This window comes from Mesoplodon densirostris, chromosome 6, assembly GCF_025265405.1.
Source record: "Mesoplodon densirostris isolate mMesDen1 chromosome 6, mMesDen1 primary haplotype, whole genome shotgun sequence".
Taxonomy (NCBI): domain Eukaryota; kingdom Metazoa; phylum Chordata; class Mammalia; order Artiodactyla; family Ziphiidae; genus Mesoplodon; species Mesoplodon densirostris.
The window spans coordinates 19,655,696-19,726,584 of NC_082666.1; the positions used below are offsets into that span (position 1 = coordinate 19,655,696).

At 45.9% G+C, this 70,889-nt stretch overlaps 3 protein-coding genes across 5 annotated transcripts; 1 reads left to right on the forward strand and 2 right to left on the reverse strand.

The window, feature by feature from the left end:
• The first annotated feature begins 5,223 nt into the window (after positions 1-5,223).
• On the forward strand, positions 5,224-9,131 carry TEX48 (testis expressed 48). Its single transcript, XM_060100456.1, has 3 exons — positions 5,224-5,431; positions 7,491-7,619; positions 9,028-9,131. The coding sequence occupies exons 1-3, from the start codon at positions 5,224-5,226 to the stop codon at positions 9,129-9,131; spliced, it is 441 nt and encodes a 146-aa protein (XP_059956439.1).
• Positions 9,132-15,261: 6,130 nt separating this feature from the next.
• Positions 15,262-42,715, reverse strand: TMEM268 (transmembrane protein 268). 3 transcript variants are annotated; one of them, XM_060102196.1, is made up of 10 exons: positions 42,602-42,715; positions 39,171-39,353; positions 33,211-33,320; positions 30,297-30,404; positions 29,100-29,249; positions 24,632-24,742; positions 23,738-23,818; positions 22,077-22,262; positions 18,657-18,875; positions 15,265-18,527 (listed from the first exon to the last, which is right to left on the reverse strand). In XM_060102196.1, exons 2-9 carry the CDS (start codon positions 39,277-39,279, stop codon positions 18,696-18,698), a joined length of 1,035 nt encoding a protein of 344 aa, XP_059958179.1. In that variant the 5' UTR covers positions 39,280-39,353; positions 42,602-42,715; the 3' UTR covers positions 15,265-18,527; positions 18,657-18,695. The 3 variants fall into 3 exon arrangements, with proteins under 3 accessions (XP_059958178.1, XP_059958179.1, XP_059958177.1); XM_060102194.1 differs by having other exon boundaries at positions 39,171-39,357; positions 42,602-42,690; XM_060102195.1 differs by lacking the exon at positions 22,077-22,262 and having other exon boundaries at positions 15,262-18,527; positions 39,171-39,357; positions 42,602-42,690.
• A 7,838-nt stretch (positions 42,716-50,553) lies between these two features.
• Positions 50,554-57,497, reverse strand: ATP6V1G1 (ATPase H+ transporting V1 subunit G1). The gene is made up of 3 exons (XM_060101010.1): positions 57,328-57,497; positions 53,569-53,669; positions 50,554-50,852 (listed from the first exon to the last, which is right to left on the reverse strand). The coding sequence occupies exons 1-3, from the start codon at positions 57,407-57,409 to the stop codon at positions 50,679-50,681; spliced, it is 357 nt and encodes a 118-aa protein (XP_059956993.1). The 5' UTR covers positions 57,410-57,497; the 3' UTR covers positions 50,554-50,678.
• Between the last annotated feature and the right edge of the window lie 13,392 nt (positions 57,498-70,889).

Here is a 70,889-nt window from a genome sequence, read left to right on the forward strand (position 1 = left end):
GGGGTAACCCAAGGGCCCTTTTCTTTGGCTCCTGCTTCCACCTAGAGGAGGGTGCTGGTAGTGCAAGAACCACCACACCCACCCTGCCCTAACCAAAATCAACTCCACATTTTCATCAGCATCGGCATTTACATTTATTGAGCCTTTACAATGTGCCAGACAGCTGTGCTAAGCACTTTCCATCATTATTTATGTGAGGATTATTTAATCCTCACAACCACATTCTAGGGTAGATACTATTATCATTCCCATTTTACAGATAAGAAAACAGAAGTTCAGGAAAGTTAAATTCTTTTAAATTTCATAGCTAATAAATTGTAAATCCTTAACGCGCTTGTAATTGCTACAGTGTTAAGATCCTTTCCATTTCTGAAAGCGTTCAAAAGTTCAAAACTCTTGGCTACCAACACTTAGAGGAGAAAATGGTTCTACTCCCCTCTCTTTCTCGGGAAATTGCTGGGGAGTAAAGATATGAAAAGCATCAGCGCTAGATTCAGATAAACTTATATTTGAAAATATCTGCTGAGCTGCTACTACAGAATGATCTCCAAGATGCTATGTACGTATAAGCTGCTTTAGCAGAAGAGACCTCCACTCAATGTGTGGAACAAAAACTGAATTTATTTCTCATTAAACAAGAGAGAACTATGCTCTGATGACAAAGTCTCTGAACAAAGCTAATGGCTAATATTTAAGGGGTTTGTGGAGGCACTGAGTTCGTGGACAGGTGGTGTTTCAGAGGCAGGAGGTACTGTCTGTGGATGTTACTTTCAGGAGAATGGTCATCAAGATAAAAGTTTATTAACAGATTAAATGGGTTTAAACAGGTTCTGGTGATTATCTGTTACCATGGTTACAGAGCAATCTGTCTTCACTTAGGAGTGTGGGAACTCCTTTTTTATTCTCAGTCTCCCCCTTTCGGCCCTCCCTCAACCAAAGCCTCAGGAGAGACCCTCAGGGATTGTCCAGATCTTCACCACTGTTGTCGACTTTCCTTAAAGACACAGTTACTGTTTTCCACTTACAGAGATCTGATGTTCAGTTTGAGCATCAGCCAGCCTGATGTCTTCTTGTTTCTGTCTTTCAATCTTCTGTGGAGCCAGAAGTTGAAACAGTTGCCGCATAAAAGTATTCAACTCTCTGGATGACAGCCAATGAATGACTGTGAGACAAACAATAATAATTTAAAGTATTTTTAAGAGAGTGTGGAAGGCAGTCTAGAATCATACCCTATATTTCCCAGGCATGACAGAAGAAGATAAATTTCAAATGATACCCTGTGTCTACCTCAAATAGCCAGGTTGCCCTTTCTTTGGGCTTAGATATAGATTAACCTCACCTGTGGTATTAATCAAGGTACAGCATGAAGTGAAAGCAATGGTGCATAGTCCCCCGATTAGCCAAAATAAAATCCAAAGGTATTCTATTAACCATTATTACCTGAGCTAAGAATTTTCAATTGCTCAGTTGTGCCCTAGGATGTGGGCTGTGTTGCGTACTGTGTCAGTCAAGGTGAAGGAAAATGAGCCCCTTGTGTTGTCCGCCTCCTTTGGAGGCTCACTGTTCTCAGAAGTCTGGGATATTGATAACGCCATGAAGGATGTTTTTCCCTTCCAACACTGTGTAAGAAACATTGTCCACTGAGGGTGCCCGGGAGTTGCACACTTGGAAAGGTACACATAGTCATCACAAAGAACAGTAGGTTTTAGTCCCGGTTGGCATTGAAGAGTCTGATTTCCCAGTAAGAAATAAACCATGTCAACAATCAAGCAGTATTGGGCTTCCCTAGTGGTGCAGTGGTTGAGAGTCCGCCTGCCGATGCAGGGGACATGGGTTCGTGCCCCGGTCCGGGAAGATCCCACATGCCACGGAGCGGCTGGGCCCGTGAGCCATGGTCGCTGAGCCTGCACGTCTGGAACCTGTGCTCCGCAACGGGAGAGGCCACAACAGTGAGAGGCCTGCGTACCACAAAAAAAACCACAAACAAACAATCAAGCAATATTACTGTCCACCTTTATTTATCAATTTTCCTTGGGAGTTTAGAGGAAGAACAGGAGAGTGCTGAGCGCTAAGGTCTCCTTAGAGTGGTATCACTGGACAGATTTGGACAGTTGTCCTTTGGCCATTATGGAACATGAGTTCTTCCAATGGTCTTTCTGCTCAAAGTATATGTATATATATATACACACACACACACACACACACACACACAAGTGTCCTCATCCACAGGCTCCGTATTCTTTAAGAACAGAGGAACTTTTGGTCCAAGAGGGCTTAAAGTTATTTTGATTTCTAATTAATTTTTAGGACTATTTGGAAATAACCGGGAGATCAAAGTGAACATTTCTCATTCCAATTTATTGTATCTAAGTTCACTATTTCAGGTCTGAGTCCTTTGCAAGAAAAGAAGAAAAGGTTCCCATAAGCTGTTGGTATACCCCAGAATGTCCTGAAGTTTATTCAGTCTCCTACTGATTCACCTTGATTTTGTTTTCAATTCTGAATCTTTGCCCAATCTACCCTTAAGAAAGGTTTTACCTTTTGAAATAACTTTTGAAATAATTTTATGTGGTGCATTTTCTGTGCTTCTTAACTTCTCAAGCCCTTAATTTTTTGGAATTATGCATAGATGGGTTATTGAAATCTTATGGTCTTTTCCATCCTGCTGCTTTTAAACATTTTGCTCCATTGTTGAAGGTTAACAAGTAAGTTAATTGATACAAATGTGGTAGTCTAGGGCAATACGTAACTGAATAACAGAATCCTGAACTAGACAGCAACTTTCTGTTGTTCCAAAATTTGAGATGATTTTAAATATTTCTCCTCAATTCAGCTCTCACCCAGGTTCTAAATTCAACCTCTCTGGATCCACCTTCTGGTACAGGAGTTTTAGGGGAATATTGTGCAATGTTTTGTTCTCTTTTCTAGAGAAATGCCCCATGAAGAAAGTTTATTTAGGTAGTTAGGGAAAGGAACAAGAGAAGTTTAAGTGGGTGGTAGAGGTAAAGCTAGGTAGAGAGAGGGAGACATGCAATGCAAGTAGGTTTCAGGTTTGAGTAGTAGTAAGATTTTTTTTTCTTCTTTCTGGAGCGACAGCATATCAATCAAAGAAGCCCTCTACTGAGTGTTTGGTGTTTTTATCTTCTCTCTTTTCTACCGCCCCTCTTAAATCTATTATTTTTGACACTGAAAGTTTGCCATAATGGCCATTGTAATTTTAAGTCATCTAGCAAAATTTTGCCATTAATTAAGATAAGCACATCAGAGTACATTCAGTGAGAGTATATATACAAAGCAAGAGTTTTTCCAGGAAGAGGAAACAACTTTAATGCAGCAGACCATGACAAACAGGAAAGAATGCACTACAGTTAGTCAAAACTTTGTACTATGCATGACATCTTGAATTCCTTGGCCAAGGAGAACCTAAAAGGCTTCATATGATCAATGCCCTGGAAATCACTAACTCCAAAATATAGGCTGAGAAAAGTGACTTTTCATTGCTTTACCAAGACAGACATGTGCTCATGAAGGTTTGGAGAGACCGAAGGCAAAGTTTTAGCAATTTCCTTTATACAAACTGACCACCAATCTAACAGACCTCCAACCATTAGTTCCCAGGGCTGCCTGGTGGTGGAGGTAGGTCAGACTTATGTTTTCATTTCTTCCTTATGAAGCACTTCCTTCTACACTCAACGTACATAAGGCAATCTAGAACAAAACAAAAGCCCATGAAGCAAGAGTTTATATAAGTAGATGAAGATTGAAACTATAGCAAGCAGCAGAGGAATCAGCGTATTAACGGCAAGCATATTTGCTAAATGGTGCATCTCCAAAACAAAAGATCTAATTGCCTTATATTAACTTCCATTTGTTTATAAATCCTAAGAAAATAGATTCATTAAAGAGAGCTCAGCGAAATATGTCACAGCTCAAATTATGATGAAAAACTCACTTGACAGCAGATCCATAGGACTATTGGAGATTGAAGCTAAATGGGCCCAGAAAGTGCCCCTCTTGGTCCAAGGATCCCACACAATGGGGACATCATATGTGTCTAGTCTGCTGGCTGTATCGAGCCACAGTATATAAATTGTGCTATATTGAATAGCTTATGTGCAGGAAGTTAGAGATTTTGTATTAATTATTAAGAAGTCAAGGGTAAAAGAAACAGGAAGATCAGTTCAAAATCTATCGCCATAATTCAGGCAAGAGCTGATGGTGGCTTGGATGGTATGAGAGTAGAGAAAATGAGAAGCAAATGTCCATGCATGAGACAACTCACATAGTGAGTGAGTTGGGTATTTTGAGAAGAATTTCCTACAAGGGGGTTTGCCACAGAAAGGGAAGGGAGAACAGGAAGCATTCAGAGACCTGGAGAAGTTGATACACAGTGAAAGGAGTTTGGGATGAAAACAAGGCCTTGTAATTCTGGACCACCCAAACTAGGAAGGTCCTTGAAGAGATCATCTAACCTAACTTCCTCTTATTACTGAGGAGGGGCCTGAGACACAGAGATAAGCATGGACTTACTCAAAGCCATACAGCAAGTTGGTGGCAGAACCAGGACCTACATCTACAAGACTGTGCTTCATCACCATGTTCTCATGGGACCTGGACCAGCTAGAATAGTTTGGAGCCAATGAGCTACATGAAGGGAAGGGAAAGGAAATGCAATGACCACTGACTGGGCCCTTTGTGTACCCATCACCACAGGGGTCACTTTCCATATGTTTAAACCTTTACTTTTTGCAAAGTAGGCACTGCTTTTCCCATTTTCCACATGATAAAAGTGAGGCTTGGGAAGGTTAAGGAACCTATGCCTAGAAACGGGAATACAGATCTCTTTAAAAGCCAAGCATGTTTATGTGGATTTCTGCATGGGCTGGGATTCTGCTGTAGTGGGATCCTACCTGGAGTGTGAGCACAGGTAAAGGACTGGCACTTTTCATCCACAGTCTTATGTTTATTTAGGAAACAGCCCTGCCCAGGGAACTGGGCTCAAATCCAAGATCGGTTAATTCAGTAAGGCACCCCTGCAAGCAAAGCTGGAAGAATAGAGGCTTCAACTCCTTTCCATGGGTAAGAAAATTTTGTATAAAATAGGGATAGTGGCCTTAAGAGAGAGCAACCTAGGCTGAAGGGCTGGGGACTGCTGGCTGTGGGGAGCTACAAGAGATCTGGGAGAGGGAAGGGTTATTATACCTTGGGAGAAGCTGACCCTGTATGACCCCCAACACAGTAAATTTCCAACAGGGCATCTGGAATTCAGGACCCAGAACCCAAGGCCCCATTCCTTTCTTTCATACAGCAGCCCACCAAAACCTGGCCTCGAAGATCTTCTGTTTGTGCTGCAAATGCTGTGAGGAACCCAGTGCCACAGATGACTCCAAGGTCCCCAGTCAAACCCAAGAGCTTCAGCCATCAAAGCGTGGTAGGTACCAGGCAAAAACACCCTGCCTGGCCTCTCGAGGCCTCATTTTGCTCATCCCCCTTCCTGCTGAGATACCCTCATATTTCCTTCAGCTTTTGATTGAATAATTCCAACCTAAAATGAGGTGAAGGTTGGGTGGCTAAGTACCCAAATCAATAAACAATAGAGCTTAAAAATCTTGAAACTTAAAGTGCGATTCATGAACCAGCAACATGGGCATCACCTGGGAGCTTGTTAAAGCTGCACTTTCAGACCCTACTCCAGTCCTACCGAATCAGAACCTACGTTTTAACATGACCCACAGGGAAACCTGAACATACATCACAGTCTGAGAATCACTTGTCTAAAGACTAAAGATAGTAGTTAAGAACACTGCCTTTGGGGCTGGGGTTAGATCCAATCAGCTCTGCCACAGAATTAGGCAAGTCACTTACCCTTTCACTCTGAGCTTCAGTGTCCCTACCTGTAAAATGGGGATATCCACACTGTATTATTACTTTTCAGAATCACTGGGAGGATTAAATGAGGGAATATATAGAAGCACCAAGCACAGGGCTTGCACTAGGTAGGCATTCAACAAAGGTCAACAAATGGAAACTATAGTATATAGGTATTGGCCAGGATAGGATAGGCTCTGCTGCTAAAACAAGTATGCCTTTAAATCTCAATCATTTACAAAACGAAAGTGTATTTCTTGCTCATGCAAAGTCTATTACACATCTTTTTTCATCTTTAGTCAGAGCATCTGGAACACACAGTTTCCAAGGCCACCATGTATAAGAGGAGAGAGAGAGAGAGAGAGGGCATCCTCACCTTCAGTTTGTAATTACATCCTTCTTGATGATCCAGGACAAAAGGTCACAGTGGAGAAGACTGGGGGTCAAAATCAGCAATTTCAGACAGAAAAAAAAAGCATTATTGTTAAGATCAGGCAAAGCTAGGACTGACAAACACACAGTTGGGTGGTGAGTGGTGGGGTCAGGGAGGCTGGTCAGGCAGCTGGCACAATCCCACTAGGAGACAGGACAGTTCAATGGCAGGAAAAAAAATCCTCATGGCATATTTTGCCAGAAATCCATAGCAGGGGCCTTTAAAATACTTCCCCTGAAAATAATTTCACGATAAAAACCAAGAAACTTAAAAATGTCAGTCCCTTTTTCCAAGATGATAATAGTGATAATTACTGAGCCCCAATTACATGCAAGGCACTGTCTAGGCACAAGGGACCCAGCTGTGATCAGATAAGTCCCCTACTGTTTCAGAGCTTACACACTAGAAAAGTGATCTTATTTAATCTCTGTAATAACCCTAAGAAGTGGACCTGATGATCCAGAACGGATATATCATTTTGCAGGTCTGAAAACACAGACAGAGAGAGGTGAAGCAATTTGTTCAAGGTATGCGGCTAGAAAAGGACAGTCATTTATTACAGAATACAGCTTAGTCTGTTGACAAGATTGTATGTTATTCTTTTAAGAATCTAGGAGTATGTCAAAACAAAGCCTTATATACAACAGTGTCATCACAATGGTATTTACGGTAGTGAAATTTGAAAGCAGTCTGAACACCCAACAATAGAACATTGGTTAAATAAATCCTGAATTATCCATAAAATTCTTAAAATTTAGTGACATGAGAAAAATGTTTATGAAATGTACAAAGTAAAATACATGCATAATATACAGGATGTGATGGACTATGTAAAAATATACATAGGCAAACACTGGAACTGTGATCATATCTGAGGGGAGGGGTGTTTGGGGTATTTTTTCCTACTTCATATTCTTCAATATTTCCTAGCTTTTCTATAATGGGTATGCATTATATTTATAAACAGGAAAAAAGTAAACTTTATATTTTAAAAAGAACACATATTTTGAATCCAGTGCCTGTTTATGAGGCAGATAACTTAGAAGACTAGAGGACGCAGACTCAGGTACTCCCCACCCCACAATCATCACCACTGGTTCATGTGCCCTGCTCCAGTTGTCAAAATGCCTTCACCTCTGGTACCTCCTCTGAGCCTCCCCACATGACCACATGGAATTACCACTGCCAGGTCTGCAGAAGGATGAGCTTGACAGACAAAATCTCAAGCAAGATAATGAAGCGTCCCGCGTAATTTTGGGAAAATGCCTGCTCCATCCAGAAAAGAGAACATCCTATTTCAGCAGCAGTGAGTTTGAGGGTGAGTTCCAAACTGGGGTCCTAACACTGACCAGGAACCTCTGGGGGAGGGGGTCTTGTCCTAACGACCAAACCCCAATTTGATACTGAGCTAAGTGGGGTGAGAGGAGTGGCAGGACTGCTCGCTTCAGGAAGCTGCAGTCACATTCTAGGACACACTGGACGGAGGCCAGGGGTCTAAGACCTGGCTGCAGGACCCTCTGAGCTGGGAATTACCTGAGGAGCAGGAGGTCTGGGAAGAAAGAACACGTATCTATACTTTCCTTCTAAGCCCCTGTGGCACTGTCTTACATGTGTATTGCATGTGATTGTTTGCTTAATGTCTGCTTCGGCCACCAGACGGTAAGTTCCAGGAAGGCAGGGCCTACATCGCTTTTGTTCCTCCAAACTCAACCATGTACATGGCAAATAAACATGCCAGAAAATGCTTGTGGATTGAGCGTAGTCCAGTGGGGGGAGAAATGCCTCTGGTTCCTGGACTGTAGCCACATCCAGGAAGAAGAAATGCAGCCCATTGATGGGCACTCACACTGTACCCAGGTGATCTCACATAGCTCACAACCACCCTTAGGCTGGCTGTTAAGAGGTAAGCGTCGTCCAGCCCAGTCACTTCAGAATTCTTGTACCAGCTAAACCCTCCTGGCAAACAAAATTTCAAAGTCCAATTTCTATAAAAAATCAAAGGGGTCCTGCTCTACTCGAATTGGGGGTGAGGGTCTGGGAGCCCCCCTAGCTCCCCTTCCCCCCAAAGGGCTCCATGGAGCACAGTTTAAAAACCCCCCTCTCGATGGACTTGAGGACATGGGGAGGGAGAAGGGTAAGCTGGGACGAAGTGAGAGAGTGGCATGGACATATATCCACTACCAAATGTAAAATAGATAGCTAGTGGGAAGCAGCCGCATAGCACAGGGGGATCAGCTCGGTGCTTTGTGACCACCTAGAGGGGTGGGATAGGGAGGGAGGAAGGGAGACGCAAGAGGGAGGAGATATGGGGATATATGTATATGTATAGCTGATTCACTTTGCTGTACAGCAGAAACTAACACAACACTGTAAAGCAATTATACTCCAATAAAGATGTTAAAAAACAAAAACAAAAAACCCACCTCTCACTGTATAGAGAAGGCTTTGGCCCACAGTGGGAAGGGACTTTCCAAAGGCTCAGCAGAGAGTGGTGTTAACGTCAGAACCATGATGGGCCCAATTCTTCTATTTTCCAGGCCACTGCACTTTGCAAGACACCCTGCTGTCACTGAATGCTCCAGTGGGGTACCAATGCGTCCCAGGCCAGGATCCACGTGGCTCACACAGTATTCCAGAATCTGACAATGACCAGGGCGACCAGAACAGTCCACCCAGGCCCAGAGCAAAGGCTTCATTCAGTGTGATTTTTCCCTTTCTTCTTTCAGATGTGAATTCACATGTTTCCAAAAGAGGATTTCACAAGAGAAACCTAAGCCGCTACTCCCAGGATCGCTGGCCGTACCAGCCATGCCTCATTGGGAGACCCTGAACATTCTAGACAGCAGCCCCCTCGCAGGTCTCCGAGGCTGCACAGCTGCTGGAGGGTCTCCGGCAGGAAGGGGGCGGTGAACAGGGGCCATGAAGACTGATTCGGAAACTCCCCAGAGGAGGAGAAGACGTCTGAGCCATCCCTGTGCCGCCAGCAAGAGTCACTTCAGCTCCCGGAGAAGCCACTGCGGAGGAGCTGCCTCCAATTAAAGTCCTTAGTTGCATCTTAGGCCTGGGTCCCTCCTCTCTTCCCCTCTCCCAGCCCTACTTCTGAGATTCCCTTGAATATAGAACAATTAGAATTAGGCATCTCTTATTAAGAAATGAGGTCTGATTCTAAAACACTTTCAGTCACTCCTTACCAACCTAACGAAGTACTTAGGAGAGGCTGGTCAGCAATGGGCAGCTATAAATAGATGCTGGAATAACTGTCTAGAGCTTGAGGGCACAATACCGCTCGCCGACTGTGGGACTCAATTTGGTGCTCAGGGTCATAGTGAACAGTGGGGCAGGTAGTGTACAACTCTGCAACAAGCAGCCCTATAGTGATGCGATGCACAGCCCATGCAGTTGTAGAAAGCTGTTTGTGCTAAAACGCAGAGCATGCAAACGTAACATGCCGGACACCCCAAGTGGCTTCAACTTTAGCCAGGGAGCCAGGAACAGAAGCATATCACTTCACCTTAGAGACAACAGTTGGGAAACAATAACAATGGGGAATTTTGCAACCAACTTGGGGATTTGGGGAAGGCTTCCTGGAAGAGATGGTGCTTGAGTTTTTTGAAAGTTGAAAGGGAATTAGCCAAGCAAAGAGGAGAGGGGAATGGTATTCCAGAAGGAGGGAACAGAATAAGCAAATTTGGAAAACAGAGACACAAGCTGGCAGGAGTATAAAGTAGTGAACTTCGATGCTTGGAAAGACGAAAGCGAAAACCTAAGCCAGGGTGTTGGGAGAGGTGAGGGGGACAGAGCTTTAAGAGCCTCGTATCCAGAAAAAGAAAGTTGGACTCTATCCAGAAGGTAATGGGGAGCCAGGGAAGGTAATGTTTAGGCAACAAAGTGACATAGCCATATTTCTGGGTTTTGCAATATGAACATAGTGAGTTGTTAAGACAACACATTAGCACTCCCTGGGTCTGTCCCCAGCACTGAAGAGGAGAATAAAGGAAGATGATGTCTTATACCACAATAGTATAGATTAAGATTCATACCTACAATGGAAAGCCCATCCTGGCTGCAAGTTGAAGGCTGTGCAATTTGAAGAAGTGTGAGCAATAACGACAACAGCAGTGTATAAATCTGGTATATTTCTCTTCTCAATGCTTTATAAATATCAACTCACTTAGCATAATATCCCAACAAGGATAGTACTGTTACTACTCTGGTTTTACAAATTAGGAAACTGAGACACAGAGAACTTAAATAAGTCTCTGAAGATTACACTAATAGTAAATGGCAGAGCTGAGACTTGAACCCAGGACACCTGATTCCAGAACTGATACTCTTAACCAACCAGTTACACTGCCCTTCACAATGACGGTAGAATGACATTCGGTGATTGCTTTTGGCTCCAAATTGACAGTTCATTGCCTGTTCTTCAAAACTGGAGTTGGGCCCTTTAAATCTTTTTCCCTTGGCAGCTAGTGCAATGTTAGGCTTCGTCAGTAGCGGGTGCTGGAGATACTGGAAGAGGAAAGGCTTTCCTTCTGTTCTGGGGAGCTCACTTAGCAGGGAGCAGCACATGCAGCTCCTTGGGTATCTGGCTCTGGCAGTTCACGTGGATTCTCCAGCACCCAGATCCTGCTGTATATGGTGGGGGGCAGCACTTAGCAGCCAGCAGCTTCTCCCAGTGACTTACCCCCAACAAATGGGGTAGTGCATCCATCTCTCTGTGATAGCTTTCCCTAGCACCTTTGAGGGCAGATTTCTAGAACATTCTGTCAACATGGCATCTCAGAGACTTCTCTGTGTCCAACGGGCCACAGCCATGTCCTTCCCAAAGTCCATATCTCAGCTGGAGATGGGCGAGGGGGGCTCTTCCTTGGGGGCTCTATCTCAGCCCTGTGGTGGTGGCTATGCCTTAGACCTGTTATTTCTATATTCTTTACAGGATCTTACTTCTTATTCACCAATCCATTATTTCAACCCCGTTAAAGTTAATAATTCTTTTTTTTTTTTTTTTTGCGGTATGCGGGCCTCTCACTGTTGTGGCCTCTCCCGTTGCGGAGCACAGGCTCCGGATGCGCAGGCCCAGCGGCCATGGCTCACGGGCCCAGCCGCTCCGCGGCATATGGGATCCTCCCAGACCGGGGCACGAACCCGTATCCCCTGCATCGGCAGGCGGACTCTCAACCACTGCGCCACCAGGGAGGCCCAATAATTCTTTATATTAAACTTCTTATATTCAAATTACTGTGTGTTTTCTGTCTTCTGATTGGCCCCTAACTGATACAGACATCCAAAAAGAGGCTGCCTAGGCAATCAGGACAGACAGTGATACAGGTATGAACTAGGTCAGCATCCCCAAGATGGAGACGAGAGCCCCAAGTTACAAAATATATCTCAGGTAAAGCTGGCCAATTCGAACTCAGAACCATACAGGGAAGAAGATTCTGCAAAATGAAGTTCTTGACTTCTTTTGCAATGCAGAGAACTGCGAAGGGGTGGTAGTGAGGCCAAGTTCACCACACACAGGAGATCGTTTCATCTTGCGCTATGTCAAGCTAAATGAGTCTATGGGACATCCAGGTGGCCACATCCAGAAGGAGGTTAGAAATATGTGGCAGGTAAAGTTAAAAGAACAATGGCTGAAAGGAAACAAGGGAACCTCCAGAAAACTCTATGTTCCTTATGTCTTGGAACTGATTCAGCAGGTGCTTTGCACATAAAAGACGCTCCTTAAATGTCACCTCCTGCATTTAGAAGCCACTTCACAGAAAGATGGGGGGAGGCTCACATCCTATGAACTTGTCAAAGGGCTCTTGGCCTCAGGGTGATATCTTTCTTTAGAGGATTTTCAAATAGTAACAATAAAAATAATATTGGAAGCCACAGCTGGACCTTACCTCTGACTATGGCAAACTAGCTGGTATCAGACCAATCCTCCTACTGAGAGCAGTTTAAAAGGCTGTAGTTTCTTTTTTTTTTTTTTTTGCGGTACGCGGGCCTCTCACTGTTGTGGCCTCTCCCGTTATGGAGCACAGGCTCCGGACGCACAGGCTTGGCGGCCATGGCTTATGGGCCTAGCCACTCCATGGCATGTGGGATCCTCCTGGACCGGGGCACGAGCCCCTGTCCCCTGCAACGGCAGGCAGACTCTCAACCACTGCGCCACCAGGGAAGCCCCAAGGCTGTAGTTTCTTTTTCTTAAATCTGTTCGAATATGTCAAAGAGCTACCAATGCAGTGAGGACTTGAGGGGCCAAGATCCTCAAGAGAAAGAAAATGCAGAGAGATGAAGTGGACATCAAAGTCTTCTGACCTCCTCAAGGCACCTGCCAACTCCTAAAAAGAGTCTAAAAGGCTGAAAAACTGGGCAGAGCTTTCAGTAGACTCACAGCTTAGAGGCTGAGGGCTCACCCTGGAGGAAGACGATTGGCTGTTAAAAGTTTTTAAAAATACATTTCCAGTTAAAATCTCTGAAGAGCTAGAACCTGCAAATCAGTGCTAACCAGAAATATACAAAGTCTTACTAGGACTAAAACCCAGAGTCAAACTAACCCAACTTTACTTTTCTCAGAAGCAAAAGTAAATCCTTTCTGAAGGAATATCCACCAGAGTCTTGTACATCTCTTCAATGTTTCATTTTTTAAAAGTGTCTAGCATTCAATAAAAAATTACCAGGAATACCCGAAGATAGGACCAACTGACCAAAAAAGCAAAAGGAACATATTTACAGAAGAGCCAGATATTGCAGTTAGCAGATGTGGACTTTAAAATATTGAAGAAAACAGATGACAAGATGGATAATTTCATCTGAGAACTGTACACTATTTTAAAAAATCAATTAAAAATTATAGGACTGAATATTACAATAGCTTACATTAAGAACTCAATTCAAAGGATTAACAACTGAGTAAACATAACTGGGGGTAAGAGCAATGAAGTGGCAGATAAGTCAGTAAAAAATATTCAGACTGAATCATGAAGAACCAAAAGAACAGAAAACACAGAGAGTCTTAGAGATACAGTGACAAGGTCTTAACACACATATCCTTAGAGTCCCAGAAGGAGATGAGAAAAAAGAGGGCAGAAGCTATGATGAAAAATACTGTATCACAGATTCAAGATGTGCTACGAATCCCAAACAGGATAAATATAAAAAAAGTTAGACCTAGGCACATCAAAATACAATTACTGAAACCCAAAGCAAAGAGAAAATTTTAAGAACAGCAACAAGACTGATAATTGACTTCACAAATAATGAAAGCCAATGACATCTTCCAAAGGTTGAAAAGAACCCAAAACACCTGTAGTACTCTAGAATTCTTGACTTACCAAAAACTTCTTTCAAAAATGAAAACAAAATAGAGACCTCTCAGCAAACAAAAACTCAATCTGTCACTAGAAGATCTGTACTGGAAGGAAGATACTAAAGGTACTTCTAAATATAAATACTATTCTAAAGAAAAATTCCAAAGGTAGTTTCAGGAGTAGGTGAATGATTCTAGACAAATGTGTGGAAATGCAGGAAGGGATAAAGAGTAATAAAAAAGTAATAAGTGAAGAATAATAAAAAGTAAACATGTGGAGAAACCTAAATGAACACTGACTATACAAAGCATTAATAATAATGTCTGTTGTGGTTTAAAATATAGTAAGAATTGAAATCCATGATAACAAGACCACCACAGACAGAAAGGTGAAAGAGTTCTAAGGCCTTTGGATTGTCCAGAAAGTGACAGAAGCATCCTCTTATAATAGAATTGAATAAGTGCAGGATGCACGTTGTAATCTAGGGTAACCACTAAGAGAAAAGAATACATACCTCACAAGCTACTAGAAGAGAAATTACACAAATGACAAAAACTTAATGCAAAAGAAGGCAAAAATAGTACCGAAAAAAGAACACAGAAGGGGAGGACCAATAGAAAGTAAACAGTAAGATGGAACATTTAAGCCCAAAACTATCTAATATATCAGGAAACACACTGGACATACCATAGTAAATACTCCAGTTAAAAAACGGACTGAATTTTTTTAATCCCACACGTTCACAAGAGGAGCACCCTAAATATAAGGATGCAGATAAGTTGAAGGTAAAAGGATGAACAGATATACTATGTAATCACCCATCAAAAGAAAGCTAATGTATCAGACAAAGTAGATTTTAAGGCAAAAATCAACTAAAGAGGGATATTTCATATAGATAAAAGGGTCAAACCATCAGGCAGTTCTAATCATTCTAAATTTGTATGCAAGGAATAACAGAGCAAAACTTGTCAGAAGTGAATTAAAATATACGTTCAGACAAAAACTTGTACACAGTTGTTCATAGCAGCATTATTCATAATAGCCAAAAAGTAGATTTAATGAATAACCCAGCTGGATGAATGGATAGACAAAATCTGCTCTATCCGTGCAATGGAATATTATCCAACCATTAAAAAGTGATAAAGTATTGATACATGCTACAATATGGATGATTCCTGAAAACATTATGTTATGTGAAAAAGCCAGACATAAAAGGCCACAAACTGCATGATTCCATTTATGAAATGTCCAGAATGGGAAAATCCAGAGAGATAAAGTAGACCAGTGATTGTCAGGGTCTGGGGAGAGGGAGTAACGGGGTGACTACAAATGGGTAGGGGGATTTTGTGGGGGGAAGATGTGATGAAAATGTTCTAGAATTAAATAGTGGTGATGTTTGTGCAATCTTGTGAATACACTAAAAACCACTGAATTTTATACTTTAAAATGGTGGACTTTATGGTATGTTAATTACATCTCAATTTTTTTAACTAGGTAATTAAAAAAAAAAAACTTTGTCAAAAGTAAAAGGAGAAACAGAAAATCTACAATCCTAGCTGGAGAGTTTCCTCCCTTGGTCACTGATAGAACCAACCAGCCAAAATCAGTAAGGATATAGATTTGAATAAGGTAAGTAAAAACTCACACAAATAGACACAGGTAGAAAACAGTATGCAGCAGCTGAAGAAAAGTCATCATCAGATGATGGAGCCCTTACTATGGACCACACTATGAACCAGGCCTTGTGCTTTGCATGCATCACCTCAATTCATCACCCTATTATCACATGCCCCCTTAATAGATGAGGAGGAACAGAGAGGGTGAGCATCTGGCCCAAAGTCACCAACCAGCTTGTGCGTAACTTCCCTGCTAGGGAAGCAGAATCTTTCCTAGATTAAAGAATAAAGACTAGAATCGTTATTCACATAAATACACCCCATGATGCTGGAGTAACTGAGGTCTGATGCAGAATGAATAAACATTAACTGTTAATGAACTACATCATCCACAAAAGCATAAGTCGGGCACCTACAGCATTTACGACACAGTGACAGTTAAAAAATAATAATAATAGCAACAATTTCTTGAGCACTTACTCAAGTTTGCAACGCACAGTTGTAAGCACTTTACATTTTTTATATCATTTAATCTTCACAACCACCTGCCAGGTAGGCACACTTATCTCCATTCCACACTTGAGGACTGAGACCCAAGGATGGGAAGGACGCGGCTCCTAGGTGGCAGACCTTAGATTTGAATACATGTGACTCTAGAATCCAAGCCCTCCGCTCCCACTTCACGACATGGCACCATCTTCACCAGCTCCATGCCTGTCATCAACACAGAGCTTTGAAACGGCGCACATGTTCCTTTGTGGAATCTCATCTTCACAGCAACCCTGTGAAGCAGGCAAGACAGGATCACAGAATTTTCTAAAAGAGGAAAGAAACTGAGGCTCAAATGCGAAGAAATGTACCTCATGGGCACACCTCAATGCCCTACCCACTGGGTGAGACCACCAGAAACTCTAAAGAGAGGAAAAGGCAGGAAACAACACATCAAGGGTCCTTTAAGGAAGCTGTAAAATGGAAAAACTGCTGTTTTGTTAAAACACACACATTTTTATTCTCTGTTATTATACTTACCAGGGTTTTATGGTTGGATGATAAATATGGGCTACTATTGATCACATTCACAGCCCACACTTCCGCTGTGGCAGGTGAGAAAAACAATGATCGCCTTCATGAATAATTCTCATTGAGCAAAGCGGGCCACAGCATTTGTTGGCTAAAGAGAAATGCCTAAAAGAGCCATTTCCAAGGGCTGGTTTATGTACATGATTTCTCTTCTCTGGCCCAGAGAAAGTGAACAGTCAGATTCATCTCTTACATGGTAAGTCACCCACATAATTACATTTCATGTTCACCAGATTCATTTATAGAGTGAACTGACATTCAGTGAGGTTAACCTAACCAAGGTCATACTGCTAAGAAGTAGCAGATCTGAAATGAGAATATAGCTCTCCTGCTGGCTAGGCCAGTGTTCCATCCAAAGGGGTATCAGGTCTGGGACACCTCACCTGTGTGGGTCTATAGAACCTTTCTGCGTGTAGATAAAGGCATAACAGAGAGAAAGACCAAGGGTTAAAATGGAACAGAAAAAGATGGAAATTCCCAGATCTTTGGCTTTGAAAGGGCCATTAAGAATCATCCAATCTACCCACTATACAGATGTGTAGACTGAGGACCAGCCTAAAGTTACATAGCTAAAAGTGGCAGTTCAGGACCAGAACCCCAGTCTGTGACAACTTCATCATTCAACTGAGTACAGAGAGCAATTTGCAAAAGCTACTATAGAGATGACAAAGCACTCAGTCCACAGGATTTTTTTCCTTAGCAAGTCCAGGTCATGCACAAAAAGTACAAGGTGCAGTCTTTGTCCTTGAGGAGCTTATAGTCTAGCTAGAAGAATAGGTATATGCACAGGAAAACAGAATCAATAACATAAGACATCAGTAAAGGCAGCAACTACATCAAGAATTTAAAGGCCGCAGTCAGGAATTCCCTGGCGGTCCAGTGGTTAGGACTAGGTGTTTTCACTACGGTGGCCTGGGTTCAATCCAAGGTCGGGGAACTATGATCCCAGAAGCCACGTGGTGTGGGGAAAAAAAAAAAGTGAGATGATTAGGATTAATGGATTAAGAGGTAATTTTTTAAAAATAAAAATAGAAAAATAAAGGAAGCAGAGAGTGGCAGGTCTGGCTATGTTGAAAGGCTTCCTGAAGGAGGGGTGAGGAAAGCTGAGCTTTAAAGCATGCATAGGATGGGGAGGGGCAAGATAGGGGGAGGGGATAAGAGGTACAAACTACCATGTATAAAATAAATAAGCTACAAAGATATATTGTACAACACAGGGAATACAGTCAACATTTTATAATAACTATAAGTGGAGTATAACATTTAAAAATGGTGAATCACTATGTTGTACACCTGAACCTTGTATATATCTTACATCAACCATACCTCAATTTAAAAAAAAATTTTTTTTTACAAAAGCATGCATAGGGGTCCAGCAGATACAAAGGAACAGGTATGTCAGTCCAGGAAAAGTGTTTCAACCTATGAAGGATTTTTATGGGCGATGAAGCCAAAATTGCAGATGAAGGCCAGGTCTTAGGTGCTGGGGAGCCTTTAAGTGCCAGGCTAGGGCTTTTGGATTTGGGCCTAGGGAACAACGGGTCTTCAAACTTGTTCAGAAGCAGAGAGCACCTGGCAGCCTCTGAGCTCTTCATGGAATTCCACAAGTGACAGATTACGCTTCACTCCAGGACAGAGTTAGTGTTAAGGAACCAACGGCCATTCTCCATCTGCAGTATGAAACCATACCCACAAGCAAGCATGCCTTTGAACAAAATATGTCCTCCAATCAGACAGGATCAGTCTCTTCCAAATATTCCCATTAGCAGTTACAGGTCGTTTGTTTCCTACTCCTGAAGGCCTGTGTGCTAGCGTACAAGCCCAAGTGCCATCGTTTTTCAGAAAATGTAGGGAAAAAACAACTTAAAAATGGAGAACATTCTGAGAATTTACTTCTTCACTTCAGATTGGGAAGAGGCTTCTTATAATCTAAGGGGCCCAAGGCAATGCCACAAAGAGCAGTGTCCTCCCTGAGTCTCCATCTGACAAGGAGCGCGTGGGGACAGGAGCATCATCACCTGAGACCAAGCTTTGGACACACATTCGGTCCGGTCTGGTCATCTTCACATTTCCTGGGCTCTCCAGACGATGAAAGGCATGTGCAGGTGGCCCTTTCATCCATGCCCACAGTTCTAAGCAGCACAGAAAGTACCTCAGAGTGGGACCGTCGGCTTCCGCAAAGGCCAGGGGTCAGTGTGGGATGCTGACAAGCCATTCTTGTGCAGGGTCCTGGAGGGAGCACAATATTTCACAGTGCTGACATGACTGACAGCCTCAGAGCACCCCCAGATGCTGCTCTCCTAGCCCAGGGCTCACCGTTGGCCACCTTGGGCTCCTGAGGCCTCCCTGACTTCTCACCTTCAGCCTTGGAAGAAGATGTGTACCTTCGTCCCTAGGTCACCTGGCCAGGAATGGGCAGCACCCTGTGCCCAGGATGTGGGCTTCTATGAGCTGGCAGGGGCATGGAATCCTTGGAGAGTCTGTGTGTCGTGTGCCCAATGCCTGGGGGAGCTGAGAGGTCACCAGGAGCCGGATGTAGTAGCCACCAAACACTGCCAGCAGCTGCTGGGCCATTTCCTGGAAGAGGTAGGGAAGCAGAGTGAGGGCCACAGAAAAGTGTCTAAAGCATGAGGGCTACGCCAAGTGGTCCTTACACCCCGGACCAGCAGTAATGCTCACTAGGAAGAACCCGGCAAGGCCCTCACCCGGGACAACTGCAAGATGCCTGAATCTGGTCTGGAACTCCAGCTCTCAAGCTCTGTGGGGCTCCTACAGCCTCAGTTTCCTCATCTCTGAGGTGGTAACCTAACTGCTAATAGGTGATAGTAATATGCACAAAAAAGCTAGGGAGCCTCAGAGCACTAGAGGAATTACCGTTGGTTTACACCAGCCAATTGTGCGCACACACACACACACACACACACACACACACATTTTTCCAGTTTCAAGTGTCTGTGATTTTGTAAAGTACATGAGGTCAAGGTAATGCACTTGAAGAAAATCACCAGTAAATGGAGGCAGGGTTGGGGGAATACCCCTCTGACGGCAGGATTCTTCAAGTCATACACAGCAGTACCTGCTGAATTGCTTCAGACAGTACTCCTATATTAAAAGTGCTTATCAAAACTGCATTTATGGGCTTCCCTGGTGGTGCAGTGGTTGACAGTCTGCTTGCCGATGCAGGGGACACGGGTTCGTGCCCCGGTCCGGGAAGATCCCACATGCCGTGGAGCGGCTGGGCCCGTGAGCCATGGCCGCTGAGCCTGCACGTCCGGAGCCTGTGCTCCGCAACGGGAGAGGCCACAACAGTGAGAGGCCCGTGTACCACAAAAAAAAAAAAACTGGATTTATCACAAAAAGACAAATACGGTATGATTCCGTTTATATGAGGCAAAGAGAGCAATAAATTCATAGAGACAGAATAGAATGGTGGTTTTCAGGGGCTGGGTGAGGTAAAAGAATTTGTATTTAATGGGTATGTTGTTTCAATTTGGGAAGATGAAGAAGTTCTGGAGGAGGATGTGGTGATGGTTGCACTACAATGTGAATGCGCCTACTGCTACTGAATCGTACACTTAAAAATAGTTAAGGTGGTGAATTTTATACTACGTATATTTTACTGCAGTGAAAACAATTAAAAAGTGAGAAAGAGGAAAAAAAATTTTTTTAATTGTATTTAATGCATGCTCTTAACACATTTGGTCTCTAAAGTTCCATCCACCTGTCTGGCAGTTGGGATTCCAGCAAAGATGCTCCAGTTTCTTTTGTGTGGCATGGAAGTCTTTCACAGTACTTGTGTCCAGTCGGAATGTAATGGAGTAAAGTGTGGGTTACACCCAGCCTGTTTATGTCAGTACAGTTAGGGATCAAGCATAGGCTTTCAGGGCTTCCCTGGTGGCACAGTGGTTGACAGTCCGCCTGCCGATGCAGGAAACACGGGTTTGTGCTCCGGTCCGGGAAGATCCCACATCCCGCGGAGCGGCAGGGCCCGTGAGCCATGGCCGCTGCGCCTGCGCATCTGGAGCCTGTGCTCCGCAACGGGAGAGGCCACAGCAGTGAGAGGTCCGCGTACCACAAAAAAAAAAAAAAAAAAAAAGAATAGGCTTTCAAATCAAAAGGGCCAAATGGGAATGTCAGCTCAGCCACCCTGGGATGGACCCTGAGCAAAGTCACTTCACCTTGCTTAGCCTACTTCCTCATCAGTAAAAGACAGAAAATCACAGCACCTTTCTGGTTGAGCTGGAGTGAGGACTAAAGGCACTAATGGATAGAAAGCCCAATACCTAATGCGCGATAAACGCCATCAGTATCACTACCATTATCATTATTCAAAAAGCAGAAACCCCACCTAGCTCTGTAGGATCTGTGTTTCCTTGGAGTTACCCTTTGTGCTAGAAAAATGTTGAAAACTTCAAACAGCCTACCACTTACTAACTCAGATTGGTCTTCCCGCCCATTTATTCTAAAATTGATAACATAAGAAGCAAAGAACTGAGATAAGAACTTGGCCTCCTGAGGATCATAGGACTGGTTTCTGCCTTGGATTCTGCCACATTATCCCTTGTCCTGCGACCTTGGGTGAGTCAGCTGACCTCTTGGAGGCTTATTTCACCCATCAAGGAAGAAGGGAAAATAATCTATACTTCAGAGGATATGCTAAAGAATTTTATGCCTGATAAAAAACCTGTAAAAATGTAAGAGGTCATTATAACTATTTCTCCGCCTTTTGCACACACTGGGTTCCTCCTGAAATATGACAGTCTGGCCCAGGTTGAGACTTGGGCATTGCTTGTATTTTCCTTTGCTATTTTATAAGGGCAGCTACTTTAAAAACATGTGCACACACACTGAGACTTGATATTCATGACAGGAAATTGTATTACTATTGGTTTGAATGAATTTGAAAAAATAATTTAAAAGACCCATCATAGTTAATAAGCTATTTCACATAAACCCAGACATGCATGCACAAGAAAGAATGTGATCTTATCAATCTTTTCAGCTCTTTGAAGGGATTAATATATTTATCATTTTCTCTCATAATGGTCCTATTTGCAGGTCCCCCCACTCCCCATCCATGCAAAAGGGAAAGTCTGGGCTGGTTTGGACCTTTAATCCCCAAATCTATTGGATAAAAAAATATGCAAGTGCTCTCCTGTATCACACCCTGCCGGAGGTCACCCCTTGCTGCATGTCTCCCAGACAGTGGGTCTGTCCTCATGGTGAGAAGAGGGTTGCATAAGCCGCAAACCACATTACCAGACTTCTGGTCTACCAGCTCTTGACCATACCCAACAGACAGCTTGGGTGGCAGGACCCAACAGAACTCTGGAGCAGGAGGAAATGGAATTCAACAGAGATGCATACAACATTTAAATATCCAACTGCAATTTAAGGAGATGGATGGAGAGATGATAGATTGATGGATAGATTTAAAAATGACCCAAATATTCATCAACATGTCCATGGTTAGGTAGGCTATGATCCATCAATATGCAACTACATATCCAATAGAACTACACAAAAGAATACCAAGATATTTTTTAAATGGGGTGCGGGGGCACCCAATAAGTATAAAATGATTCCTCTAAGCTATCTTTTAAAGTGCTGGGGTGAGGAAAAGAATATTGAAAACTAGTAGGCTAGAAGACGTGTATGGTCCCTACCAACCCAGTAAAGGCATGTCCCCAGGAATCTAGAACTTGAGAGCCCCACACAGACGCTATGCAAACACCTGGTTGGGGAGGAGGGGGCCTGACTGGCCCAGGTGCCTGTTACCTCCGGCTCAGCCTCAGGAATAAGCTGGCGAAGCTCAGTCTGCATGAGTGGCCTCTCTGTGGGACCAGGACTGCTGGGCAGGAGAGGAGCCTCCTCCAGCAGGTTCTCCGGCCCCTCGGCCACCGTGGGGCTCACCCCAGTCTCCATGACAACACACAGCTGGCTCAATCTGCTTCTCAGCAAGGACTGCAAAGGAAACAGAGAGGGGCTCAGTGGTGTCCTAAGTTAGGTGGATGTAGGATGCCAGGTGGTTCCCTGAGCCGCAGACCCACATGGGACGGATAGACCGTCTACAGACTCAGATGCTGACCTCGGGAGGCTCCGGAGAGATCAGATAATTCCTGCAAAAGTATGGTCAGAAGCACTTTTCCTTCCATGCTCTCATCTGTTCCTCAAAGCAGCCTAGGATGTGGGAATCTATACCCATACGTTGCAGATGAGCAAACTGGAGCTCAAAGGAATTGCCTAAAGCCACACAGGAACCAGTAGGTCCGGATCAGGGCTAAGCCACAATCCTGACTTCAAAGCCGACTACAGCACTTGCGGGGGCCTGAAAATGGATCCCAGGGAAGAAGCACAGGGCTCGAGGACAGGCGAGCTGGGCTCCAAACTTGGCATCACCAACCAGCTCTGAGGCTTCTCAGAGCCTCAGTTTCCTCCTCTGTGGAACTGGAGCAAACTCTCCCCGTTCTTTCTCAAAACATTCAGGATTTCAAACAAGTGAAAGTCATCTAAATATAAGGTATTTTCCTCTGCCAGAATCTTTATTATTGTTGTTGTTATAAATGAAATATATTCTCACTGCTATTTATTATTATTATTATAGATAAAATTTATATTCACTGTAGAAAATGTGGAAAATGTGACTAGTTAAAAAGGAAAAGAGGGGGTTTCCCTGGTGGTCCAGTGGTTGAGAGTCCACCTGCTGATGCAGGGGACACGGGTTCGTGCCCCAGTCCAGGAAGATCCCACATGCCGTGGAGCGGCTAGGCCCATGAGCCATGGCCGCTGAGCCTGCGTGTCCGGACCCTGTGCTCCGCAACAGGAGAGGCCACAACAGTGAGAGGCCCGCATACCGCAAAAAAAAAAAAAAAAAAAGGAAAAGAGGACTTCCCTGGTGGCGCAGAAAAGAGGGGGCTCCCCTGGTGGTCCAGTGGTTGAGAGCCCGCCTGCCAATGCAAGGGACATGGGTTCGAGCCCTGGTCCAGGAAGATCCCACATGCCGTGGAGCAACTAAGCCCATGTGCCACAACTACTGAGCCTGCGCGCTAGAGCCCGCAAGCCACAACTACTGAGCCCACGTGCCACAACTACTGAAGTCCAAGCGCCTAGAGCCCGTGCTCCGCAACAAGAGAAGCCACCGCAATGAGAAGCCCGCGCACCACAACAAAGAGTAGCCCCCGCTCGCTGCAACAAAGACCCAACGCAGCCAAAAATTAAATATAAATAAATAAATAATTCTATTTTTTTTTAATTCTTTAAAAAGGAAGAGAAAAACAGCCATAATTCCGTAGGCAAAAACAACCATGGTTCCACAGAGGTATTCTTCCTTCCAAGTAACTTTTCCTTAGACACTTGTTCCAACACTGAGGTAATGCAATCTATACAATTTAGCCTCCTGGTTTATTTTTTTGCTTTGTTTTTCACTTAAGGTATCTCACCTCTTGGCTCGTCTTCATTTCTCGAACATGGTCGGACAAAAACTGCACACAGGTCTCCAGGTCGAAGTAGACAAACCAGAGCTGGGGAGAGAAGCAACCATGACCGCTGAGGCCAAAGTCCACCAGACCTTGAACTCTCCATCTCTGAGACGGGCCTCACCTCCTGCCTCCTCGCTGGAGGCTTGCCCTTCTGGGGATGACCAGATTCACCCCGGTCTCCGGCATGAGCACGCCATTCTGCTCTCTCCGAGGCCCCCCGCACGACAGGGTCTCCTTTGGATGGTTGGTAGGCAAGTGGCTTCGTGTGCAGATTTGGAAAATGCCAAACCCTGTGCCCGCTGGGGGCCCACCCGTACCCACACCCTGGGCCCCTCACCAGCTAAGAATGCGGACATGGTGCTGAGGAGATTCATCAACCCTCCCAGGCAGAGCCCAGCCAGGCTCAGGCGCCCTGGGCCTCAACCAGCCCAGCTGTGTCCCAGACCCACTGTGTGACCTCTTTCTAGTCACTTCAGGTCTCCCCATTGCCTTGGGGCCAAGAAAACAACCATGCCAGGAGGACAAGGCCCTCAGGGTCTGACCTGCCTCCCCAGGGACCTTGTCTGGGTACTGAGGGCTCAAAATAGAGGAGGCCCCATCTCTTTGCTGAATAAATGTTGAATGAGGAATGTGGCTTGGATGGTCTCCGAGCTTCCCTTCCAGCCCCGCCTCGTGGAGGTTCTAGGCTGCTGGTTACCTCCCAGAGAGAAGCCTCCAGAAAGAAACACTGGAGCAGAGACGAAGGAAGGGCTGCTGACGCCATCTCCGTTAGCAGACTCTGGGGGACACTGCGCAGACTGGGAGAGCCCAGCCCCAAAGTGGGCCCACTGGAGAGGTCACTCCGAGTCACAGTACCTGAATCACACTCTGGCAGCCTTCTACCGTGTCTGTCACCCCCAACAGCACCCGGTGTCTCAGGAGGGCTCCGTTGGCAGCCGCCAGCCTCAGATCCGTGTTGGCATTGGCCTGTAAGACAAACGCCAGCGCCATGGCCCAACCTCCATGCTGCCGGGGAGCTCTTGGGCTTGGGCAATAACCACACACTGTCCCTCCCCGAGACACCACGGGACAATTCTGGTCTCCAAGACACATCCATTGTCTCCCCTATAAAACAGACCGTGGCATTGTTGGGACAATAAATTCAATAGTGTCAGAGAGCTTCGGGTGAAGCCCAGCTCTGCTACTTCCCGGCGGTGTGGCCCTGAACAAATGTGTCCCTTCTGAGTCTTGCTTTCTTCAGTTGTTGAAGAAGGCTAAAAAGCATCTCCGGCCCTTAGGAACACGGTGAGATTGAACTGAGATTGTGTGTGTGACACACTCAACCCGGTGCCTGGGACACAGTCAGGGGCCACACATATCTGCAGGAGGAGGGGGCTGGAGAGCTCTGAGCATCGATTGTGGAAATAAAGCACCTGCTTTCCATACTACCTAACCCAGTGACTGGCCCTCGGAGGGGGGCTCTGGGAATCCATCTTCTTCTTTTCCCACCAGAACCAACTGACGCCATGGATGACAAAGTAGGTGCTAAGCAGACCAGGGAGGAGAGGACAGGAAGGGTGAGAGGACCCAAAGCTCTAAAAGACCCTACAAGGACTTTCAGATGCAATTAGAAGGCAACCCAATCGAGGACAACGGTCTCCAAAACAGGAAGGACCCCTGTAGGGAGCTTTTGAATGTGTGAGAAGGCCCTTAACAGTTGTCACGGGACAGGCGATGCTGGCATTTAGGGACAAGGACCAGGGATGCTAAACACATGTCTTCCACTGTAGGCCACGTGCCATGACAGAGAATCTTGCACGTGGAAGAACTGTCCCCCAGCCTACCTGAACCCCAAATGTCCCACTGGGCACAAGCACATGTGAAAAAATCTATTCATAATTCTCTGACAGGCCAACCTAATTCCATTTTACATATAAACCTAAAGTGTTTTGTGAATAGGTTTTAAAATACATTGAATTTTCCAGGAATGCCACTGAAGGCACACCTCGTTTATTGCGTTTCACTTTATTGCGCTTTACAGATACTGCCTTTGTTTTGTTTTGTTTTGTTTTACAAACTGAATGTTTGTGACAATTCTGAGTCGAGCAAGTCTATCGACGCCATTTTTCCACCAGCGTTATTTTTTAACTAAGGTATGTGCGTTGCTTTTTTTAGACATAGTGCTTTTACACACTTAATAGACTACAGTATAGTGTAAACATAACTTTTATATGCCAAAAAATTCGTGTGACTCGCTTTATTGTTATATACGCTTTATAGCGGTGGTCTGGAACCAAACCCACAGTATCTCCAAGGTCTGCCTGTATTATGAAAATCAAGGGATGATTATATTTTGTTTTGCCTAGAACTTTAGCAAGGGTGTTCACCCTTTCAGAAACCCCTGTCACCAAGATTTCAGGTCCTGACTCCATCTCTTAACTACCTATATAACCCTGGGCAAATTAGTCACCATCTCTCTGCCTCCACACCCTCACGTCCAAACTGGAGATAACACCCCCTAATAATAAGGGTTAGAATAAGGATGAAATGAGTTAATTCACGTAGGACACCTGGAAGAATGAACGCTCGATATATGTCACCTAGTAATATCTTTATGATGATGATACTGAACTGAAGACACCATGTTTTCCACTGTACCACGTTGGCCACAAATGAATATTTTTAGGAATGTTCAACATACCCTAGTGATGTGTTTTACTCTACAGGGGATAAAAGACAGAGTCTTGCCTGCCTTCACAAGCCTCTGATCTTGAAAAAGGCTAATAATGACCCAAACAAGGGGAAAACAAGGCAGTGTGTACAAATGCTGAGGCTCTCAAGGATGCTATGTGATGCGGGTAGGACACAAACAGTAAGAGTGAGTGGTCAGGAAGGGGGATCTGCATGGTCCTGAGAGATGAGGGATCCGAGGATAAAGAAGTCCTTGAGCTGAGGCTCAGAGGAAGACCTGAGCGAGGCTGTGTGACTACAGACTAGTTACTTAACCTCTCTGAGCTTTGGTTTCACCACTAGTGAAGAGTAAATAATCATAACAGTTGATACATAGTGAGCATTTATGTAACACCAAGTAAGATTATAAGCACGTTGCGTCATTTAGTATTAAGTCATTTAGTTCTCCCAACAATCCTATAAGGGAGCTAAAATTATTATCCCATTGTACAGATGAGAAAACTAAGGCCCTGAGAGGTTAAATAATAAATCACCCCAGGTTGCAGGGCTAGCAAATGGCAGAGGTACCCTGCCTTCCTGTGAGGTTGTTGTTGGGCATGGATATCAGGCCCCAAACACAGAACACATAATAAGTGCTCATTAAACGATGGTCCTATGAGAAAGTAAAGGATCCTGGAGGGGATCAACAAACAGTGATGACAGAAGAGCTATTATGTACCTGGGGCCTCCATGCTGCACCTACGTGTAAAGATCCAGGGTCTTGTTTGTCTCTGTGCCCTGTGCCTAGCACATCCCCTGGCACTTGTGGAGGCTTCATAAATGCCAGCTGAATAAGGAAGAAAGGGAGGAAGGAGGCAGAGAGCCCCAGCAGGCATTCCCTGAACTGCGTCCCTGAAGCACCTGCCAGGTGCCAGATATTTTGCTTGCTCCTGATAAAGCAGGGCACTTTGCTTCTTACCCCTCCCCAAGAGAAGGTTCTTGCTGCAGAAGCAGCCAGCTCCACTGATTTTTTTACAGGCCAAACACAGGGGCCATGAGAGCTTCAGCAGAGCCCAAGGGCAGCATTATTCTGTCACCCTCATCGCAAAGCCCGACAAAGATCCTTTCAGAATGATTAAGCCATGAAGTTCCTATTTGTCCCTGTGAGCACAGACACTAAATGGAATTCATACCCCCAAACTTTGACCACATTTCCCAACATCCCACCCTCTCCTCTGGAGTGAGGCAAGAGTGGAGTGTTTGCTAAAGATCTCAAAGTCTAGCTCTGTGCTAGGTGCTGGGGGAGCTTTTGAAGCAGCCGGAAAGACAGTGGAGGGGTGGTTGCCAGAATAAGAGTCCCCCAAGGATGCGTAAATCCTACTTCCCAGAACCTGTGAATTTATGTTACTTGGCACAGAAAAATTAAGGGTGTAGATGGAATTAATGTTGCTAATTAGTTAGCCTTAAAATAGGAAGATTGTCCCAGATTATCTAGACAGCCCAATGTAATCACAGGGGACCTTGAAAGTAGAAGAGGGAGACAGAAGACTCAGAGTCAAGAATGCGAGAAGGACTCAACCCACCACTGCTGGCTTTGAAGATGGAGGAGGGGGCCATGAGCCAAGGAACACAGGTGGCCTCCAGGAGCTGGAAAAGACAAGGAAACAGATTCCCCCCCTAGAGGCTCCAGAAAGGAGGCAGCCCAGCCCTGTCAAACTTTTAAACTACAGAACTGTAACACAACACATTTCTGTTGTTTTAAGCCACTACATTTATGGTTATCTGTCACAGCCACAGAACACCAATACAGTTGGGTATTGACTGAGGATATGGCTTGGAATCTGAGCGTCCTGGCCTTGAATTCCAGCTCTGCCATTTATTAGCAGCATGACCTTGGACTACTTCTTGGGCCTTTCAGAGCCTTGGGTTCCTCACCTGCAAAATGAACGTAAAAGCCTCTACCCAGAGATTTACTGGGGGGTTTAATGAGTTAATGCATGTAAAGCATTTAGTAGATGACCTACCACATATGAAGTGCTCAACAGTAACAAAAGACAGATGTTGAAGAAGCAGAAGACAACTAGCAAACCATACATTAAGCCAGGGGGTATCGATCGCCTTTGTGAATGAGATCAGGAATCAGAGGGTTCAGGCTTTGAACCTCCACTCTGCCACTCAGAGTGGGATTGGGACAAGTTACCTAAACTCCCTGATCACCCACCCACTCTCTGCCTCAGAGGTGGTTACTGGGGTTAAACGAGACACAACTGTCAACCAAGCACCAGGTAGAGTCCATCCACCTCTCTCCAGGTACCTTGTGCTGTGAGGTGGGTCCAGGAAGCACCCTCGCTCACAGGGCTGTGGCGAGCACCCAGGCAGAGGAGGTGCGTGGAAGGGCTCAGTCACCTCAAAGTGCCATCCTGCCCGCTCCCAGACTCTCTCAAAACACAGCCTGCTTCCCGCAAAACAACCCACAGGCATTAGAGAGAAAAACAGAAAGGATTTAATCACACGTGTGATTTGATTTCTTTTAGTCACTGGGCACGTGGGTCAGGGTGAATTTTCATGGTTGGGGAAATTCTTTGAAGCAGGTAAAAGAAAAATCTGACTTGGGATTCTCCTGTCCACACAGCCTTTCTGGAGGGAGCGTGGCTGGAGTCCCCGGATGTCTTACCTTCCTCTGGTGTCTCTCGAAAATGAGCACAAGAGTCAGGGTCAGGCTCATGGCAGCCAGGGTCACGAGGAGTACACCCAACCAGTGGTTCCCCAGGGCGAACATCTGGCTGGTGGAGTAGATGTTGGCCCATACCACCACGTAGAACACCTGCAAGAAGTCAGAGAAAGGGCATGGTCAGGAATACCAGTCCTCAAACGAAGCAGCTCCATTCCAAGGGACACCCTCTGGCCACTTCTGACACCCTCCATGGATGCGAGAGCTCACAAGGCCAGTCAGAGACTGATGGGGGCGGGAGATTGGGGTGGTCTGTGAGAATGGGCCCTCGTTCCTTGTTCAAAAGCAAAGGGAGAGGCAAGGGGTTAGAATAGCTACTCCAAATCCTTCCTTACTCTGAATTCAAATAAAACAGAAAAGGGCAGGGGGCTTGGGAGTGAGATAAATTTGAATCAGAAGCCCACGTTGATCCTTCAAAATCTAGGTGGCCTTAGATAAGTTGTAACAACTCTCTGGGCCTCAGTTTCCTCATCCGTAAAAAGGGGATAATAATACCTACTTCACATGTTGTTATAAGGGTTAATAAGATAACCTACGTAATAGCCTAGCACTTCTTAGGAAATCAGTAACTGCCAGTTGCCATCCCTTCCCCTCCTAGAAGCAGGACATGGGAGTCAAGAGTGCTTTTTGACCATTTATACATAGAGAGGAGTGGCAGGTCACAGTGGTTAAGAGCACAGATGCAGAAACCAGAGTGCCTGGGTTCCAACGCTGGCTGTGCCATATTCTGTATGCCTGTGTGTGTTTATGTATATATATATAGGTGTATACATATGTTTATATGTATACACACACACATATATGATTAGAGCTGAAATAGACCAATCTGTTGAACAGATGGGGAAACCAAGTCCCAGAGAGGAGGAAAGTCTTGACAAAGCCAGACACTGAGTCCAGAGCCTCAGTGGTGGGTCTACAGATTCCCAATCCCCCAGCTCTGCCCTTAATAAACCCTGCCTCCCATCCTCTACATGGCGAGCTGGTTACAACTCTCCCCCATGAATCTCCTCTTACACCAAACCCAGGTCCAGGTGTACTGCTCTCTCCCAGGCAGCCCAGCCACCAGCCCCCAAACCCGTGACCCACACCAGGGCACTATGCCGAATTCAGCAGTGCCTCAGAGGCCTCCCTCGCTCTTACCACAGCGAAGGCCAGCCGCATAGGCCTCGAGTTGTAGATGATGTATCTTCTCACTTGGGGCTCCAAGAGGGCACTCTCAGCCAGGCTCCTGTACTGCTCAGCCGGGACCTGCTTGGCCACCCAAGGGAAAGAGACCCGTCAGCCACGGAGAACCACGCCCCACTCCTTCCCACCAGCAGGGGTGTTGTGGCCAGTTCACGTGGCTGTCATGTGGAAGGGGGATGAGGTGCATTCCTGGCTGCCCCCAAAGCCAGAATGAGGAGCATGGAGCACTGAGTGGCAATCACAGGGTGCAGCTTCCAGCTCAGAGAAGGACAGGCACCACTGGGGAGGTGGGACAGCTCGAGATCCAGGAGGACATCCAGGAGAGGGATCCCTGTAGCCCAAGGCTCAGCACCTCACAGCAGACCCAGGATAGCCTAATGGTTAAGGTGCAGGCTGTGGAGTCAGTCAGCCCTGGGTCTCCAAACCTTGGCCCTGCCCCTCGTGTGCTGTGTGACCTGGAGCAAGTAACCCCACTTCTCCTCAGTTTCCTCCTCTTTAAAATGAGGATAGGGACTTCCCTGGTGGTGCAGTGGTTGGGAGTCCACCTGCCACTGCAGGGGACACGTGTTCGCGCCCTGGTCCGGGAGGATCCCACATGCCGCAGAGCGGCTAAGCCCGTGCGCCACAACTACTGAACCTGCGCTCTAGAACCCGTGCTCCGCAACAAAAAGAAGCCACCACAATGAGAAGCTCCCGCACCGCAACGAAGAGGAGTCCCCGCTCGCCGCAACTAGAGAAAGCCTGGGCACAGCAACGAGAACCCAGTGCAGCCATAAATAAATAAATAAATAAAAATTTTAAAATAAATAAGTAAAATAAAATGAGGATAATCAAAGTACACCTTGTAGAGGTGATAGGCATATTAAATAAGATAATACATATAAAATATTTACAATAAATACAAGAAATACACATAGTATGTGTATACATATTATCTGGACATCTTTGGGGGCCTCTGTTCTCTTACTTAGACAGATATGTGTGTCTAAGTGTATGTGTACACAAGCCCGGTGCTGGTTCCATAGTGAACACTTGACACACAAGTGTTATTCTCAAACTGTACCATCAATAACTATTAATACAGTCCAAGATACTGAAAATTCACATCTTCCTGCCCAAACAAAAAATGTCATAGAGCAAAGGTCCTATGAGAATGGATTGCTTAAGAACACAGAATTTAATCATTAGAGATGATATTTAGGAACATGGTAGAACAAGATGTAAACTGTTCATCAGTTAAGAAAACCCAATCTGAAGACAACTGTTTAAGAAAAATGTTCTTTCGTACAAAGGCTGAAAGGAAGCGTGGGAAGTAAAACCAGCTCATGTGCTGGTGTGGGGTTAGTACTGTCAACTTGGAAAGTTTCCCTTTAATGGTGATAAAATGTTGTTTTAAACCATAATGCAATTCTGTTTTAAAGGAGTACTCTCAAGTCTTCAGGGTAAAATTAGCAATGTAGCTTCCTCATCCATAAATAATCCTCCCTGGGCAGTGAAGACGAAGGCCTAATCATGCTGGAGGATTTGAGAAGAGCAAGAACCACACCTGTGGGAACTTAATAGCAATACCACAATTTATTGAACATTTACTACGTGCCAGGGCCAGTGCAAGTGTTCCTCGAGCACTACTTCTCTTAATCCACACAAAAACCCTGCGTAATAGGTATTAATATTGCCCTCGTTTTACAGATGATGAGACTGTGGCTCAGAGAGATTAAGTCACCTGCCTAAAGTCACCCAGGCAGTAAGCAGCTGAGCTGGATCTGCATCCAGATCTATGAACCCCCATGAAGCCTATGCCTCGAATCGCTATGCTTGTAGGTACTGCATTATCATCTAATGAATTCATGCACCCTTCCCTTTGCAGAAGCAGTTCCTTCTCCTAAAATGCCCTTCCTCCTGTCCACCCAGCAAACTCCTGTTTTTTCCTTCAAGAGCCCAGATCAAGTATCTGCTCCTTTGCAAAGCTTTTGTTAGAATGAATAAAGGAAACCTCATTTATACTGGAGTTGGGAAGGCCAGAAGGAGGTGCTCTCATGCCCTACCACTCATTGTCATCTGCAGACTCCAAACAGGAAGAGAATCACCTTGCATCTCCAACAGGAAGAAGGTCGGTTTCTGCCTTTTACTACCTCAGCAGGAGGAAGGAAGATTTTCTCCTCGCCTGGCAACAGCCCAGCCAACAAGAGGCTGTCACAACTCAGCCAATGAAAAGCCACTACACTTCGAACCCCCAGTTTCCCCCACTGGCCTCCTTGTTTATAAGAGCCCCTCCCAACTTCTCTTTTACCTCTATAAAAGAACAGTCCTTTCCTTTGTTTCTCCAGACTTGCCCAATTTTTACTATAGCGTGCTTGTCCCGAATTGCAACTTTCTGCTATTAGCGAATAAATCCATTTTGCCAGTATAATAACTGGCTGCTTTAGTTTTAAGGCGGACACTTTCATAACCACTGCTCCCGGAGCTGAGTTTATCACTTTCTCCCGTGAATGTCTTCAATGCCTTGTGCATCCCTCTACTGCAGCATTTATACCATACTGTTCTGCTTTACCTGACGCATGTCTATCTCACCCACTGGGCTCTGTGAGCAGTGTGACGCCAGGCACAGGGACCTAGTCACCTCTGTAGTACTCAGTGACCGCCTAAGTGGCCAGCACAGGGTGGACACCCCAAAACACACATCTGTTAAGTGAATTAATTGGAAGGAGAGGACATCTTCCTTATGTCCCCTACCATGTTGAGCACAGGATAGGTGTTTAATAAAACTGTTGTGAATAATTGGATGATAGAATAGATAGACGGACAGACAGGTGGATGGACGGATGGATGGAAGAAAAAGTACTAAGGACTCAATAAAGTCAGCACTCACCTGAATGCCCCACGTCTGCAGTTGTTCCTCGGCGGCTCCCAGATCGAAGGAGACGGGTGCACAGGTATTGTCAATCCGGAGAACTGTGAGGACCTGGCCATTGTGGAGCTCTGAAAGCAGAGCAGAAGCTTCATGTGGCTGAGCAATAAGGACTTTGGGTGAGCCCGGCCCTTGACGGCATCACCTCCGCTGGCCTTGAGAACATTCTCATAGCAAGGAGGGACTTGCCATCCTCAAAGCCCTACAGGAGAAGGACTGGACTTGACTGGAAAGCTCCCAGGAGACAGAACTGAGGCCGGAGGCGATTAGGACATTATTTGAGACCATAAAAGGAAGAACTTCTCAAGAATGTGAGCTGGGGCTTCCCTGGTGGCGCAGTGGTTGGGAGTCCGCCTGCCGATGCAGGGGACGCCGGTTCGCGTCCCGGTCCGGGAGGATCCCACGTGCCGCGGAACGGCTGGGCCCGTGAGCCATGGCTGATGAGCCTGTGCGTCCACAGCCTGCGCTCCGCAACGGGAGAGGCCACAACAGTGAGAGGCCCGCATACCGCAAAAAAAAAAAAAAAAAAAGAATGTGAGCTGTCCACACACAGTCTGGGAGGTAGTGGGCTCCCCCTCACAAGGGATATTTAAACAGAGATTGAGCAACTAATCGCACTGAGGAGATGATCCAGCAGACGTTTATTCGAGGATGGCAAAGGAAGCGCAACCAAACAACTTACATCCCTAGTGGGCTCGGAGTCTAAGTAAGAGGTAACAATGTGGTAGGCACAACAGTGAACCCCCAAGGATGTCCCCACCCTAACCCCCAGAACCTGTGAATACGTTATCTTACTTGGCAAAGGAGAATGGGGGTTGCAGGTGAACTTAATGGTATTAATCAGCCGGCCTGAAATAGGGAGATTATCCTAGATTATCTGGGTGGGCCCACTGTAATCACAAGGATCCTCAAAGGTGGAAGAGAGGGAATTCCCTGGCGGTCCAGTGGTTAGGACTCCATGCTTTCACTGCTGAGGGCACAGGTTCGATCCCTGGTTAGGGAACTAAGATCCCACAGGCCACGGGGCAACTAAGCCCGCGCGCCACGGGCTTAGCTCTAGAGCCTGCGCGCCACGACTAGAGAGAAGCCCGTGTGCCGCCCGCACGCCGCAACTAAAACCCAACGCAGGGCCTCCCTGGTGGCGCAGTGGTTAAGAGTCCGCCTGCCGATGCAGGGGATACGGGTTCGTGCCCCGGTCTGGGAGGATCCCATATGCCGCGGAGCGGCTGGGCCCGTGAGCCATGGCCGCTGGGCCTGCGCATCCGGAGCCTGTGCTCCGCAACGGGAGAGGCCACAACAGTGAGAGGCCCGCATACAGCAAAAAGAAAAAACAAACAAATAAAACCCAACGCAGCCAAGTAAATAAATAAATATAAAATTTAAAAAAAAATGGTGGAAGGCTTCAGGAGCCAAGGACTGTGGGTGGCCTTTAGATACTGGAAAAGAAAAGGAAACAGATTCTCCGCTGGAGCTTCCTCAAGGAATGCAGCCTTGCTGACCAGGGCTGTCAGGCTGTGAGCCGACAGTCTGGCCAGTGTCACACTTCTAACCTACAGAACTGTAAGAGAAGAACTGCATTTGCTAAGCCACTGTTAGTGGCACCTGTTACAACAGTCACAGAAAACTAATCTGCTGACTTACGGGCCAGCCCTCCCCAGAGTCTCTGCACTCGCTCAACATTTTAAAAGCGTATATCGAGTGAAGTCATCCCTCAAAAACACACATCATCTCAGGCTTGTCACAACGGCTATCAAAACTCTTGCCCTGCAGGGCTGCAATGAAGCCAGACCAGGAGACCCGAGGGAGGCCAGCTACAGTGAAATCCCCTTGGGTCCAGGGAGAAAGAGCAGCAGAGAGAAGCCAAACCAACTTCCCTTCTGAGCAGAGAAACTCTGAACAAAAGGACCGAGATCTCCTTCCATCACGTACGAGGCCCAGGGAGCCACCAGACAGCAGCCAGGGCAGCTGCTGCGGGGTAGTCCAGCCCTGAGATTCTAGGATCCCAGCGTTCAGCCACGCAGGGCTGGGAGCTGAATATTTCAGCACACTTTCTGTAGCTGTTGCTCAGAAAAGGAGGCAGGACTGAAGGGATTAAATCATGAACATGTTACCTGCTGGCTCAGGGCCCAGCTCGGGGTAATCCCTGAGTCTTAAAGCAAAATGACTAGCTCTAGGGCTTCCTGGTGGTGCAGTAGTTGAGAATCTGCCTGCCAGTGCAGGGGACATGGGTTCGAGCCCTGGTCTGGGAAGATCCCACATGCCACGGAGCAAGTAGGCCCGTGAGCCACAACTACTGAGCCTGCGCGTCTGGAGCCTGTGCTCCGCCACAAGAGAAGCCCGTGCACCGCGATGAAGAGTGGCCCCCGCTCGCCACAACTAGAGAAAGCCCTCACACAGAAACGAAGACCCAACACAGCCAAAAATAAATAAATAAATTTATTTTTTTAAAAAATGACTAGCTCTGGGGCTTCCCTGGTGGCGCAGTGGTTGAGAGTCCGCCTGCCGATGCAGGGGACATGGGTTCGTGCCCCGGTCTGGGAGGATCCCGCGTGCCGCGGAGCGGCTGGGCCCGTGGGCCATGGCCGCTGAGCCTGCGCGTCCGGAGCCTGTGCTCCGCAACAGGAGAGGCCACAACAGTGAGAGGCCCGCAAACCACAAATAAAAAAAAAAAGAAAAAGAAAAAGAAAAAAAAAATGACTAGCTCTACCTTCCTGGGAATCCCTGGCCCACCCATATGCTCCTCTAACCCCTCACCCTGTCCATCCCTGGGCCCTGCCACCTGGGCCAACAAAATCTCTCCCAGGTCCGGGCATCCCTTGGTATCTTCACCACAACCCTAGGCCAGGCTCCCTTCACCTCTCCCTGTACCTGCCATAGTCTCCTAACTGGTTTCTCCAACCTGCTCTTCCTCTTACAGTGCATTCACACAGCAGCCAGAGCACAAATCAGATAATACAAATTCTCTGAGTAAAACTTTCAGTAGCTTCCCAGTCCTCTGGCAAAAACCAACCTCCTTACCAAGCTCCCCTGGCCCTTCGAAGAACTAGCCTCCTGCCAAACTCACCTTGAAGGCTCAGCCTCATTCTGTGTCTTGCCACCCCAGCCTCCTTAGCTCCCTGGACATGTAGTGTTCTCTCCCACCCCAGGGCCTTTGTGCATGCTCTTCCGGCTCTCTCCCTACAACACATCCACTTAGCCTCACACCGTTATATCTAAGTCATCATTTGTGTTCCAGCTCATTAATCCCTTGCCCAGGGAGTCTTCCCTGACATTCTAAACTCGTAGCAGATCAAATCTGATAAACCTGCCCATAACTACACGCTCTTCTCCTTTATGCTTATCAAAGACGAGCACACGTGTATGCAATTACTTGATTAAAGTCCATTGTCTCCATCAGACTATATACTCCCACATTGGTTTTGCACATCACTGAATCCCCTGAGCTGGGTTCAGTGCCAGGTGTACAGTAGGCACTAAATAAATGCTTCATGTATAAATGAGGTGGGGAAAGCACAAGCTAGATGGTTTGGGGTTCAAATGGTAACTCAGCCTCTCACTAACAGAGCACCTTGAAGAAACAATTTAATCCCTGGCCATCCCCTTAGAGGATGATCATATCCACCGCAGAGGATTTTGCAAATAATTAAGATGATGAAAATTAAGCACTTGGTGCAAAATGGGTACTGAATGACTGGCTGCTACTGTTGTCATAATTTAAAAGCCAGCTTGTCAAAGCTCCTAAGTTACCATAAAGGCACACCAGTTTAGCTGTGTTGGTTTTTACCTTCCCACACCTTGTTCCAGAAAGGATTTAAGGCGGCTTCATAAAATAAAATATGAAAAGATATTAGAAGATATTATGAAATTAGATTTAAAAATAAGCAAATGAGGGAAAACAGACAAAAAGAAGATCGAGACCAAAATAAAATAGAACAATAAAATACGATAAGAATAGCTTCCAGGAACTGAGCCCATCTGATACACCAGGCACAGGCTTAGACTCACAGTCGTGATTCCGTTTAATCCTCCAAGACTCCTAGAAGGTGGAAAACCATTACAATGGAAAAGGAAACTGAACCTCTGAAAGGAGAAGCAGCTTGCCTGGTGGTACCAGGGGAAATGAAAGTAAGAAGAGAAGTGAAGAGAAAGGGTAGCATACAAAATGCAGGCAGTCGTGCCGTGTGGAGCCTCAGACTAGCCCTCCACTGCACAGCACAGAGCAGACAACCCACGCTGAGCTGGATCCCAGGCATGGAGGTTGTGAACCGCTCCCCTAGCATTGCTCTTTACACTATGAGGACAGTGTTTGCCTGAGCAATATGAGGACTTTTCATAGTGTCTCTGTTTCCCTTTCAAACCATGAGTTCCTGGATTCTTGGCAATAACTCTCTCATCTGTTCCTCAAAGTGAGAACTGCAAGTCCTCCACTTAGAAATACTTGTTTTTACACCTAGGCTAAGAAAAAGGATCTGAAAAGCTACCAAAGAAGCATGTGTGTGTGTGTGTGTGTGAGTGTGTGTGAGCGTACAGGGAGCTATTTCCTATAGTGGGACAAGAAATGGCTTGCCAAAAACCAGTAGAGCAATATCTTCAAAGAGCTGAAGGCAAATTATTCCATTCCATTTCATTCTACTGGTGTGTGTGTGTATGTGAACTGCTTTCCTAATAACAGTAGTCATAAAAGGAACCCTTGTTTTTAAGTTTTAAATCATCTAAGAAACAAGCCACAATGCAAAATGCCATCTCCCCTTGCCTACGCCCAGCCACTCATTCATTCATTCATTCAACAAAATACTTATTGAGCATCTACTATGGGCCAAGGGCTTCGCTGGTGGCACAGTGGTTAAGAATCTGCCTGCCAATGCAGGGGACATGGGTTCGAGCCCTGGTCCGGGAAGATCCTACATGCCGCGGAGCAACTAAGCCCGTGCGCCGCAACTACTGAGCTGGCGCTCCAGAGCCCGTGAGCCACAACTCCTGAAGCCCAGGTGCCGAGAGCCCGTGCTCTGCAACAAGAGAAGCCACTGCAATGAGAAGCCTGTGCACCGCAACAAAGAGTAGCCCCCGCTCACCGCAACTAGAGAAAGCCTGTGCATAGCAACAAAGACCCAATGCAGTGAAGAATAAATAAATAATAATAAAATTTAAAAAATAATAATACTATGGGCCAAGCCATGTGCTAAGTACTATAGACACAGTGATGAACAAAGCAAAGCAGGGTCCCTGCACTCGTGGAGCTTACATTCTAGTGAGGAAACTGGACATTCAACACTTTATTACACAGGTAATTATTTAATTACAGACTGGTCATTGCTATAGGGAGAAACAGGAATATATCAGAGGGTCCCGGCTTAGGCTGGGTCATCAGGAGAGGATTCCCCATGGAAGGGATATCTGGACTTAGCTCTGAAGGATGGATGGAAATTAAGCAGGGAAAAGGAGGCAGGGAAAGGGCATAACACACAGAAGGGACAGCAGGTGCAAAGGTCCTAGGGCAGGGCAGCATGGCAGGAACAGAGAACAGGGGCACCAAGAGCCATTTAGGCAGGCCTGGCAAGCTGGCGAATGATAGATCTTCATGCTAAGCCTAATGGGAAACACTGAAACACAAAGTGCTTTGGTTGGCTGTGCATTTTTAAAAATCTCTCTGAGACACCATGCAGAGAACAGAAGAGGCAAGGAGGAGAGGTGCTAGGAAACTACAGCAGGGATCCTGGCAGAGGGCAATCTAATGAGTTGGTGACAGAGAGAATAGGTAGAAATGACAGAAACTGGCCTGGAAACACATCCCCAAATGCCCACCCTTATCTAAAGATACTTCTGTGCCCCTCCACTGCCCTCCCCTCAATCATACATAGTATGAGTCCAGTTCAGCATCCTGGGGGGATAGGGGAGGAAGGAATTAAGGGTCATGATCCTACCTTGCCCCCAGCCAGGAGGGCTCCCGCCAGGCAGGGCGCTCCACCCAGGGGAGGAGGTGGGCAAGGGGCCGGCCGCACCGCCGGGGTCCATCTGCGGTTCACACGCCATAGCAGAGCCAACAGGACTTCTGCTTCCCCTTCTCAGAGCTGTGGTGCATCCTGGAGCAGCCAGCTCAGCTTCGCCTGCCTTCAGAAAACAACATCACGAGAAAGAACTTCAGGCCTGGTCCTGGGCAGGCCAGGCTCCTCAGGCTCTCAAGGCCAAAGCCATCACCAGACCAGTGAGAGCCACCCAGAGTCTTCCCTTGGACTGTGGTCTTGCTGATCATGCTGAGGAACGTTCTCAGAGGGGGTGAGGGGGAAGGGCTAAAACCCTCCAAGGCCTTGGCTGAGACTTCCCTCTGCTCTTGGATCTTCTCCAGCTCAGACACATCGAGGGACCCACAGAGAACTCACGAGCTGACCAGGCCCCACTCCTAGGCATCTGGGATTTCCCTTCCTGACTGAGTATAGGGCAGGTATATTCATCATGGGGAGCCTTGTTTATACAAAGCAGCAAATGTTATGAAAAGAAAAGAGCAAGGACTTTAGCATCAAAAGACCTAGATTTGAACCTTCACTCAGCCCTCACATGCTCTGGGACATTCACTGTCAAGGCACTTAACTCCCTGAGCCTTTCTGACCTCATCTATAAAATGGGTTCAGAGAGGCCTATCTGGCATAGCTGCTGTGGGGGTAACACAAGGAGACATAAGTATGGCATCCAGTACCCTGCTCATCATAAGGCCTATTTCCTCACAGGTTTTTCCCATTTCACAGGAGAGAAAACAGAGGGTCAAAGATGTGACATGAGCTGCCCAAGGTGGGATGGCTGGGAGCTGTGGAGACAGGAGATGGACCAGGCCATCCAGCTGCAGAATCCAAGCCCATCATTCTCGTGCCCCTGAACCTCAGCACCCAGGTCTGGCTATCGCTGAGCCTCCTCCTTAAACTGCCTTAAAAAAGACTGGGTCGGGCTTCCCTGGTGGCGCAGTGGTTGAGAGTCCGCCTGCCGATGCAGGGGACGCGGGTTCATGCCCCGGTCCGGGAAGATCCCACATGCCACGGAGCGGCTAGGCCCGCGCATCTGGAGCCTGTGCTCCACAACGGGAGAGACCACAACGGTGAGAGGCCCGCGTACCGCAAAAAAAAAAAAAGACTGGGTCGAGGGAGACTGCATTTCCCAGGTGTGATCTAGTAACAAGCTCCAGTTGGCATCTGAGCTGCCAAGCTGTGGGAGGGCAGGGACCATCTCCCCTCACCTAGCCCAAGCCTGGCGCACAGCAGGCACTCCTAAATATCACTGAGTACCGGTCAGTCATATCACCCTTTACTTCCTCCCTCTTATCTTGTACCCCCCCAAGAGGCATGAAAGCAACAACAACAGCCCAAGGATGTCTGCCCTGCACTTGGCAATAACTGAGGCCCTTTCCTGCCTCACCTGATTATATCCTAGGCCCAGGAGACAAACAGAATCCTTGGATCCATTTTCCAGACCAGGAACCCAGGGACATCATAGCTAGGAACCTGCTGCCTGGAGGAGCTGTACTGGAATCTCAGAAAGGTCCTTGAGCCCACCCTCACTCCTCCAGGCAGGAGGGACCACCCACAAGCTGGAGCTGCACAGACATCCTTCCAGACTACATGGAAGGTTCATTAGCTGCAAAATCCCACAAGCAGACATTGTCTTTGGGAAGAAGAAATCCCAGCACCCCAGTTGGCCCAATTAGCCTCCACAAAGTCCCAACCAGGAGAATTCATTCACCTGAAGGCCATTTAGCGTAATGGATAAAAGCAACCCGCACCGTCCTGCCACTTCCCACGTATACGACCTGGAGCAAGTGACTTGCATCTGCCTCCGTTTCTACACATGTAAATGGGAATAATGTAACGAGGCTATTGTGAGGCTTAAGGAATTCATACTTGAATCACTTGAGAGCAGCACGGGGCAAAAAGGAATATAGCAATCATTATTTTTACTCCACAGACACTCCCCAAGAACCTTCTAGTGCCAGGCCCTGTGCTTTCTAAACTATAAAACCAGAAATAAAATCTTAAGTCCCTCCCTGTTCAGCCCTCCCTGCTGGGTACCACCATCTGATGGGAAAGAGAAACTCAGAGAAAGAGAAATAACAGACAATGACCAAAGAAGGCAGTCGGAGGGAGCCGGCAGCACCTTGGAATGAGGGAAGAGTTCTTCAGGAAGCTTCTTGGAGCAGGGAAAGAGGCTCCTGGCTTGGCAAAGGTAGAGCAAGAGGAGGGACTACCAAGTAGGGAGAGGTACAAACCAGAGGCCAGGATGGGCCCAATGAGGGCAGCCTCTGCACTCACCCTGCAGCCCCTCATCCAACCTGGAGGCTGCAGATGGCAGGAGGGGTGTTGGCAAGACTGGCCAAGGGCAGGTGCTGACCCATCCATCACCCATCAGTGTGTCCTGACCTGCCACCCCACTCAGCCCTGCACTAGCCCTAGGGGGCAAGGGAGGGAGGGAGAGGCACCAGGGTGGAGTCAGAGCCAGGGAGCGAGCACAGCCCTGAGGTTCCTGTATCTAACGGGTCATCCACTCCCCAGCTTCCTTAACTCCCACGGCTGATTCCCCTTAACCAGACCTTCCAGTTATCCATCTTTTTGAGCTGAGTGGCAAGCCTCTGCAAAGGAAGATATCCTAAAAGTCCCGCTGAGCAAAGGTCTCCATTTCTGCAGACACTGAGTGCCCAGCTTCCCCAGGAGGCCCTGTACCTCACTGAGGGGTGTGCGTGTGTGCCTTCGTGTGTGTTGGGGAAGAAGGGGAATCCTACAGTTTTCACAAGTCAGGTTTTGTTTTGTTAAACTGGCAAGTCCCAACAAGGGACCACAGAGGGTCTGTCACAGAAGTTTTGGGGTGGAAAAGCCTTGAGAGACAATGGCTCCAAGCTCTCCACTTTCCACATGAGAAAATTAAGACCCAGAAACGAAAGTGAACTATCCAAGGTCAAGGAGCCAGGTGGGGGATGGAGCCACAACGGAACCGAGCTCATTCGGGCAAGGGATGTTCCGCCGCATCTGGCCTTGGCCTTGGGCAGCTGAGTCTAGCTTCAGGTTCTGCCCTCAAGTCTCCTCCCGGGTCTGCTGTCTCTGGGCCTCCCTCACCCTGAAATCAGTGGGAGCACTGTCCCAAGCCCACCGGCTCCCAGGAGCCGCCCGAGAGCAGCTCCCACGCACGACAGAGGGAAATGGGGCCCAAAGGCGCAGGAAGAACGTGGACGCGGCCCGCGGCGCCCACCCCAGACCAAGACACGGGCGCCCAGGCGGCAGCACGGGACCCGCGCGGCTCAAATCGGGGCTCGCGGCCGCCCGCGCCCGGCCCCGCGCGCAAACACAGGGGCGCGCACCCCGGGCCCGCGCACACTCACCCGTCCGCGCCGCCGTCGCCGCCCTCACCGCCTCCCGGGGGGCCCGGGGACGCGGAAGGTCAGGGGGCGCCGCCTCCCCACAACGCGGCAGCCTCGGGGCACCGCTGCCCGCGCTCCGCCCGCCGCCCGCGCCACGCGCCGCCCTCCCAGGTCCCGCCCCCGGGCCGGGCCGGCCCCGCGCGGTCACCCCAGCGGGAGGAGCCGGCCGCCGGGCTCGCCTCGGGGCCCAGAGGGAAGCCGGCTCCCGGGCCCGCTTCGGAACCGAGCTGGGAGCTGCCTTTCATCAGCTGGGCTCCCTCCCGGGACGCCGGGAAGCGCCTCGGCGCTCGCCGACCACGTGCGTCGCTTCTGGAGCTCGGGGGTGGGGGGTGGGGGGTGGGGGGCAGCGGGGGGGGACCCGCGCCCCGGACGAAATGAGTTCCAGCCCCCCTCGGAGCCTCGGTCTCCCCGTCGTGAGAGCAGCGGCTTACCTTTGAGGTCCAGCCCATGTCTGACAGTCACGGGACCCGGTGGATGAAGAAATATTTGGACCAGACATTTCTTAGGGACTTGTTTTTTTAATGAAAAATTATATGTGGACTGTGTTAACAGCATCGGTTGGGGGATCAGGCTCCCTGAGCTCTAAGCCAGGTGCCTCCGATTTTTTAGGTCATCTTCGCTATAGTGTTTAACCTCTCTGTGCCTTAGTTTTCTGTAAACAACAGATGATACTGTTTCATGGGATTGTGTAAAGCTCTAATCAGATAATCGGTGTGAAGTGTACACAACTGCAGGACACGTGATGGCCGCTCACTAGACGTTGACTGCCACCCCAGCACCATCACTCAAGACTTCAGGGGTGTCTACAGTGACAACTAATCCCTTCCCTGAGAAAAGCACTAACCTTGCGTACGTTTTCATAGAAAGGTACGGACAGATGTGTACACTGTGCATTTACACAAAAGGGAACCTGTTCTATCTATTCTGTTGGACACCCTGCTTTTTCATTCAGCAAAGTTCCTTGGCATTCACCTCATGCCAGAACACTCCCCTCTGTCTGGTTTTTTTTAAGGGGTGCGTACACCTCCATGTATTGTAATAGGAAGGCTCTTTTTTTCCTTTGCCTCTCTCCACTCGTGGGCATGTAAGGGGAATTCCCACTCTTGCTCACAGGCCTTGCTGGGATGGTCATAGCCACAGTGCCGGGTATATGCCACAGCCTGCCTATCTACAAGTGGACTTGCCGAGTCAGAATATGGGTGCAATTTTAATTTCAGCAGATATAGTTGTCTTCATGCTCTGCCAGAGGCAGAGGTGGAGTGCTTGGGGGCACGAGCAGAGCAGTGATTGAGGAATAAGCAGCTGATGCTGCCCAGGCAGCATCCTCATTCATCAGACAAGTGAGCATCCAGGAAGCAGGCTACTAAAATTATTCATTTATTCATCAAAAGATCGACATCGAGTGCCTGCTGAGTGCCAGGCATTGTTCTGGGTACCACTGAGCAAGACACACAAGATCTCTATTTAGTTTGCCTAATTTCCCAAAACACAATCTGGGGGCATGGGAGCAAGATTCATGGGCTGTTGGGAGTTTTCCTACCTGCTGACTAGATGTTGAAAGGGATCCTGGGACAGGTGTGTGAACTGGTCACCATCTAAATCCTGCTCCCGGGCTTCCCTGGTGGCGCAGTGGTTGAGAGTCTGCCTGCTATTGCAGGGGACACGGGTTCGAGCCCTGGTCTGGGAGGATCCCACGTGCCGCAGAGCAACTAGGCCCGTGAGCCACAGCTGCTGAGCCTGCGCATCTGGAGCCTGTGCTCTGCAACGAGAGAGGCCGCGATAGTGGGAGGCCCGCACACTGCGATGAAGAGTGGCCCCCGCTTGCCACAACTGGAGAGGGCCCTCGCACAGAAATAAAGACCCAACACAGCAAAAATAAATAAATTAAAATAGGTTTAATTTAAAATAAATAAATCCTGCCTCCCCAGCAAGGCCTACGTCCAACATGAAGCCGGATGTCATACTCCTGCCCTTTCTGCCGAGCTACCTTCACTCTGCATTCTCACTGCCTGTCACTCTAGCTTGAACGTTGACACATCAGCCTCCTTTGCTAAGGAGGCACAGAAGATGTGGACCTTTGGAACTGGCTGACCAGGCTCCACCACTCACTGGCATGTGAACTTGCACAAGCCGGTTCCCCTCTCTGAGTTTCAATTCCCTCATTTATAAAAGGATAAGAATATCTGCTAAACTGAGAGATTTTAAGAATTAAATGAGATGATGAAGTGCTTGGCAGAAAGTGCTGAGTAAAAGTGAACTGCAGGCTTCTCATTGTGGTGGGTTCTCGTTGTGGAGCATCGGCTCTAGGCGCACGGGCTTCAGTAGTTGTGGCACGAGGGCTCAGCAGTTGTGGCTCGCAAGAAGCCCGTGCACCGCAGCGAAGGGTAGCCCCCGATCGCCGCAACTAGAGAAAGCCCTTACGCAGCAACGAAGACCCAACGCAGCCATAAATAAATTTAAAAAAAGAAAAAAGTGAACTGCATTTCTGGGCAATTCTTTTGCATCTCCGAAAATACAGCAAATGGCAAGGCCTAGCACTATGGTGTGAGGGAATGGGGGCTCCATGGAGAATGAAGAAAGATGAATGAAATCTGATAAAAGGTGAGTAATGCCTAGTAAAGTCCACTGGAAAGCAGTCTTCAGTGGCGCTATCTTGATGGATTCACAAGGCTCTCTGTTGTAGGCCCAAGCCCCTCCCCACCCCGCAGCCTATCCTGTACTCATCTTTACCCACTGTCCCCCAACCTCTGAAAACCCTAAGCTCCAAGAGCACAAACCATCTCTCAGTTCCTCCTACACCGGTGCTCTCACTTCCAGTTCTCAGTGGTTGCCATCCTCCTCCATCTGGAAGGTAACCCTCAAACCTCATCCTCACTCATTGCCCAGATAACTGACACGTTCTCAGATCTCAGCTGAAAGGGCCCTTCTTCTAGGAGCCCTCTCCTGTCCTGAGCCCAGGCCAGTCCCCCATTCTCAGTTACCCTTCCTTAACCTATGGCCACACCTAGCACTCGCTATGGTCATTGTTCAGTGTCCCCTTTCCCAAAAGGAGAATAAACCTTTGGGGCACAGAGCTGTTCCTGCCCATGCTCAGAGCTGGCCCCCAGCTATTGTTACACACATCTGAATTAGCGAATGAATAGCTATGAATGAAATGATCAGGGCCTCAACTACAGATAAATCCAAATAACCACAAACCCCAGCCAAAGCCACCCTTACTCAGCATTTGCCCCTTCGTCCTGTCATGTTTGCAAGGGTTACAGGCCCATGTCTGAGGGCTAGCTGCCAACTAGCTGGCAACCTTGGTGAAGCAAGAGGGAAAGAACTTCTTCCTGGCCTGGAAGAATCTTCAAGTGTGGCAGCAGACAGGACAGGAGAGAGCCTCAGAACCATGGGATGAGTAAGTGAAAAGGCAAAGATCAAAAATTAGATCTTGGGCCTCCCTGGTGGCGCAGTGGTTTGAGAGTTCGCCTGCCGATGCAGGGGATACGGGTTCGTGCCCCGGTCTGGGAGGATCCCATATGCCGCGGAGCGGCTGGGCCCGTGAGCCATGGCCGCTGGGCCTGCGCATCCGGAGCCTGTGCCCCGCAACGGGAGAGGCCACAACAGTGAGAGGCCCGCATACCGCAAAAAGAAAAAAAAAAAAAAAATTAGATCTTGTTTTTTGGAACTCGTCTGCCAGTTGTAGAGTCACTGACTTTCTCTTTTAGAAACACACTGCTTGAAACATTGCCATAGAATAAATTGAACTAAATCATACAGCAACCCAGGCTGGAAAGTCAGGCAGACCTGGGTTCAAATCTAGGCTTGGCCACTAATTAGAGCCATCTTAAAAAGTATTTCCAAAAGCACATCCCACAGTACGTTCCATTGCTCCTGGCTCCATTACATTGATTCGAAATCCTGGGAGTCACATCACACAGTGAGTACTCCCCTATAAGATATGCACATGAGAGCTTGGGCCTAGACACACCACTGTCCTTGGTAGGAATGTGCAAGGAGTTAGACAAGTCACATGCTATTTGTCAGGAAACTGGGTCAAAACCAGAAGAAATACTTTGGTTTTTTAAAATTTTTATTTATTTTTGGCTGTGCTGCGCAGCTTGCGGAATCTTAGATCCCCAACCTGGGATCGATCCCCGGGCCCCTACAGTGGAAGCTCAGAGTCCTAACCACTAGACCACCAGGGAAATCCCTGGTGAAAGTTTTTAGTGGTCTGGATAGAAGATCAAACCAGCCACAATATTCCCTAAAACCAAAGCCTAATCCAGGGCAAGGCCTTAACTCTGTATAATTCTGTGAAGGCTGAGAGAGGTGAGGAAGCTGCAGAGAAAAGTTTGAAGCTAGCGGAGATTGGTTCATGAGGTTTAAGGAAGGAAGCCATCTCCATGATTCAGTAATTGTTGATGTAGAAGCTGCAGCAAGTTACTCAGAAGATCCAGCTAAGATAATGAATGAAGGTGGCTACACTAAGCAACAGGTTTTCAATGTAGACAAAACAGTCTTATGTTGGAAGATGATGCCATCTAGGACTTTCATAGCTAGAAAGAAGTCAGTGCCTGGCTTCAAAGGACAGTCTCTTTTATTAGGGGCTAATGCAGCTGGTGACTTGAAGTTGAAGCCAATGTTCACTGACCACTCTGAAAATCCTAGGGCCCTTAAGAACTGTGCTACATCTACTCTGCCTGTGCTCTATAAATAGAACAAAGCCTAGATGACAGCACATTTGTTTACAACATGGTTTACTGAACATTTGAAACCCACTGTTGAGACCCACTACTCGGGAAAAAAGATGCCTTTCAAAATATTATTGCTCGGGGCTTCCCTGGTGGCGCAGTGGTTGGGAGTCCACCTGCCGATGCAGGGGACACGGGTTCGTGCCCCAGTCCGGGAAGATCCCACATGCTGCGGAGCAGCTGGGCCCATGAGCCATGGCTGCTGAGCCTGCGCATCCGGAGCCTGTGCTCCCCAACGGGAGAGGCCACAGCAGTGAGAAGCCCACGTACCACAAAAAATATATATATATATTATTGCTCGTGAACAATGCACGTGGTCACTAGCTGGCATGGAGAAAGCTACTGTTGGCAATTATAGCAGAGATATTTTTTACTCACCAAATAACCACAGGATCTGCCTTATTTCTTAGCCTCCCTTGCAGTCAGGTTGGCTCATGTGACACACGAAGGTCAATGAGCTGAGGACAAGTGTCATTTATTTCAGGACGTAAGCACAGACTAGCTGGTGCACGTTTGCCAACTTTTTCTTCCCTTGCCTCTGGAATCATGGGAACCATGTGCTAAAATGGTAGAGCCACAAAGTGGAAGTGATCTGAATCACTGCATCACCACATGGAGAACAGCTGCCTTGGTCACCCAACATGTATCAAACATTGTAAGAAATCTTTGTTGTATTAAGCCACTGAGACTTCAGAGTATATCCTATACCAACAAATAAGAGCTATTATTAGACATATAATCAAGGATGATTAGGATGAGCAAAGGAGAACCAAATTTTGGAAAATTAGGAAACATTTTTTGAGTACCTAGAATGTTCCAGGGATCGTGTGGTACTTTCAATAATTTTGTTGTTGCTTTAACAGTGGTTGTCAACTGGGTGGTTTTGGTCCCCAGGGGACATCTGACCACGTCTGGGGACATTTTTGGTTGTCACAACTGACAGGTTACTACTGGCATCCAGTGGGTAGAGGTCCAGGACACTGCTGACCGTGGTCTGGATACACTTAGCAATACCAGGAGTAAAGTCCTAACAAAACCAGGTATAGTTTGGGACATATTAGGATCAAGATGCTTATTAGATAACTAGATGAAAACATCAAATAAGCAATCTGAGAATTCTAGAGTTCAGGAGAGTTGGAGATACAAATTTGGGTCTTCAATATAGATGGTATCAAAGCCATGAAATGTAGACGGTCTCAAAGGGGATGTAGATGGTCTCAAAAGGGGATGTAGAGACATACAAGAACAAAACCACAGGAAAAGACAGGGAACCAGCAATAGAGCGGAGAGGCAAGGCAGCACACGGCTGCAGAAGGGAGGCTAAGAAAGTAGCTCAAGAAGGAATAGCCAACCCTGTCTAATGATACTGAAGGTCAAGCAGGCAAAGGATTGGACCCCAACTAGGTCATCATTGCTGACCCTGACGAGCAGTTTCAATGGCATGGCAAGCCTTACTGGAGTGCTTAAACAGTAAAAAATGGAAAAGCTCGTATAGAAAATTCTTATGAGGAATTCTGTAAGAGGGAACAGCAACTAGAGACGCCAAGTGGACTGAGATCCACCCATCCTCAGTCACATAAGATACAATTTTTTAAAAGGCCATCTAATTCCCCCATAGTTTCAGCATGTTCTTTCAATTGTTTTCTACATACCAGAAGTTATCTTGCAGCCGAAGACTTTCAGCTTCTAGTGGGTCAGAGGGCATTTTTTTCATATAAATTTATTTATTTTTGGCTGCGTTGGATCCTCGTTGCTGCGCGGGCTTTCTCTAGTTACGGCGAGCAGGGACTACTCTTTGTTGCAGTGCGTGGGCTTCTCGTTGTGGTGGCTTCGCTTGCTTCAGAGCATGGGCTCCAAGCGCGTGGGCTTCAGTAGTTGTAGCAGGGAGGCTCTAGAGCGCAGGCTCAGTAGCTCCGCGGCACGTGGGATCTTCCCAGATCAGGGCTCGAACCCGTGTACCCTGCATTGGCAAGCGGATTCTTAACCACTGTGCCACCAGGGAAGTCCAGAGGGCATTTAATTCTTAAGTGCTAGAGTGAAATTACTATAGGTACTACACTGAGCATTTAGCCCACCAGGAAGGAAATATGCTTGATAACCTGTCCAAGGCTGCCCCAGGACAGGGTGCTCTAGAGAAAAGGCAAACTTCAGGTCTACTAGTTGCTTGCTGTTTTGTGTGTGTGTGTGTGGTTTTTTAAAAATTTTTTGGCTGCGATGAGTCTTTGTTGTGGCGAGCAGGCTCCAGAGCGCACAGGCTCGGTAGCTGCGGAGCGAGGGCCGAGTTGCTCCGCGGCACATGGGATCTTAGTTCCCTGACCAGGGATCGAACCCTTGTCCCCTGCATTGGAAGGTGGATTCTTAACCACTGGACCACCAGAGGAGTCCCCTGCTTGCTGTTTTTCAAAACAGTTGTTGGGTGAAATCACAAGTGATTTCCTTCCTGCTAAGATACGTACCATGAATATTTTCTAAGTATGTATGTGAATGTGTGTGATACATGTGCTAATTTAATTTCCTTAGTGAAATTCTGCAGAACATCTGGGTCAAAGTGCATTTTGCATTATCAAAGAGGATGAAGCAGAGGGGAAAAATATGCATGACAGAGTCTTGACTTTTAAATGATTATTAGTACAGTATCAGTACACCAAGTAGTGACATGCAACAAGTTCCTGAATTCTATCATCTAGTAATTTTAAATAAGAGAAACCAAAAGCAGCCCAATACTAGTACCCACTGTTCTCTTAGCCGGAAAGGACTATTTTAAGGCTGGCTGTTTACATAGGTTACAAGTAACTATTTACTACTTTTTCATAGATAAAGCCCCTGACCTTCAAGAAAGATTTAGGGAAAAAAAAAAATTTAATCCCTTTCTTTCTTAAGAAAATTTTTTTAAAACTATATCTAAGGTCATAGGAAGGAACCTTCATGATATAACTTTTGAACAAGTAGAGTTGCAACATAAAGCTATGACTTAAAATTTAAAAAAAAAACTATATCTAAGAAAGAAAAAGTCAGTGTTCGTAATATGCCACTTGAGCGAAAAGGCATAGGAAAGCAGACAACATATACCCATTAAGTTTCTAAGAAATATGAGGTAAAAAGATAAAATCTTTGGATAGGCTATAAGTTTGTACAAAGAAGCTACGACTGCTATTCTGCAAAAAGTGAAGGGACCTATTATATAATATACAGAAATAATTTAATGCCTTTTCACAAGAATATAACCCAAGCCTTGTTAAAGCCTCATATTCTATGAAGGCATCTAAAATGCCAATCCACGGCACAGCGCTTTTGCTCTTCCCCTATCCGTTTATGCGGTAATTCTCATGGATTTCTGGCCGGATGTCACAGACAAAGGCCAAGAGGTTATCCAGGACTTCATCCCTGTTCTGCCGGAAGTAGGTCTGAAGGATGGTCATCTTCTCCCGGGTGTCCTTCTCCACTTCAGTGCTGCAACTGCCGTGGGATCCCAGAGCCTGGAGTCGGGGAGCAATGACAGAGGGAACGTCAGGACGATGCTCCAGCTGAGCAGGAACAACATTTAATAAGCAATGTTCTGACTTTTGAAGAAACCCAGTCTCATAATGAATATAAATAATCAGCAGCATGACTGAAGAGCGTGAGAGAAGTCAGGGTTCCCGTGGTTATTGAGAGAAGTTGATACAATCACTTGGGTGGCCGACCTTTCAACATCTATCAAAAGGTAAACAAACTGCAGAGCATTTCCACTGCCAGGAAATTATCCTGGAGAATGACACAGTCACATCCCTCTACAGTTTCATGTGCAGCCTTAACCAGAGACTGGAATGAACCTAAAGACCTAACAACTGAGGCCTGGTGGTCAGTAATATGTCTCCTTGTGCGGTTTTAAAGGGGGTAGATACATGGTGTTTTTTTTGTTGTTGTTGTTGTTGTTTTGCGGTACACGGGCCTCTCACTGTTGTGGCCTCTCCCGTTGAGGAGCACAGGCTCCGGACGCGCAGGCTCAGCAGCCATGGCTCACGGGCCCAGCCGCTCCGCGGCATGTGGGATCTTCCTGGACCGGGGCACAAACCTGTATCCCCTGCACTGGCAGGCGGACTCTCAACCACTGCGCCACCAGGGAAGCCCCATGGTGTTTTGTTTTGTTTTGTTTTAAAAAAAAAAAGCTCTTAAAAAATAACAAACACAAGGGCAATACAATTTAGGAGGAATATACAGTTTCACCATTACTGGTTAATGTTTTAGCTCTTAAGTTCAACAGTGGTTTCACCAGTATTAAGAATACGTGACATCTGTTCTTTCAAATAGAAATATTCTACAAGAATACACAAGAAACTGTTAACAGTGGTTATCTCTAAAGAGGCCTGTGGGTCTGGGTGAGAGGGAAAGTATCCCTTCATTGTTGCCCTGTTTTATTGCTTGAAATTTTTAGTGCATGGATGTCTCACCTCTTCAGTTTCCATTTACAACTTCACACACACTGATGGACGAGTTTTCTTTTACTGTCCACTGTCTTCTCCTTGTTAACGGTTCTGCCTACTTTATTGAATGTGACCCATCGGGTTCTTAGGGTATCACTTGTTTGCGCCTGACTCTCTGCATCACCTAAACTGCTGTCGCCTCATTACGAAGGTTTACAACTATATCCCCTCACATTTGTGTAACACATTAGTGTACAGAGCATCCTCTCATGTGACCTGTTACCTATTCCTCCATAACCTATGAGGAGGCTATCACTCTCCTTTCTACAGTTGAGGAAACCAGGGCTCAAAGAGGTCCAAGTGGGGCTTCCCTGGTGGCGCAGTGGTTGAGAGTCCGCCTGCCGATGCAGGGGACACGGGTTCGTGCCCTGGTCCGGGAGGATCCCACATGCCGCGGAGCGGCTGGGCCCGTGAGCCATGGCCGCTGAGCTTGCGCGTCTCCGCAATGGGAGAGGCCACAACAGTGAGAGGCCCGCGTACCGCAAAAAAAAAAAGTGAAGAGGTTACAATGAAACACCGCTAGAAAAATTCAGAGCTCATCCTTATAGTGCAACACGGATACTGTCTCTATAAGCAACTGCAGCATGACACAAAAATAAGATGACAAGATGGCTGCCCTGTCCAGAGTATTTCTACTCTGTCTTGTGGGCAGTCGGACAACTTACAGCACCAATCTGCCCTGGTTCACGAATCAGAGACCCATTTTAAGTCTGAATAGTACTGTCATCGCCCACTGCAAAGATGAACGAAACTTTTCCTACTTAATGCTAACAGGGAGGCATGAGCCTTTAATCACTGGACTTGCACCTGGGAGGGTGTGTACCTGGAACTAGTGGAGGCCACAATGTATCAGTAGAACTAGAGAATGAAAACCACAAAGCCAAAGGCAGAGATGAGAGATGGAAATAGTCTTGAGAGCATTATTTAAGCTCCTAGATCAAAATAACCTTAGCCTTTACCTGGGCTTCCAATCATATAGGTCAATAAATTCCATTTTGCTTAAACCAGTTTGAACTGTTTTCTGCTGCCTGTATCCAGGAGTCCTGACAAAGGTTCTTTTCTCTACGAAGCCTCCTCCATCCTTTCCCTTTTCCAGAATTTTCCCTACTTTCTCTGTACTTTCTGTATCTGTTTTTGTATTATTATATGCATCTTACACATTGTGGTCTAGCCTATATTACTGATAAGTGACTATACTAAAGTGGGGCTCCATGTGATTTATGTTTATGACCATTACAGCCCTCTTCAGTCGTCGGTTTGCATGACTTACATTTTATTACTAAGTGTCCTTGACCACCAGACATTTTATTACTAAGTGTCCCTGACCACCAGACTGTACGCTTAACTCCATGAGGGCCATGTCTATTCCTGTTCACAGCTGATCCTCTAGCATCTGGCATACATTAACTGTTCAAAAGATATTGAATAATATCTATATTCAATATAGATATTAAATAACTTATCTCTATAAATTATCTATATTTAATATCTAATTATATCTATTAATAATTCAATAATTTAACTGAATAAATGAAGACTAGGATTCAAATGTTAGTTAAAAATTAATCACCTTAAGAGATTCAGCCTAAGCATCCAATAACCAAATTTTCAAATTTCTACCAGAATCAGAATCGCTGACCTACGCTGGATATTTTGAGAGCCTAAGGGGAAGAGGAGGAGAAGGAAGCTTCAGGAAACTAAGGCAGTGATGAAAATAAACTGAGCCCACCGCAGCTTCCTTGGCCTTGAACTCCTTCTCCCTCTGCAGGCGGTACTGTTCAATTTCAGCCTGGGCTTCTTCTTTGGCCTGCTTCAGCCTCCGGTTCTTTCCTGTTTTCAAAGGAAGTGGTTAAGAGACAAGCAGAAGAGGAAGCAGAGACTGAGATGGTAAATTCTAATAAACAAGCACAAAAGTTTAAAGATAGTCTCAAGAGACATGCATGGGGAAGAGGGAGGGAATTCAGAGCTAACTAATAGTACAAGCTCCTGCCTCCTGTACTTAACTAGACTGTACTTAAGAAGGAAGTGACTAGATAAAAGGGACCGCCTTCTATACCTACAGTAGACGGTAAAAATGATGCAAAAAATTTTGGAATGCGTCAGAATATTCTCTCAATCTCAACTACTAAGAACCAACATAAAATGGGCGACATTAGCCATCCAAGGAATTCTTTCTCTTCCTGAGAAGTAAACACCTAAGTATGCTGATTACAATTGGAGCTCGGCTTAGAAGCTTAGCAGGGAGGCTAATACACTCCCAAGGGACACCAACCTAAACTGTAACTAATGAAACAGATGATGTAATATTGGAAACTAAAACCCATGCCTGTGCACAAGGAAATAAGTAAAAGTGGTTCTGGGAAGGAATTCTGAACGGGGAGCACTGGTCATAAGACTGCACAAGCATCTAAGAAGTGAGGAGACACAGGGGCTCTGGTTTTTAGAAGAGCATAGTTTAACATAAAGCTGGAAAAATTCTCTAGGTTCTATCAGAGGCTTTATGAAAACAGGCCACAAGATCAACCAAGTTTCCCTGTTCACCAAACTTCTAAGACACCCAAATGGGATGGTGGGGGAGGGGGGCAGGTCCTAGAAAATCAATTGAGGATTTATTTAATTCAGAGTAAAAGACATCCTGCATCTAAAAGCAAGCTGTTATAATTCATTGTATAGCAACTGCCGAAATCCCAGTCAGCCCATGTAGATGAATGAAACTGAATTTAACCTTCCACCTCCTGATTAACAACAGGATTTTGAACTGGTGATGACCCCATGACATCAATCCTCCATGAGGCTAGTCTAAAACAATCAATAGGTGTCTAAGCCCCACAAGGACTATTTCTCCAAGTATATATTTACTCCAGTCCTATTTAGTGCCTACTATTTAAGGTCTGCTGGAGCCAACTTCTATCCCAATGCCCCACATGCTGTCCTCCTCATCTGCTATAAATTCAAAGCCATATTCCAAAGGCAAGGTTCTTTTCCAAACCAACAAATTTTAACATAACCTGAACATTATGCAGTAGCTCCACATAATTTCACAATACCACTGTCCTGATCACTCCCAACAACTATGGCTCCCTGAATTAATTACTTAAGGTAAACCATTCTCCGCCTGTCAGCAAACATCTTCAAAGTCAAATTTGATTGGCTTCTCTGAAAACCTAAAAATATCTGAGGAGGAAATCATTTCTTTTAAATCTTGTTTTTTTTGTGGGCCTTACATGTGGAGGCCAGCATTTTGTTTCACTCCCAATGACAAATCACATACAAAATTTTTAAAAAGTTTATGATCCAAGCAATGATTTCATGAAAAACTGGGGTTGGACCATTTTACCACATCATGCACTGCCTCTTCCCAATTCCTAACTGGGTGTGTCAACCATAATTACAGATCAAGAAAGAGAGTAGGGCTTCCCTGGTGGCGCAGTGGTTGAGAGTCCGCCTGCCGATGCAGGGGACACGGGTTCGTGCTCCCGTCCGGGAAGATCCCACATGCCGCGGAGCGGCTGGGCCCGTGAGCTATGGCCGCTGAGCCTGTGCGTCTGGAGCCTGTGCTCCACAACGGGAGAGGCCACAACAGTGAGAGGCCCGCGTACCACCAAAAAAAAAAAAAAAAAAAAAAAAAAAGAAAGAGAGTAACTTCTTCAAATTATAGGTCTTCTCAATACTTCTGCTCCTAACCACTGAAAATTCTGAGAAGTATATTAGCCATAAACTCACTCCTTTAAAACAAGTTCTTTCAGTCACTATGTAATAGCTACCTGAGATATACAAGTCCCTGCACCAGGCCTGAGTGGATAAAGGAAGATGTCTAATATGGCCCCTACCTCCAAGGCACTCAGAATCATTCTTACTATATGCCAAGTACCTGTTCTTGCACTTCCCCCAAATATTCTCACATGCTTCCCAACAGATACAACTTCCGCTGCTGATGAGCCATCACAGGACAAACTCTGAGAAGTTATTCTGGAAATACTGCATCAAGGTCATGATCAGAAATACTCCGTGAGGAACACAGAACTTCCCAGTCACCAGAGCAAGAATAGAAGTCTTGTTCCCATCTCCAGCTCTCTCAAAGAAAGCTTTTCCAATGAAATACAGAGTACCACACAACCCCTAATTGAGAAAGTAAAAGAGCCATGCTTGAAATCTACTTGGGTATGGGATAAGAGTATAAATCCTATTCTGGGGGAAAAAACACCAAAAAATTACTAAGATTAATAGTTTTGGGTATTTTACCCCAGCTATGTTGTTTCCCAGGGTATGGTCATACCATTTTTCTCTGAGCCTCATTTTTCCCATCTGTCAAATAGGAATAGAAACATCTATCTCACCAGATGGGAAACTGAAGATATAAAAGTTAAATTAGACATAGTCCCTATTCTCCAGGAGCTTAGTCTAGTGACTGAGCCATATAAAGAAACAGCTTACTGCACAGTGATGACGGGAATAGGTACTTGGGGAGGACTCCTAGCCTAGTCTGAGGGGAAAAGATGAAGTCAGGGAAGGCTTCCTGCAAGAACTACTGCCTAAATTTTAATATCGGAAGAAGCCTAAGTGTTAGAGGGTGAAGAGTAACCTAGGAAAAGGCTCTTCCAATCAGGAACCAGCTGTGCAAAGGCTTGCAGGTGAAATCAACCAAGGTGCCTTTGAGGAATCACTATGTCTGGAGCGAGTACCTAAAAGGGAGATTAGAGAAGAAAGCCACAGCCTGATGCAAAAGCACCTCCGACACCCTCTTAAGGAATTTAGGCTTTACTCTGCAAGCACTAAACATTTGTTAACTATAGGGGCGGTGGGGAAGTCATATTTGCAATTGAGAGGTATGACTGACTGCAGTGAGGAGAACCAAATGGAAGAGAGGAGGAAGCCTCCCACTCACCAATCTAGATTCGATCCACCTGTTAAGTTCTTGAGCAACCTCACACTTCTCGACTCTAGCCCTCCTCTCACCTGCAATTAATCTACCCCAAATCTGCTTCCTTCACTGGGGCTTTGAATACCGCAATAAAGACCACAGATGTCCCAGGTACTGTGTTTGGCACGTATTAACAGCATTGAAAAAACAAATGAAAGGAATTAACGAATTAGGCTACTACGGGAGAAGTTAAGAACTTGATGCCCTGAACTAAGATGCTGGCTGCAGGGATGGAGAAAAAGTTAACAAATAAACCTTGGCAACTGACTAAACATGGCGAACGAGGGAGGGTCTGAGACGTGGCAAAAAGGACTGTTTCCAGACTGAGCAAAAGTGTAGATGGTGGCTCCCTACAGTGAGACGGAGGACCCCAAAGGAGTAAGTGCGAAGGGGGAGAACGCGTTCCGTATGGATAATCCACTTTACACACACCCCCAGACCCTAAGAAGGACGTCCACTTTGTCTCCACGCCCTATCTACTAGCCTACCCACCTACCACCACCTCCCGCGGCCTGCCCGCAACTCTTGGACTCGCGCCACGCCTGGCTGCCCCAACCCCAAACTCACGCTTGCGGGCCTCGGACACCTTCTCGGCGGCCCGCTTCTCGGCCTGGAGCAGCTGCTGGATGCCCTGCGACTGACTGGCCATAGCTGCAGCGGCGTCTCCGAGACGCCTCAGACAGGCCTAAATCGCCGCGTTCGCCCCCTCGGGTCAGCTGACCCAGCCGCCCAAGATCTGCGCCTGCGCCCGCCGCCCCGCCCACCATCACGTGACCCTCGCAACGCCGCGTCAGCTGACTTCACTTGGCGTCTTGTGACTCGGAGGGGAAGAGGCAAAGTGAGGCGGGGCGGGGCGGGACGGGGGCGAGGCGGGGCGGGGCGGGGCGGGACGGAGGCGGGAGACCAGAGCTCCTTGACTGCGCCTGCGCAGGATCTGCTGTTGCTGTCTTCCTTTCTCACACGCAGCTCAAGGCCCTTTCAAGGTCTGTCTTTTCTCTGGTTCCATCTTTGTGGCCGCTGTGCGACGTCGTTATTGCAGTAATCCCTCCCTTTACAGTAAGCTCACATCGAGATCCAGAGAGGAGGGGCCAAGTCAAATCACTTTCCCCTATTTTGCCCACTGCTGTACTCCCGCCCCTTTCTGGAGTTTTCTTTGGCACTCGGAATATATTTGGGGACAGGCTAAAATTCTTGCCAGGCTCTTGGGTTGGAATCTGAATTGGGAATAGGGAGACTTGGGGTGAAGTCTGCCGCTAATCTGTGTGATTTGAGGAAGGGTGTTTTCCCTTTCTTAACCGAAGTTCAGGAAAGGATTAGTGTTTTCTGTAAGTATTTGATGAATGCCTGCTGCGACCCTAGACCGCTGTTGGTACTGGGGATACAGCAGAGAGCAAGACCAACAAGGTCCCTGGTGGAGCACGCAGTTTATGGGCAAAACCAGATTAAACTAAAGGGAAAATTACAAACTGTGGTAAAGCAATGCAGGAAAAACGCAGGTTGCTCTAAGAAGGAATAAGGAAGAGGGGGTGTGGAGGTGGCTGTGAAGACTCTCCCAAAGAAGTGGTATTTAAAATGATATCAGAAGAATGAGAAGTTAGCCAGGAAAGGATAGTGGGAGACAGTGGGGGTGGAGCGTGATTAGGGGAAAACGACATGCATATGTGGATTTGGGGGGAGCAACATGGCACAGAGAAGTCTCCCACCACAAATAGGGAGGTAGGAAGCCAGTGGTTGAGTTTACAATATGACAAGCAGTGTCCTAAACGCTTGACAACTCCTTATGGTAACTTAGAAGTAGTGTTATTAACCCCATTTTGTAGCTGACCAAACTGCAGCTCACAGAGGTTAAGTAACGTGCCCGAAGTCAAATCCCTGTTAACTGTGAGATAAGGTGTATGAATCTAGCCAGGGCGGCAGGGTGGAATATCTGACACATTGTGCTCTTCTCTGAGAATCTTGTGGGCTGTGGAAAGGACCAGGTGATCTAGAATTCACCAAGCACGACGAGCATAGAATGATGCCCGAACTTTTAGATAGAAGTATCTCTGTACTTCAGAAGGAGCTGGATTCCTGCCTCAGGACATTTTCATTTGATGAGGTTAGGAGTGGGGTTGAAAAGGAGGCTAAAATCAGAAACTCCTTTCCCGATTCAAGAACTGTTACTTGACTGATCTCTGGAACTTTTAATTCCAGTCGATGATTTCCTGGGAAATTTTGTCATTTTTGGTATTTCAAGAAAACATAATTCATTCAGTCAATGGAGGACAGTACACAGTTCTAATGGTGTGATGAGGATCAAAAGAGCTGGGTATCACCTCCTAGAGAAATGGAAATAAAAACAAAAATAAACAAATGGGACCTAATGAAACTTAAAAGCTTTTGCACAGCAAAGGAAAACATAAACAAGATGAAAAGACAACCCTCAGAATGGGAGAAAATATTTGCAAATGAAGCAACTGACAAAGGATTACTCTCCAAAATACACAAGCAGCTCATGAAGCTCAATATCAAAAAAACAAACAATCCAGGGCCTCCCTGGTGGCGCAAGTGGTTGAGAGTCCACCTGCCGATGCAGGGGATACGGGTTCGTGCCCCGGTCTGGGAGGATCCCATATGCCGCGGAGCGGCTGGGCCCGTGAGCCATGGCCGCTGAGCCTGCGCGTCCGGAGCCTGCGCGTCCGGAGCCTGTGCTCCACAACGGGGGAGGCCACAACAGTGAGAGGCCCGCATACCGCAAAAAAAAAAAAAACAATCCAAAAATGGGCAGAAGACCTAAATAGACATATCTCCAAAGAAGATATACAGATTGCCAATAAACTCATGAAAGGATGATCAACATCACTAATCATGAGAGAAATGCAAATCATAACTACAATGAGGTATCACCTCACACCAGTCAGAATGACCACCATCAAAAAATCTACAAACAGTAAATGCTGGAGAGGGTGTGGAGAAAAGGGAACCCTCTTGCACTGTTGGTGGGAATGTAAATTGATACAGCCACTATGGAGAACAGTATGGAGGTTCCTTAAAAAACTAAAAATAGAACTACCATATGATCCAGCAATCCCACTCCTGGGCATATACCCTGAGAAAACCATAATTCAAAAAGAGTCATGTACCAAAATGTTCATTGCAGCTCTATTTACAATAGCCAGGACATGGAAGCAACCTAAGTGTCCATCAACAGATGAATGGATAAAGAAGATATGGCACATATATACAGTGGAACATTACTCAGCCATAAAAAGAAACGAAACTGAGTTATTTGTAGTGAGGTGGATGGACCTAGAGTCTGTCATATAGAGTGAAGTAAGTCAGAAAGAGAAAAACAATTACCGTATGCTAACACATATATGTGGAATCTAAAAAAAAAAGGGTTATGAAGAACCTAGGGGCAGGACAGGAATAAAGACACATGTAGAGAATGGACTTGAGGACACGGGGAGGGGGAAGGGTAAGCTGGGACGAAGTGAGAGAGTGGCATGGACATATATACACTACCAAATGTAAAATAGATAGCTAGTGGGAAGCAGCCGCACAGCACAGGGAGATCAGCTCGGTGCTTTGTGTCCACCTAGAGGGGTGGGATAGGGAGGGTGGGAGGGAGACGCAAGAGAGAGGAGATATGGGGATATATGTATATGTATAGCTGATTCACTTTGTTATACAGCAGAAACTAACCGTTGTAAAGCAATTATACTCCAATAAAGATGTTTAAAAAAAAAAAGAGCTGGGTATATATCCAAAAAACCCAAAAACGCTAATGCAGAAAGATAAACGCACCCCAATGTTTATGGCAACATTATTTACTATTGCCAAGATATGGAAGCAACCTAAATGCCCATCAACAGATGAATGGATAAAGAAGATGTGGTATATATATACAATGGAATACTATTCAACCATAAGAAAGAATGAAATTTTGCCACTGGCAACAACATGGATGGATTTGTAGAGTACTGTGCTTAATGAAATAAGTCAGACAGAAAAAGACAAATACTCTATGGTATTATTTATATGTGGAATCTAAAAAATAGAACGAACTAGTGAATATAACAAAAAGGAAATGGATTCACAGATATAGAGAACAAACTAGTGGTTACCATTGCAGGGGAGGGGCAAGGTAGGGGTAGGGGATTAACAGACACAAACTACTATTATAAAATAAGTTACAAAGATATATTGTACAATATAGGGAACATAGCTAATATTTTATAATAACTGTAAATCGAGTATAACCTTTAAAAATTGTGATTCACTATGTTGTATACCTGAAACATATAATATTGTACATCAACTCTACCTCCATTAAAAAATTAGAATTAAATATAAATATGGGACTTCCCTGGTGGTCTAGTGGTTAAGACTCCATGCTCCCAATGCAGGGGATAGGGGTTTGATCCCTGATGGGGTAACTAAGATCCCACATGCCACATAGCGGGGCCAAAAAAAAAAAAATTAAATAAATAAGAGATAATAGTAACCCCAAAGTGGAAACAACTCAAATGCGTATCATCTGATGAGTGGATAAACAGAATGTGTCATATCTATACAGTGAATACTAGATGTTCATAAAAAGGAATGAAGTACTGGTACATGCTGCAGGATGATTGGACCTTGATAACACTATGCGAAAGAAACCAGGCACAAAAGACCACGTACTGTACAGTTCCATTTATGTGAAATGTTCACAATAGACAAATCTATAGAGACAGAAAGTAGGTAGTGGGTCAGGTAGGAAGAAAATTTTCCCGACCCTTCTAGGTTCTTCTGGCTGGTCTAAGAATTAAATTGACATGAGACAGATTTACAGGAGAAAGTCAAACAAAGCTTGATACATGTACGCATGGAGGGACCCAGGAAAACAGTAACTCACCAAAATGGCTGAAATCTTCACCTTAAATACTATCTTCAGCTGAAGACAAAAGAGGATATTTGGGGTAGGGGTTTGGGATTTCCAAGGGGAGGAAGGCAATTGACATAAGGTGGAAAAGCAAATGCTTGGTGAATAAATGTTTGCTGGGTCATGTAGGGTCAATGGGACTCACAGTGGACTCTGGTCTCTAAGAGTTTCCCCCAACACACTTAGCTCATATTCTTTGCAGACAACTCTGGCGATAGGTCTACTCCTGTAACAGGTCCTCTATCTGAATTTTTCAGGCAGTTAAGGGGAAGGTCAAAGTTTCTTCCTGAGTCTTTTTTGGGCCTTGATTATTTTCAGTTCAAAATAATCTGCATGCTGAAGTGACATTTTGGGGCGGCAAATTTTGCTCTCCTACATTCCCATTCTTGACACTTCTTTTAAGTTTCACAGTCCAGAAGCTGAGTTGGTAGATTGTTCCATCTCATTAAACCAGTTCTTTTAGTCCTGACACTAGGTCAGTCCAGTTAAATTCATTTCATGAAGCAGTGATGCAAGTGGGCTCTCAAAGTTAGGTCTGTAAAGTGGAAGCAATCAGGTATTTAATAAGCATTTCTATGGAGACAAAAGAAAAACAAAGGTTAATGATTGGAGCAAATTATAAACCCAGTGTCTAAGTCCTGAGAGCTGCCAGTCAAGAAGATTTCTAAATGTCAGCATCTAAGCATCTTTTGCAGTTTAAAATGTCTCTGATGATATCATCAGGTATTCAGGTAAACTTTCTGAGTGGCCCACACAGCAACAGGCACAAAGATTGTCTAAACATGAACTGATGGTTATGATTATAATTTTACGACTTTTTGTCTGAAATATTACTGTTTTTTTTCCAGACATAAGGAAACTTTTCCTCTTATGCCAACTATGCCGTACAGCAATTTGGTAAATTATACCTTTGTAAGCAGAATTGAAACATTTATCTTTTTCTCCCTACCTAATCTCTCTAGAATCTTGAAACTCTTAGGGAATATTCTTATTTTCAGGCAATTATCATTATTTGCATAAGTTCACTAAGAATCTGTTCTCCTTATAACAGGGCACAATTGGAAACATTGGTTATATTACCAGGGCTTTGACTGGAATGTCATTATTTGAGAGATACATGCACAGACTCAGATATGACCAGATAGCTTATTGGCAAGAGTCTCTTGACTTTCCTCTCAGCTTCTTTTCATTCTCTTACTAATAAATCGAATGTGTTTACTAGCATCTGTAAGACTCATGAGAGGAAGCTGAGACACCAGTCAGACTCCATAAGGCTTCCCAAACTGTTGTTGTTAGAATGCTTAAGGTTAGCTGTTATATTGTGTCTACCTTTTAAATTGCTCTTTTCACAGGTACCAATAAAACAGCTGTTTATGATGAGAGCTCTCTAAAAAATTTACCAATTTAGAAGTTTTTTCAATTTAAAGGATCCAACTTCTGGCCATTGACGAGTAGGGTCCTAATAGCGACTCAAACCAATAAGACGCAAGAGGCGTCTGCACAAGAGAGAGCAAAGGATGTGGCCCTTGCAAGGTCCAGAAAGGTCCAAAAACAGTCTTTAAAAAGTGAAGACCTTGCAGACTTCCCTGGTGGCGCAGTGGATAAGGCTCCACACTCCCAATGCAGGGGGCCCGGGTTCCATCCCTGGTCAGGGAAGTAGATCCCACATGCATGCTGCACCTAAGAGTTTGCCTGCCACAACTGAGGAGGCCGCGTGCTGCAACTAAGACCTGGTGCAACCAAATAAATAAATATTTTTTAAGTGAAGAATTTATTGCATCAATAATAAAGCAACGAAGGTTGATATGACGAAGGCCTCTTATGGACTGGGACCCCTTATGACAAACTCCCCTGAGACATGGCACAGCTGGACAAAGGGACTGCTAGGAATCCCAGTCTATTTGACTGGCTGCCAAATGCACACCGGTGTGTGCACCTTCTGGATGGCAGAGACCAGAGAGACTATTCCAATGGGTTTATAAGCCAAGTTCTCAAGACATAGAGCAAGACAAAGGGAAAACCTAATCAGAGCAATGGTTTTCCTCCTTATAACACAGGACACAAAAGACAGAAACAAAGAGAAACAGAGATCATCTCTGGGAAGAAAAGGATCCACAAACCAAGAGTACTCAATCGAATTCCAAACCAAGAGTTGCTGAGTCCAAGGAGCTAGCCCTACAAATGTTTCTTCCTGCTAATCCAGTTTTAGAAAAGAGGAGAACTCTTTACCATTCTCATTTCCAACAAATCCTGCAGGCAGAGATCCAGGAGACTGACTGACATGGTAAGGATTCTCACCTTCCGTCAGGTTTTGTCAGCTGTCCCAGGGTCTCTTAAGTGCAGAAGCTTTGGGGTGAATTGTGTCCAGTTGTTAATGCAAGTTCATGTGCCCAATGCACAGTGAGGCCAAACAAACGGAAACATTGGAGTTTGGAGCAGAGAAAGGTTTATTGAAAGCCCACGAAAGGAGACCTGGTGGCTCATGCCCTGAAAAGCCTCCAGCTCCCCGAAGGGTTTCAGCAAAGCATTTTTAAAGGCCAGGAGGCAGGGTGGGGGGATTCACAGGGTACGTGATCAGCTTGTGCACAGTCCTCTGACTAGCTGATGGTGAGGCAGGAGGGTGGTGTCACAGGGGTTCATATTGTCAGTCCTTAGGCTCCAGGAGGCCTGGGGCTTCCATTTGGTGGTGGTGGCGGGGAAGGGTTCACCACTGCAAAACAACTCAGGAAATGTGCATCAAATACTGTTATCTAGGTGCTTCAGATAGGAGCTAAAGGAGAGGACATGGGGGACTGCCTCTCCCAGGAAGGCCCCACAGGGTCCTGCTCGGTTACACAGTCACTAAAGCTACATCCTATCCTCATCGCGAGCTGTTACGGAGGAAGAAAATTTCCTCTACCCTTCTAGGTTCTTCTGGCTCGTCTAAGAATTAAATTGACACGAAACAAATTAACAGGAGAAGATCAAGGAAAACTTAAAAACATGTATACATGGAGAGACCCAGGAAAACTGAGTAACTCACCAAAATGGCTGAAACCTTCACCTTAAATACCATCTTCAGCTGAAGCAAAAGAAGAGAGTGGGGGTAGGGGTTTGGGACTTCAAAGAGGGAGGAAGGCAACTGACACAGAGATGGAAAAGCAAATGCTTGGTGAATAAATGTTTGCTGGGCCACGCTGAGTCAGTGGGACACAGAGTGGACTCTGGTCTCTGAAGAGTTTCCCCCACCATACCTAGCCCATAGTGCTTGCAGGCCCTCTATCTACAGTCTTCAGGCAGTTAGGTGGAAGGTCAAAGTTTTTCCTGAGTCTTTTGGGCCTTGATTATTTTCAGTTCAAAATAATCTGCATGCTAAAGAGACATTTTGGGGTGGCAGGTTTTGCTGCCCTACAGTTGCTAAGAGGGAATGAAGAGTGACTGCGGACTGGTACGGGGGTTTGGGGGATGATGGAAATGTTCTGGAATTAGATGGGGTGATGGTTGCACACTCTTGTGACTATACTTAAAACGCCAAATTGTACATTTTAAAAGGGCGAATGGTACAGTATGTGAATTATGTCACAATAAAGCTGTTGCAAAAAGAGAGATGGTGGATGTGAAGATTTGCACAGTTTCTAGTCCACAGTAAGTGCCAGGAAATGGAAGCTGTTGTTTTTTGCTGGCTAGGGAGTAATTGTTTGATTTACAAATCCAGTTCTCCACTTAACAAAAGCCTTCACATCAGGGTTTCTCTAACAGCCAGCTTCCTTGAAGCATATAAATATCTACAAATTCCAGAATTTTTTTTCCTGGCAGCATTTCAAAAGTTTATTGTGTAAAGAGAGAAACACTAGACAATCTGTCCTCTGAAATATTCAGACTGGTTTGGGTTTTCTGATGATCTGAGTGGGTGTTTGTTGTCAGAACTTGGGTACCCTGGGGAGATGTCCCTCAATAACTAGGAAATGAGGGTGAAGCAATTCCCTCCAAGGGAAGCCTTCAAGTCTTGAGCCAACAGGTCAGAACAAAGATTAGCAAAGTCATCTAAAGGGTACAGAGTTGATTCCAGGCCTTGTTTCCCTGATGAGGGAATGTATTAGCAAGTCTAGGAAAAGAATGTGCCCATTCTGAGGTGGGGCTGTTCAGACACAAGCCTGAAACAAGGTGAAGGAGTATCAACAATCTTTCCAGGCCCCAGGTCAACAATGAGTAAGGGAAGCGGGGTCTCTCATTGCTTGGGTGAAGGCAACTGAACAAGGTTCAAATCCCAGCCCTCTCATTTACTTGCTGGGTGACCTTCAGCAAAATTCTTAAACCTCTGTGAGCCTCAGGTTTTCATATGAAGTTAATAATAGTATAATAGGGTTATAATGAGGATTAAATTAGTTAATACATGTAATTAGTTTAGAATGTATTCACTACTCATAGGAACATAGCTATCTGTTCTGATTGTACATGGAAGCATGGAAGATAGAGTTAATTTTTACTTTTTACATATTCTAGAAGACATTCAAATGAAGATAAGTGGTTTCAAATGGTTGCTAACCTTCTGTTGGTTGAGGGGTCTTCAGGGATTTTTAACAAAGGACCTGATCTGACTGTCAAGGAGGGGGTAACCAGCCAAGCTTGAAACGTTTATACTGCTTGGGGCTGAGGGCAGGGGGCATGGAGAGCTTTTGAGGCAGAGAACACAACTTTATTGTGTAAAGAGAGAAACACTAGACAATCTGTCCTCTGAAAGAAGAGCAAGAAGAGCTCTGAGGCAACAGAGAACATGGAATATTCCAGAAAGAGCAGTTAGGCTGGAGTGCACAGAGGGAGGGGTAGAGGGTCTGAGACGAGGCCAGATCAGGTGGGCCCTGGAGGCCTCGCTCAGGACGTGGACCTTTATCTTAAGAGCAATGGGATGCCAGCAGAGTAGAGACAGGGATGCATTTGTCTTCTGAAAAGATTGCTCTTGCTGCATCTGTATGTATGTGTATGAGTAGTTTTTGTTTTTATTTTTGAATTAAATGAGGCTTAATATGTAATCAAATATAATTAATTTTTATCCTTTTTTCACGATGTCGACAAGAAATAATCAATAGCCGATCTTGGAAAGAAATCGAAAATTTTATTCAAGCCAACCTGAGAATTGTAACCTAGGAGACAGTCTTTCAGAAAGCCCTGAGGACTGTTCCACCGGTTAGAGGTCAAAGCACAGTTATAGGACTTACCTGGTGGTCCAGTGGTTAAGACTGTGCACTTCCACTGCAGGGGGCACGGGTTCGATCCCTGATCAGGGAACTAAGATCCCATGTGCCGAGTGATGCAGCAAAAAAATTTAAAAATAATAATAATTTTTTTAAAAAACACAGTTATATACCTTTTTGAGAAAAGGGGTTATATATTAAATGACATTTACACAATCCACATCTGCATGTACAAAGTGAGTAGTGGGTCATTGTGACCCTTTACAAGATTAAGAAGTAAGATTATCTCCGAAGAAGTTATGGAGTAGTGGGTCATCATGACCCTTTATAAGATCCAGAAGGAAGGTATCTTTGAAGAAGGTCTGGTTAATGCACATGCACAGTATACACTAAAGGGGAGGGAGGAGGCCAAACAGGCAGAGAAATATTTTATGCTTAAATTTTTCTTGTCTTGCCATAAAATATGAATTTTATTTCATCAGTGAGATTGACAATGTTCAATTTTATCTGAGTCCTGTGCTCCTGGAAAACAGCAACAAACCCCCTTAACCTTTGTTTTCCAAAATCCCCCATGCTTTTGTGTTTCTGTAAATAACTTACCTGAAAGAACAACTCTTCCCCAAATAATTTAGAAAAGACTCCCTGTCACCAGTTGTCACTACTCTTACAAATTCACATATGACTCCCTTGTTTATCTGTGGCAAGACCAAACACAGATGACCCTTCTTTGTCTCCTGAGTGATTAAGATTAGAATGGTTTATCCCTCTGAAACTAGCCAGACACAAAGATAAACACTTCCTAATCGGCTGATTGAGACTTCTTCTGATCGCAGAACAATTCCAACTCTACATCCCCCCACCTTGTAACTTATCTACTCCTTCCTATAAAAGTCTAAGATAAAGCCACTCTGACAAGACCCTTTGATGTTCACATTTGGATGGCTCTCCCTGTTGCAATAGCCTGAATAAAATCACCCCCTTAATTCTCCTGTGCGTTTTGTCTTTGACAATCTCTTTCAGACAAATATATTCATAAGCCAGAACTCCTTGGTGTGGAAACTATGATCTTGGCACTTATGTGCCATGTAGCAGGATGGAGTCAATCCAATTGAACACATCATTCATTGAGCATCTTCTATGTGCAAAGCACTTTGTGAGACACCGGACTGTGGGATGAATAAACCTGCCAGGAGCAAAATACTATTACCTTCTAGGTAAATTATCATCATCACAACGTTAGTCGAGCCATACAACAACCTTTTGAAAAAGATTTCCCTATGTAGATATTATTGTCTCTGTTATCTTAGTTTTCTCTTCTGTAAAATGAAAATAATAGTGCCTACGCTGCAAAGATTTGAGAGGAATTAGTGAGTTAATACATGAAATGTTAGCCTGTTATTATTACACACTATGTTGGAAAAACAGTTTGGTCTTCTCAATGCAGTGAGATGCCGTTGTCTACAAGAAGAATCTAGATCACACTCAGTGTCTGCCACTATCTTAGCTCACTCATGAACCAAGTGGCAAGAGGCAGATCTTTGCAAAAAGGTCACCTTGCTTTTGCCACCCTGGTGTAGCAGAAGCTGTCACTGTCACACCCAATTCCCTGTGGCCTTTTAATGGGATCCAGCCCATTGCCAGCTGCCAGTATCTGCTTCTCTCAGCCTGAAGGCTCTTTTTTTTTTTTTTTTTTTTTTTCTCCTCAGAATCGAGGAAGGTTGTTCTTCCCAGGTACAGATCCAGCTGAAAGTGACCAGGGGCACTCCAAGGAGCAGTCCTCAATCAGTGACACTAGGGAGTTGGTGTTAAATATCTCTGTTCCCTCAACTTTTGGGTGGGAAAATTCTGAGACATATGTTTTGTGCTAGGTTTTCCCCAGGAAATTAACTCTACTCTCTACTGGCTTAGTAACGCACCGCCCCTTTCTTGGGTCACTTCTGCACTTCCTGCACCTTCCACATAAACACTTGTGCTCCAATCCGTGATTCAGGGTCTGCTTCCCAGAGAAGCCACACGTACCACCAGGCTCAACTGATTAGACAAAGATTGAGCCTTAATCCAAGACAGCCCCCCCATGGTGGGCCAGAACTCCACTCTGTGCATGATTATGATTAAACAAAGCAACCTGATTCTTTTTCTCAGGGAGCAGAGAAGAAAGAAACTAAAGAGAGAAAAAGAAAAAAGTAACAGATGAGTTGGATCCTGGCACCCCCATTGATGTGCTTCCCTGGGCATGTGTATACCTCTGTGCAGTTTTGTTTTGTTTCGTTTTGGCCTCACCGCATGGCTTGCAGGATCTCAGTTCCCTGACCAGGGATTGAACCTGGGCCATGGCAGTGAAAGCCCAAAATCCTCACCACAAGGCAACCAAGGAACTCCTTCTGTGCAGTTTTATAACAACTTCTACCACTGAGTCAACCTAAGCACAGTCTTAAAAAGTCCAACTCACAGAGGCTTCAGGATCAGACTTGAGTTCAAATCAGTTCTGTGTGGTCTTCAGCAAATACAGCTTAGCACTTCTGAGCCTCAGTTTCCCCAGTTCTAAGCGGGAAAAGACTAACCACCTCATAGGAATTTGTAAGGATTAAATAAAGGAATATGTGCTAGGCAACCTGGGACATAGTTTGTGATCAGTAAATGTAGCTCGGTCCCTTACCTGAGATCATCTACAGGTACCAGCATCTACAAAAAGTTCCTGTCTTTTGGTCACCATGGCGCGCCTAGGCAACCTCATAAATTTCCTCTAATGAAGCTGAGATATTTTTATTTTTCCCTGCTGTGCTTGTCTGTGTCTTGCATAGATTAACAACTCCCAGAGGAGTCATTTTAGAGTATGTGGTCTGACCATTTACAATCCACATCATCTACTGTGATAGGGGCAAAAATCATCAAACAGGAAAAATCAAAAAGGTTCAATTCAGTCTTCCCTGAGCCCAAAGTTGCCTCTATATTTTTGGTGGCTTAGGGAACATCTAGAGGGTAAGACTGAGAACAATTGTTGGTTGGCTTTGGAAGGAAGAGAAGAAGCCTTCAGCCAGTTGGTGTAATTTGAGAGACCACCAAGTAAGACACCCTGCTCCACTGACTTTTATCCTACCTTCGCTTCAGGTTTGTAATTCATTTAGATTCCTCCTGAGTACCTGATCACACCAGGTCCTGAGCTAAGTCTGAGGGTCTCAGATAAGAATCGGGCCCGGGACCTACCCTGAGGAGCTCACCGTCAGCAACATCATTTTCCTCCTTTGTGAAATGAAGGCATTGGACGAAGTGATTTTTAAATCCATTCTTACGTTGAAATTGTATGATTTTTAAGAACACGAGGTCAATTCTAGGAGGAAGCCCTGTGAAGAAAGGCTTTGCTTGGAGATAAAGATAAGGATGGGAGATGATTGAAATGTCGTAGATTTTTGCAAAGGCTCCAAAGTGTTACCAAAATACGAACCCAGCATCTCTCTTGCCATGAGTCTAAAAGGACTGTCACGTAACTGGGACCCTGTCACATGGATAAGCTGTGTCCACCTCTGAGATTCAGAATGTCTGGGCCGGACCTCTACAGTCAGTTCTGTTTTAATGCTTGTTTTGTAGACATGAATTTGTCCCAATGCAATCGATACATCAGAGAATCACTTGGGTGTAATGCAAATTTTAATTTCATCCACAAGAAACACTAGGTGAAAGAAGAAAACAGCACCCTTCTGACCCAAATTTGCAGTGGCAAATAAAAAACAAATCTGGACCGAAGCAAGGAGAGACTTTATTTGAAGGGTTTATTGCAAGGAGGGGAAGGGGACAAGGTACAGTTGCAATGGGGAGAAACGTCCACCATGAGATCTGCACCCCCTCAAGGTTTAGGCCAGGAGGTTCTTTTATGGAGAGAAGTAATCAAAGCCAGAAAGAACGAGCTGTGGAGAGAAGGATGAGAGCCTGGTATGATGGACCGGACAGGGTAACTCAGAGAACGTCAGCCCACTCTCAGGAGGCCCCGGGAGGGGGTGGGACGTGCTGGATGTTGGCTCAGGTTCACGGTGGGCCAAAGCTCAGGGGCCTGGGGG

Coding starts and splice junctions, on each gene's coding strand:
- TEX48 (XM_060100456.1), top strand. CDS start 5,224: ATGACCCCCAACACAGTAAATTTCCAACAGGGCATCTGGAATTCAGGA. Junction 5,432..7,490: donor GCTTCAGCCATCAAAGCGTG/GTAGGTACCAGG, acceptor TACCACTGCCAG/GTCTGCAGAAGGATGAGCTT. Junction 7,620..9,027: donor CAGCAGCAGTGAGTTTGAGG/GTGAGTTCCAAA, acceptor TTCTTCTTTCAG/ATGTGAATTCACATGTTTCC.
- TMEM268 (XM_060102196.1), bottom strand. CDS start 39,279: ATGGCGTGTGAACCGCAGATGGACCCCGGCGGTGCGGCCGGCCCCTTG. Junction 22,263..23,737: donor AAATGAAGACGAGCCAAGAG/GTGAGATACCTT, acceptor TTTCCTTTGCAG/TCCTTGCTGAGAAGCAGATT. Junction 18,876..22,076: donor TTCCTGAGGCTGAGCCGGAG/GTAACAGGCACC, acceptor TACCTCTTCCAG/GAAATGGCCCAGCAGCTGCT.
- ATP6V1G1 (XM_060101010.1), bottom strand. CDS start 57,409: ATGGCCAGTCAGTCGCAGGGCATCCAGCAGCTGCTCCAGGCCGAGAAG. Junction 53,670..57,327: donor GGTGTCCGAGGCCCGCAAGC/GTGAGTTTGGGG, acceptor CTTTGAAAACAG/GAAAGAACCGGAGGCTGAAG. Junction 50,853..53,568: donor TCAAGGCCAAGGAAGCTGCG/GTGGGCTCAGTT, acceptor CCCCGACTCCAG/GCTCTGGGATCCCACGGCAG.